The 62,003-nt window shown below is 39.9% G+C and overlaps 4 protein-coding genes across 5 annotated transcripts; all 4 read right to left on the reverse strand.

The window, feature by feature from the left end:
• Positions 1 to 257: 257 nt before the first annotated feature.
• LOC133863643 (protein indeterminate-domain 7) lies at positions 258 to 2,924 on the reverse strand. Its single transcript, XM_062299680.1, has 3 exons — positions 2,183 to 2,924; positions 1,676 to 2,072; positions 258 to 1,333 (listed from the first exon to the last, which is right to left on the reverse strand). The coding sequence occupies exons 1-3, from the start codon at positions 2,394 to 2,396 to the stop codon at positions 409 to 411; spliced, it is 1,536 nt and encodes a 511-aa protein (XP_062155664.1). The 5' UTR covers positions 2,397 to 2,924; the 3' UTR covers positions 258 to 408.
• Positions 2,925 to 12,095: 9,171 nt separating this feature from the next.
• Positions 12,096 to 23,017, reverse strand: LOC133863996 (putative hydrolase C777.06c). 2 transcript variants are annotated; one of them, XM_062300177.1, is made up of 12 exons: positions 22,697 to 23,017; positions 22,414 to 22,541; positions 22,168 to 22,280; positions 15,524 to 15,565; positions 14,336 to 14,391; positions 14,090 to 14,166; positions 13,815 to 13,934; positions 13,180 to 13,256; positions 13,044 to 13,101; positions 12,819 to 12,869; positions 12,696 to 12,744; positions 12,096 to 12,423 (listed from the first exon to the last, which is right to left on the reverse strand). In XM_062300177.1, exons 1-12 carry the CDS (start codon positions 22,848 to 22,850, stop codon positions 12,305 to 12,307), a joined length of 1,044 nt encoding a protein of 347 aa, XP_062156161.1. In that variant the 5' UTR covers positions 22,851 to 23,017; the 3' UTR covers positions 12,096 to 12,304. The 2 variants fall into 2 exon arrangements, with proteins under 2 accessions (XP_062156161.1, XP_062156160.1); XM_062300176.1 differs by having other exon boundaries at positions 13,038 to 13,101; positions 22,697 to 23,016.
• An 11,787-nt stretch (positions 23,018 to 34,804) lies between these two features.
• LOC133863185 (uncharacterized) lies at positions 34,805 to 36,675 on the reverse strand. Its single transcript, XM_062299161.1, has 2 exons — positions 35,514 to 36,675; positions 34,805 to 35,367 (listed from the first exon to the last, which is right to left on the reverse strand). Exons 1-2 carry the CDS (start codon positions 36,673 to 36,675, stop codon positions 34,805 to 34,807), a joined length of 1,725 nt encoding a protein of 574 aa, XP_062155145.1.
• A 5,541-nt stretch (positions 36,676 to 42,216) lies between these two features.
• LOC133863186 (uncharacterized) lies at positions 42,217 to 43,830 on the reverse strand. Its single transcript, XM_062299162.1, has 2 exons — positions 43,413 to 43,830; positions 42,217 to 42,365 (listed from the first exon to the last, which is right to left on the reverse strand). Exons 1-2 carry the CDS (start codon positions 43,828 to 43,830, stop codon positions 42,217 to 42,219), a joined length of 567 nt encoding a protein of 188 aa, XP_062155146.1.
• Between the last annotated feature and the right edge of the window lie 18,173 nt (positions 43,831 to 62,003).

Below are 62,003 nucleotides of genomic sequence, written 5' to 3' on the forward strand. Positions count from 1 at the left end.
GTATATATATACTCATGAGTCAAAAAAGTAATCAATCTTGCGGTTCTCATTGGACAAAATTTTGACGCACAATATTACTGGTTCGCATACTGAACATTCTCAACTAGCTGGAATATCAGATTCAGAAGTAGAAAGAATTCATTTTCACATTTATTATGAGAGAAACAACACGTGATTCACTAGGGTTTCCCTTGAAGGATATATATGTATCTTAAAATAGATAGAAGCATGCATGATGAGTAGTACAAAAAGTCAAATTAAAAAGGACCAAGATTCTTCAAATAGCTAAAATATGTCACTGGAATATTAAGATTTCAAATATATGTCCTCCCCTTTGGGAAGATTGATAGCAAAAAAGGAAAAGAAAAAAGAAAAAAGTTTCATATGATCGAATTAGGAGCTAATTAATTACCCTTGCCATGGTTTTTGGGGTTGATTTTGATGCTCATTAGAAGTGTTCATGCCGTTACCAAGACCAGCGATGTTGAGAATGCCACTATGAGAGAGAGCTCTAAGACCCAAAAAGTCTCTCGTCAAACCTTCACCACCACCCCCACCACCACCACCTTCATGAGTAGTAGTTGAATTCTTATCAGAATTCAAAATCCCACCAAAAGCATCCTCAAAAGAAGTTCCTTCAAGCCCAGTGGAAGAGGAGAGAGAGCTCACCATGTCATGAAGAAGGGAAGGATGAAGGGCAGAGGCAGAAGGGCCTGCTGCAGCTTTATTCCCAAAAGGAGGCAAGCCATGGGCAAACCGGGTGGCCATCTCTTCACGTGAGGACAAATTCAAGCCAAACTTATTGTTGGCAGAATCAGAAGACACGTGAGTCTGGTGGGTGGGCCTCAATGAGCCAGGAGCAGGCTTGCTGCTCATGGTTGCACCCATCTGAGCTGCCTTGTGCAGCAATGCAGTGGCTGACATGTGAGGGGAGGGCGCAGGCTGATAGGGAGGAAGAGTGGGGCCAAGGCTAGGGTTAGGGTTTGGTGCTTCATGGAGAGCGAAATCTTGGTGGTGGGCCTGCTGCTGTGTGAACTCTTGATGATCTAATCTTGTGGAGAAGAAGGGTGATGAGGAGGAGGAGGAGAGATGATGATGATGATCAATAGGTGGTGGGCCCAGCCATGGAGGCATCTCTGGCCTTAAACTGAAGCTGCTTTGTTGCTCTTTCTTCAAAGAAAATGCATGGAAGTCTTGGGGGTTGAATTGGTTTATGTGAGATGCTGAAGATCCAGCTTGAGAAGACGACAGAATTGGGTTTGTCGTTATAGCTCTTGCACTCTCCTCTGCTAATGCATCACAGAAGGCTCTGTGTGTGATGAAACTATCCCTCCTGAAAACCATAAAGAAACACACAAGAAAACAAAAGGAAAATTACTCATTGTCACTAACACAATTCTTTTTTGCTTTCTCTCTCTCTCTCTCTCTACTCTCTAGGGTGTAAAAGTAGGAGGAGCCTGCCATGCTAGATGTTTTGTTATGAGCTTTCTTCAATGTATGATCAGAAAAAGAATGTAAATTTATTATTTAGAGACCAGAAAAAAATGTATATTTATTAATGTTTAGTATCTCGGATGGTGAAATCCCATGCTCTCCATTAATGAGGAGATCTGACTGGCTGTGCTTTAAATAGGACAACTCTGCTAATTCACATAGATGATTTGGAATTAGTTACCTTGAGAAAAGGGTTCCACAGTCACATCTGTACTCCCTGGTGCCACAGGTCTTGGAGTGAGCTTTCCAATCTGATTGAACGGCATACCTCTTCGAGCACTTGTCACATTTCCACTTCTTCTCACCATGCTTTCTACAGAAATGCTTCTTGATCCCAGTCAGGTCCCCAAGAGCCCTCGATGGGTCATGGTGCACACAGCTAGCTTCTGGGCACACGTACACCTTCTTCCTTATCTCTTTGCTTGTTCTCTGCTTTAGCTTCCATGGCAGATTATGCCCTCTTCTATGAAGTTGAAGATTCTGATCTCTCTGAAACCCTTTGTTACAGATCTCACAAATAAATCTGTTCGTTGCCATGAGAGTCTTGGGAGACAAAGCTATTACTTCTGCTTCCGGGTCTGATTCAAAACCAAGAAATAATTGGAACCCAGATAAGAAAAATGAAAATTAAACAAAGATTAACAAACAAATTACACAATTTAATTAGTAAGTGGCGTGGGATTCAGACCTGGGTTGCCTGGGAGGTTTCTCTTCTTCTTCACTGGTTGAGTAGTTTGGGTCGTTGGCGGTGGAGCAAAGAATTGTTGAGAATAGTTGGTACCAATTTCAGGTCTGTTGCCTGAAGAAACACTTGCCTCACCAGATGCAGAAGTCAAATTAGACATGTTTTCCTCCAGAACTGGCTGCTGTAGCTGCTGAGGGAACATCAAACCGTTCATCATCTTCTCTTAGGTATGAAATTCTTGTATCCTAAGGTTCAATCATGCGCCATAGATCTTGGTTTTGTCATGTGTGACAAAGGTGTAAAGATCTAAAGACAAAAGAAACAAACAAGAAGAAGCTAAACTAAGTGAAAACTGTTGGGAGAGAAAGCGAGAAAGAACCGAATAAAGAGGCAAAAATTGATTTCTTATGCGTAGTTTTTGAGACCCATAATCCCCCCACTACAAGCCTTGATGGTTTCTTCTTGGTTTGGCACCAACCCAAGAGACAAGTTTTGTTTTTTGAAAGCTAAAAAGAAACAAGCTGAGGGGAGAGAAAGAGAAAGAGAGAGAGAACTAGAGCTGAACCAGATCCTCTAGCCCACTTTTCTCCTTCATGGTTCAATATCCAAGCTTGATAATACCAAGAAAATACAACAATAGCCACACAAATATGAACAAAAACTAAAGACTCAGCTCTTACAACCTAGAGAGAGAGAGAGAGAGAGAGAGAGAGAGAGATGTGGATGAGAAGGTATTCCCTTCTGTAATCCTCAAACAGGCCAAAACAACATCCCAATGGAACCCTACGGCTAACTCTGACGTTGCACTTTCTGTCTTTTCCACTGTTCTCTTTTCCAGCCCCAGAAAAATCTTTTTCTTTATTGTATATTTGCTTTTAACAAAGTTTAATTTTCTGCTAAAACTTTTTGTTTAATAACTCCCTCTCCCACCTTTCCCATCTCTCATAAAGCAACTAGGAAAAAAGAAAAATAGAAAGTAAACATGTAAAAAGAAAGTATCATAATTCATATACAGTTATACACAGAGAGAGAGAGAGAGAGATTGATTTGTATATTTTACATCATGGGTAGTAGACCCTTCCCCAGCTTTCTACAATTACAGTGACATGATTGATTCATTCATTAATTTCTAACAGCATGGCTAAAAGCTCTTTCATTTTTTTTTTTCTTTTTTTCATAACATATATTTTGCTTCTTTATCTTTCATTTCATTATCACTAACTGTTACTCATAAAGAAAGCTGAAAATTCTGACACTTTTGCATGGCAAATCAAATTGAAAAATAAATAAATAATAAACAATCGGATTAGACTGTGAACCCCGCTGCCCATTACCCAAATCCTTGACCTCCGATCCTCTTCCTTACTCTCTCTCTCTCTCTCTCATAATCCTCGTATCTTCTGCAAACAAAGACTTGACTTGTCTTCATTATCATTTCAACATCAGCATTAATATAATTATAGTCTCAGAGATTCAAGCAGAAACTTGAACGAGTCTTCAAGTTAGAAGATGATCCAAAATACTTGACTCCAACGTAAATCAATTAAGTGGCAGAATCTATAAATTAATTACTTGACTCTTTACGTGTTTGAAGTATTTGCAGTTGACTGAGACATCAACAAATGTAAATAATAATAACGTTTTTACTTCCTGCACGCAGTTATTTAGCTAGCTGCTACGTACGCTATTTGATTAAATACAATTCAATAAAAAAATTGTAAAGACTTTTAGTGTCATAATGCTTCTACTTTCTCTAGTGAAGTTTGTTGATGGAGGATATATAATTTAAAACATGAATAAACTATATATGGGTACATATGGAGCTACATTGTGTTTCTGTTCCTTCATGGTTTTCGATGAGTTTGTCTTCCCCCTCAAAAGAGAGAAGGTTTACAAAATTGATATAAACAATCCATTTTCTTTTGTCATTTTCTTGTTTTATTCTCCACAATGATTTAGTTTTTGTAATGGGATCCTGCTCGACAGTAGCCTCAATGTGCTTTCCCAGCTCATCTTCTCCTTCAAATAATACTAAACTAACTTTCTGGAGAAAACGAGAAATAAATTTTAAATAAACAACTTAAAGGCGTGTGATCAGAGGAAAGATTTCATGTTTTGTGATATATATATATATATATATATATATATATATATATATATATATATATATATATATATATATATATATATATATATATATGGTGCATGCATGTATGGTCTTCATGATCGGTGTTATGCCATGCATGCCATTAGCTAGGCACCATTCAATTTACTATTAGCTAGGTTTAACAATATCACACGTGAGATGCCTCTTCTGTACTCCAATGCTGACATTTTTCTAATTATCACGGCCTGAATAAGACCTGGGAGCTAGAAGAATATTCATTGGTCAAGTTGCTTGACTAGTACTGCTGAAAATTAATGGAATACTATAACCATGATCATGCAATATATCACATTCTATTAATAATTAGGTGGCCATCTTTGATATTAATATTAAATAAAGCTTAATTGGCAGATTTATAGTCATAATTTCGCAAATTGGTAGGTAGCTAGCCAGGCCGGCATGCATGCATGACAAGTATATATCCTTTTGATTTCAAGTGAAATATAGAATGTAATATTATTTAAAAATTTTAAATGACGTGATAACATATTTATCATGTGTATGGTATTATATTATATATGAAATAACTTTTCTCTATTTCAATATATCCTATTTCTTGCCAAAAAGAGTTTTTAATTAATATAGCCCGCAAGATTAAATTGATTGACCATCTGAGAGTACCTATCTTTTATGCTATACTCCTAGCATATATATATATATATATATATATATATATATATATATATATATATAATCTTTAATTTAGCTTCCATACATATGCATCCTTTTATTTTTTTCTTCCATTAGTTTTGTTAAAATATTAATTAAAAAATGAATGTACTATGTATTTCTTATTAGCCGGAAACTTTTGAAATAAATAGTTATTTAACGTGATATCAAAGAAAATGTCTTGAATTCGAATATTGTTTCGGTCATTCATCTTTTACTTCAGTTAATTAAATATAAACCTCTTGAATTTTTGTACAACTAAGAGATCGACCTTAGGTGGACAAATATTTATGGGAAAAAAAAAAATCCTGTTAACTCTAGTTCGATCATTAATTGCTTATAATTAATTTTTTTCTTCATAGATATGAAGAATATTTTCATGGAAGCTAGCTTAATTATAGGACTTTGAAGATAGAAGTGTTCATGCATCACATGACTGCTATGAGATCGAGCAGTCGATCGAGATGACTGGAAATTTTGGTTTCTTATGTGTGTGGGAATCTGTCGGTGTGAGGCCCCCCCTACGATCGATCTCTTCCTCCTATTAATTAATACTCAAAATCATTCCAAGATGCTTGTCATTGTCACCCATTGTTCATATGCATTGCGTACTAGCTTTAATTGGTGCAATTTACGATCGAAATTCCGACAAAGTTTTTGGATTTTATTCTTCTAGCTAATTAAATGCATCTCTTAATCAATGTAATTAAGCTTGATTATAATCGATCTGAAAGTATTCCTTTAATATATATCATGCAACTCTTAATTAGTACTTTTGTTTTAATTAGCATGAATTAATTAACTTCTATTGAAATTCTTCGCATGATCAGTTTCGATCTTTTTTCTTTCTAATTAATTAGTGATCACTTGAAATTAGAAAATCTCTTTCATCACAGAGTTTTTGTTTAATTAGGTACCCACTTTAATTTGTATATTTTTAATCACAATTAATAATAATAATAATAAATCAACGCCAAGGCAATTAATATAATTAATCTTGACCATGGTTTAGGAATGGTTAATTGCAAGTCTTAATTAATTAAGGTATTGGCCGGGTACGTTAGGCCAGGGTTGACTCTTGACTATTCCCCTGCAGGCGGCTAAGCCCAACAAGTGCGTGCCGTAAAGCCAAACTACATAAAGGGGTCTGCTCTGTCAATGCACAACGGAAAAAAATGATTTAATTATTCTTTCAAAAAAAAAAAAAAAAAAAAAAAAGACCATCATGACGTCGTTGGTCAAATTTTGAATCATTCCCCTTTGAAACCATGGGTTGCACGATTTCCTATTGAGATTTTAGGGGCCAATTCTTTCCTAACGACGGTTTCTAATCATGCAAAACTATTTGGGCAGCAATTTAGCTTCGTTGGGAGAATTAACCAATATTCTTTAAGGATAACACGTAGCCCTACTTCGTTTGGCTTGGCATCAACTTGGTCAAGGACGGAATCATGCAAGATTTTTTATTTAAAGAGGCCAAAGTATATATATATTATTTGAGGAATGCTACACATCATCCCTTTATCTTCCTTTTGTCTTCCCAAAATTGATGCGGCTCTTAAAATCATCATTGGATCAAAATCCAATAGTCATATATCAAAAATTCAATGGTGATTTGAAGAGCCACATCAATTTTGGAAGGATAAAAAGAGGATAAATGGATGATGTGTAACATTACTCATATGAGTTATTTTTATTTTTTTAAGAAACGGTAATTTTGATATCTTTTGGTGCGTCCCAAAACGCTCTCTTCTCTCTCTAGGAAGAAAACTTACGTCCTCCTTCCAAGTTGATGTCCGTGCTTGAGGACGAGGGAAAACCTATTGATTTCCCTCCTCCTCCACTCCTTTATTGCATTATGTTGTTTCCCTTTCGAAATTTTATTTATCCAAGAGAGAAACTCCTTCCGGCCTCTGTCTTGTTGAGGCTCTATTTATCGTCTTTATTGACGATTTATCCCTGATCCTCCTTAAAAAACGCGTCGCTAGGGTTTGAGAGAGCTTAGAGAACGATAGAGGAGGGCGAGATCGGTGTTCGGGGAGGAGAGAGGCGCCATGCTTCCCTCCTCCCATGGTGGTTTAGGTTTCTTGTTTTAGTTATCTCATAGTCCTTTTTGGGTTATGAAGTTTTTGTTTCTCCCTGGATAGATCTAGTGGAGTTGAATCTTTTCCTAGTCCTTCAAGGGCTATGGTGTTATTCTTTGTTTTTTCTATTCGATTTTTTCAGGTAGGAAGGCATCGAGGAGCGGCAACGGCGATAGCTGGCGGGGCTTTCTTCTTTCTCTATCTACTATTGAAGCCAGATTTGTGTCTATTTGCTGGAGCCAGCATGACACGCGCACCCTCTATGGTGTTTGCTGGCCTCCTCCGGTTCTACCACCTCAAGCCACTGCCTCGTCGAAATTCAATGCCCAACGCGTGGCCAGCACGAGCCAGAGATCTTCTCCTTGGGCAACAGCGCGTGTGGGCTACGCTCCGTCTTCCAAGTCGTGACCGGTGGTTTCTGGCCGCCGCCTGTTGCAGCGGAGTTCCTAGAGACCACGTGCTGTCTCCGGCGATGGCAGTCTCCCCTGATGCCGGATCTGTGATTTCATGTTTTCTGTTTTGATTTTTTGGTGATTTAGTGTGGTTTTTGCAAGTCTGTCTTTTAAATTTTCAGATATTATTGGACTTGTAATGATTTGATAGCTAGATCAGCCATTTTTCCTTTGTTGTGGCGCTTTATTGTTAAAAATGGGCTCATATGTCTGTTACTGTAATATGTGATATTTGTAAGCAGCATTGGCTTAGTGTGTAGGGAGTTTTGTACCTCTATTCACTGTATTTGCCTTCAAGCGTTTGATATATCAATGAAAATCGGATTTTCTGTTAAAAAAAAAAAAAAAAAAAAAAATCCTTGATCCTCATAGAATCGCAACCTTTGTCTCCCCCCTTCACTGGCCGCATCTTTCACCTTGCCTTTCGTCTTCTCTTCGCGTTGTCAGCCGGATTTGTGAAGTTTCAAAGATTGGTTTTTTCAAAGTCAGATATTTCTTTCTTTTCCAATTTCAAAGCTTCACCCACGCGTTGAAGCTTGGATCTCACATGCCTGCGCATGAACCTCACGTGCCAGACAGATTCCTCTTGCTGCCATCCTTTGACTCGCACTCCGCCAAAGCTACTGTTTTATGAGTTTTTTCCGTTATTTTTTGTATTTTCTATTGGGAGTTGTTGTTTACAACTTAACCTAAACCGTTTGGGCTTCAAACTCTTTGTTTGTGTTAGAGATCCATTTTTGTTGTTCTTTCACTTAGTTTATTCAGTTTTCCTAGAAGCTGGACTAGATTTAAGTTTTATTTTCTTAGTCTGTTCGGTTTCTTTGGAAGTCGAATTAGATTTAAGTTTATAGGGGTTCTTTTACTCCCGATAGTTTTATCAATTTTATTGGGCCGCGGCTTTCACATGCTGTATTTCCAAGTGACTTCTTCTGGGTTTCCTTCTGGGTTCTAAAGTGCCTGTAGTCTATCTTGGTTGGGTTATTGAGTTGTTAACTTGTTTCTGTTTTTTCTTTTCCTGTATTTTGTTTCTGTAATTTGTCTGCAGTATCTAAAAAAAAAAAAAAAAAATTAAATTTTAAGCCCAAAATTATAGATATAACTTAATTAAAAAAATTTAAAGAAAAATTGAAAACCAGATATATATATATATATATAGCCCCCCTTATCTATATATATGTTGTACGTTCTGTCCCTTAATTACTTGGACTTACATCAGTACTCCATCAAACTATGTACGCATAGCCAACGTACGTTGAGGCCAGGTTGGTTCAGGTTGCTTAATTGCTGGATATATAGGTGTATTTTAGTAGGTACGTATATATTCTTAGTTTTCATAAGTTTGAAATATATATATATATAAAATTAATTAATTAATTAATTAAATGCCGCCCTATGATTATTTGGATTGTCCACCTCATATACAGCTTTCATATTATGTTGGTGCATGCATGTATGTTCTCGTAAGAATATTTCCCACTTAGGTTTGATCGTATTCTCCTATATTTTATTTTCTTGTAAAATTTATTTCGTTCCTTAATTAGTTTAGGTCTCTTTTACATGCACTTGTTCGTCACTATTAATCTCTTTATAAATTGAGAGCATTGTAATACCGTGCCTAATAATATTGAACATTCAAGATAAAGTCTATACGTCTATTTTTGTTTCGGCTATTTCTTTTCTTTATCTTTAATATTATTTTTATTTTCTATTTTGTATATATTTCAACACCCTAGCTAGCATGGTACTCTATCAGCAAACAATAAATCAAAGTAAGTACATTAAGGATAGAAATCCCAAGTAAAATTAAGATCAGACTAATAAAAAAATAATGTAAAAAATCTATAAAATAAAAAAAAATAAAAAAAAATAATGGCAGTAAAATTATATATGTACGTGGTACAACAATAAGGGGATCGATAGTAAAAAATAATGCCACTAAATTATAAAATGAGTTAAAAAGAGTACGATTTGAAAGCAATAACCGAATTATGAAGAGAAACGTCGAGACAAACCTGGATGGGATATGTTGCCGTAGGTCTACTGGATCTAATTGCATGGATCGGATCGGATCGGATCTTTTTTTTACTTTGAGAATTTGATAAAAGTGTAATTCTATTCGGTAGATTCTTATGTAACTGTCATTTAATTAATAATATGACAGTTAATGAACCGAGTAATTTTAAATATTAAACTCTCAATTTATTGGCAAAATTTTATTTTACTCCTAGAGAATGTAATACGGCGGCGAACACACTAATTAAGGAGGCAACACGAGATAAGATCGAGCAGAATTGACTCGAATAATGTCCTTTGAGTGTTTTGAATATTGTAACTAGGGAACAACAATGTCTCTAAATCCCGTTTGTGGGATCAATTTTTTTTTTTTTTCTTAGTACTGATTAATGAGATGTTGAGATTCTCGTTAAAAAAAAAAAAAAAAAATAATAATAAAGGCTATTCATGAACAATGTCACATGAGCTAAATGCGATAAGAGTTGAGTTTGTAGGACTACTCGATTGCTGCCAAATTAATTTAATATCTGATGTTTGCTGCCAAATTGTCCAATTACGTAAAGTTATACCAGAATTATGGGTGTTAGATGAGCCTGGTTGCTCGTACACTCAGTTCAATTTGGCTCACTTAAATTCAATTCGGTCTTGATTAAAAAAATAAATGAACCGTTTATGACCACAATAATACACCCGTATATATATTAAATAAATGAAACATAATTATATAAATTTCGTTCCATTCGGACAAAGCCTGTGATCGAGATTGGCTTTGGCTTTGGCTTTGGGGTTGTGTGTGAATAAGAAGCATTAGATTTGAAAAATCAGCAAAGGACTGCACTTGATATTTTGCGGGGATGGAATCTCACGTGATGATAATGATCGATATTCTGACCCGAGTTGCAAGGAAAATTGGTGAAATTCAAAGAGAGAGAGAGAGAATAATCTCCCCCATCGTAATCATATGCATATGCCGTGAGAGGAGTTCACGAGTAGCCCATAAACAAAACACTGGGTCCCACTCTAAATGATTTGAAGCGTCAGAGGGTCCCACACAAGAATTGTCAAACATCCCAATCCTTCCAAGCTGCGCATCACCCCCATGAGCCTCCATGCTCCCACAAATCTTGGTACATACACGTGCACGGGGAACTCCCCGATTAATAGTGAACCTGCGGAGCACTCTAGTATCTTCTCCTCATGTTTTACTGCTACTGTTACAGCCCTTTCAAGAACACTCGTGAAAGGGACAAGTCGAGGACCCGTCCTTGACCCGACAAGTCCACTTGGCCACCGACGATTGGACGTGATTGGACAGGCTCATGCAAAGTGCGTGACTTGACCTCCGCTCTGTCTGTGGCTGACAACGAGTTCGTTGTCAGAAGAGGCGGCAAAATTCCTTTTGGGACCTGTCATCACTTACTTTTACCCTTTATTATAAGCCCTTGGGTTACCTTGGGGTATCTACAGGACAATAACACCTTGCCCAATCATAATTAACTTCAGAGATTTATGTCAAATTTTTATAAATCTCACTCCTAATTATCTTTGTTTTAATGTCGGTTAGAAAATCAAAACAAACAATCACAAATATATATATATAGATTTACGTGGTTCACCATTAAGGGTGACTATTTCTTCATAAACAATACAAAGAGGCGTCAATACAGTACATGATCCTAAAAAATAAAAGCAACTCCATTTAAACCGTGGCTCTTCTAACGTTGAACCGGGTCAGATGGAAACAGGGTCGGACACGAACCAAGCTCCACATTGCCTAACACCGTCCACGTAAGAGTCGAGAAGCAGTATTATCGTAGGAGTCTAGGTTATCTAATATCTAATAACAATAGTTTAATGTGTTTAAGATAAGACGGGATTATTGATTATTTCCCCCAAAGCATGCATGCATATAGCTTGCTATATTAGGAGACAGGAGTTGCCAACAACATTAATCTTGACTTATGTGTGAGAACGTATGAATTTCCAATCTCTCTTCAATCATTTTGAAAAGTCGCCCTAGAACCTCAAATTTCATTGTCCAAATCCCAGCCCCACTTGCCTTTACTACTTGTTAGTTCTTTAATTTATTCTAAATTTTTGAAAAGCCCTGCCCCCCACTTTTATTTATTTATTATTATTATTTACACATAATTGATGTTAATTATTGCGTCACACTTTAACCCAAATCAAACCCGATATGAATGGGAAGGTACTTGGAAATCGTGCAATATTCCACACATATTATCAAAAGCCTGGCAGTTAATGCAGATATAATTCAACTCACAGCCGACAATCCTGTCCTGGAAACCTTTTGTCAAACACTTGGGGGGTAGCTGGGCCATTTGCTTGGGTAATGTTTACGTGTTTTAGCAAGCTTGACGTGAAGGGGCATTGACATGTGTACCGTCCAATTAAGCATTCCCACACGTTAACCACAAAGGTTTTCAAGAAGCGTCTAAATATATATTGGTGCCCAAATTGATCACGTAAATACATAAAAAACCAAACTAAAATGGCTGCAAGATAAAAAAAAAATGGCTTTATTCAGATTAATTCAAACAACTTGTCATCTAGATTCTTGACAAATCATAATTTATATCAATTATCAACAGTAAACTTTGGAAGAATTAACTGTAAGGGCAGATGACAATTCCATGAAAATATTTCATGATCTTTTATGAGAGACCAATTGGATTTTGGAGTTGAAATCCATAACATAATTGGTTTTGTCAAGTAAAGGCTAGAGCATTACTGGTAGGCGAAGTCCATCATAGCTCAGTTGTACATCAAGACCCTCTGTCTCCATCAGTTTCAAAAGATAATCATTCACTTTTTCATGATCCATCAGATGCATCATACCTTCACAAGGGCCAATTGCAGAAGAGAAGCGGATTACCATCTATAATTTTAAATGCTGATGCTATAACTGAGAATGATTATTGGGCTTCCTAAGAGATCATGTGATATATAATTCATAATTTGAAACCCTTCCGACCCTTTTTAATCACAGACGTTAAATGTTGCTGGATTGACCGATACATCGATCAAGGTCTCGTCTACAGCTAGAAAGGAAATTGGAGTTCCTAGGGAACAAGTAAAAACATAGTGCTAGGAAAGGAGACTAAACATACCGGTAAAAAGTGTTCTCTTTGGTCGGATTTTCCGTACCTCCTCCAGAGACTGAAAAAGAATAGTAAGGAAAATCTTAAGATTTGCTAGTACAATTTTGCACCAAAAAAGGTAAGAGAGTTTACCCTAGGAAGTCCAAAATGTGTTGAAGAAGACCGATCCGGCCTCAAAGCGTCCTGAAGATGTCATTTGACATACAAACCAAATAAGAAATTTTATCATGCATTTCTATGAATGAGTTCATGATGATAAACAAATATGTTTGCGTCTGTTTGTCTATTTGCGGACGCGCGTGCGCATGTGTGTGTGTTGCTTGAGAGAGAGAGAGAGAGAGAGAGAGAGACCAGAACCAGGATTTCACAGTCCTTCAGAAGTGGATAAGTTTCTTCAGGTATCTCACTAACATCACTGCAAATGTGAATAAAAGATTAGCTCCAAACTAGTTTCAAAAGTACAAACATATCCGTGACACCTAGGAAGCATTACCTAATGTAACATATATTACCAAAACGAAATCCAAGCGAACGATAACCAGTTCCATGCCATACTGGTAAAGGGGTAAACTGAAACACAACATTGACAAGATAAAATGTAGGTATCAGCGTTATATGTTGGATCCACTTTTATGTGAAAGTGCAAAAATATATGCTTAAGCAAACTGAGTGTGGCTAAAAATATGTACTTCTGCTATAATCACATGATGATGACATATTTATTCCATTTTATTTTCTTTAGATTTACATGTGCAAGACCTGACTATCTTTCTGAGAATGCTATGGAAGAATTCCTACTACCACCAATTTAATCGTGTATGCCCAACTCAGCTCACATACGTAACCACTCATCCATTTTTTTAATTTTACCAATTTATCCTTCCCTGATTCTGCAGTTCTGGCATTAAAAATCATAATTAGATGAGACAGAATTTTTGCTGAACTCATAATTTTTGTTTCACTAGATTGTTATAAGGGCAGCTAAGTTCAAAATTAAACTGTGTCCACTAGAACACTATTTTACTAGGATTAAAAATTGACATTTTGGAACACATCCAGAAACCACGAATTTGGGACTAAAGAGAAAATCTTAATCTCTTAATAAGCAAAAAACTAATATATTCTGACCTGCAAATCATGTACAACAAATGGCTCCTCATGTATGATATTGAATTGCACTTCTGAGACTGCAGCACCAGGTAAAACGACACTTGTATCCACCAAGTAATAATGTGTCTTCTTCATCACCTGCAATCATCAAACAAAGCTGAGAATAGTTCATATTACCAAAAAGTTTTGGGAAGTGATTTTATATATTCACTGAGGGAATAATTTCAATAAAAAGAAATATAAAGTAGGGCAATATTGAAATTGATGCAAGAAAGAAAAACTGGGGTTTGGACCTCAAAATCACGCTGGGGCACATAAATTGGAATGCTGGGCTGGACATTGTTCGTCCAATCACGGAGATCGTCAAGACCTGGACAGTTGGGTTGGGGGGTGGGGAGTTTAGGGGAAAGAGGGAGCCTTCAGTGCTGAACTGATGTGATTTTCTAATTTAAAAACGATGGAGATACAGAAAGAAAAGGAGGAAAGAACTTGATGCATTATCACAAGTTCAGTAACTGTTTAAGTGTTCTGTCAGAGACCTCCAATTGCATCAGCATGAGAATGAGTAATAATAACTGCATCAATCGCTCTTATCCTGACAGAAATGCAACTTGTTACGAAGAGGCAAATACCTGACAATAGACATATATGATATAAGAGAATATGCAACAGCACCACCAGTTTAACAATCTTTGGAATTACTTTGACTACTACTAGACCCTTTAAAAAACAAGCAAGTCAAAATATTTCATTGCTTTTCAAATAGTACAAGGCAGGACTCTAACAAATGTCAAAGCTGGTCGCCGAGTTTGGTGGCATGTAGACTCATGAATGGGGAAGACTGTCCTACAAAATGTACTCTATATAATTATTCACAGAATCCACATTAATCTTGTATTCTAGGGCATGGTTTATTTCAAAGCATTGATATAATGCCAGTTTAAATATTGATCCATGATTTCATGACTATTTAGGCCAGACTGATAATATTCGGGAATCTCTAGTTGCAATGTCTAAGCTTCTTAAATGTAGAAGGCACTCAGATGATAGGAGCAATCAATGATATGTAATTGCTTAATCTGTGCAATTAGAAAAGATACAAGTGTTTAAATATGACACTAACATACAAAGGGAAAACTATTAACGTGCGCAAGAGAATACCTAAATTATAATACAAGAAACCTAAGCACTTCACCACTCAAATTATAAAACCAAAGTATGAAGCAGATATAAGTCAAGATAAGTCAACAATGTATATAGATATATGGCATCAATTTCAAAATCCAAATACTAAACAAGTCTTAAGAAAAAAAAATAAACAACATGATATAGAAAAACAGAAAACTCCATTAAATTCCATAAATCTTACAAGACATTTAATCATCCCTTTGGAATAAGTTATGATGCCACCCACTATATATATATATATATATATATATATGCCTTAACCGTATGAAACCAAGTCATAACACTTCCTTTTATTATATAAAAAAATGATTATACTCAAGTCGTGTTCTAGTCAACACCTACTAAGTAACAACCTACGCACTGATTTAGGGGTTTTTTTATGTAGAATTTCAAAAATGAACATAGTATCGAGGTCTTCTCCTAGCTAACGTCATATAGCCTAGAGTAAACTAAGCCATTATGCATGAACAGATGATTTGTTACCTTAACACCATGAACAACATAGAGCTTAAAGCGTTTAAGCAGATAGGATAACTAACCCAAAGGCAGGAAACCATCGAAGAGCACTGTGATAAAAAAACCTGCACAGCAGAATTTGAAAAAATAAAATAATAATAAAAAAAAGCTCTCACCATAAGAGTATCTAGTAGATTAATAGTGAAAATAGCATATAATGCTCATCATATATAACTCTTTCCATCATATGTAAGTCTTTCTTGTACTTCTCAGCACAAAATTCAGCAATGAGGAGCAAGAACGCTTTTCACCATTTTGAAAGGTATATAAAAGAATTAAGATTATAACATGTTTTATCAATTACTTGTCGTCACTACTGAAAGGATCGGGATGCAACCCCACAATAGCAACAAGCACAATAAAATGGTAAATAGACAAAAGTAAATTATTGTTTAAACATAAATCACAATAAAAACACAACCACAAATCAACACAAGGATTTTGGTTACGAAGTGAAAACCTTTTGAAACCTCAAAAAGTAAAACCACTCAGGGCCAGCCAGACCCAACAAAACACTTCACTACAAAAAATCAAAGTACAGACATAGACACTTACAATCCTTTATAACACTAAGACTTCGTACGACGACAAACTCCTTGCTTGCCTCTCTATCTCCTCGATAGCCTCTAGCTCATCGCTGGCCAATCTTCTATACGTGAACTCCCTACCTACCTTTAGGGAGACTTCAAAACAGTTGCAGGAAGTGTATGATGTGGTTTGAACAAACTCAACTCCAAGAGAGAGAAAGCTACAATGGCTTTACAAAAAGCTCTCTTGGCTCACCAATCCTATTTGTAGAAAGGTTGCATTTTTACTGCAGGATACTAGGGTTTCCATGCGCATGGAAACCCTAGCATCCTGCAGTAATGGTTTTGCACAAAGCTCTCTTGGCTCACCAATGGTGAAGCTATAAAAACCCTCACAAGAGGTTTTAAGATTCAAGAATAGTCTATGTTTCAATATTAACGTCATAGCCTATTTATAGGAGAGGGAAAAAGACCCATGCAACGTGTAGAAATGTTGCATTTTTACAGCAAGTTTTCCTGCGGCGCAAGGACGGTCCATATTCCGTGCGCACGGATACGAGGGTTTCATAGCTAACTCTTCTAAACATCCCAGCAATGTAAGCACAGATAAGTGATGCTCCACGTGACGAAGCTCTCTGGAACTCTGAGCGTAAGCATGGCCAGGTGACGGCTTTGATCACTAAGTTCTCCGGAAGTCCTCTTAATCCATCAGCGTAAGCACTGCTAGGTGACGCTTGTGGTAATAGAGCTCTCAGGTTGTCCTTAAAGTCTTCATTTACAAAATCCATAAGCAAGTCCTGGTGACGGTTTAGGTAACGGATTTGCCAATAACAAAAGAGGACTTAAACTTTCACACCAAAAGACTTAGGTGATGACCGAATAGAGCTAATTTCTAAGACCTAACAATCTCCCCCTTTGGCCATTCGGTGACAAAACCAAAATTTCAGAATAAAGAACAATACAAGTAAATAACAATTTACATCCCCAACTTAACAAATCACTACTAGACTTTGATTGATGAAACATGTCATTTTTGTCTTTTTGTTGGTCTTGAGGGTGACATTGACACAATTAGTTAGTTTGTTTTTTTTGGGGGGGGGATGGGATTGACAATGAGATGGGAGTGTGAGGAGGGTATGTGTACTTTTTCCTAATAAGTATATCGTCTCAGGTTTAACTAGCATGTGGTCAATTAGGTCCTAAATCAATTCCCAAGCAAAAATGGTACACATCATCATGACAGATGAGTAAACCAATCAATGGTACTTTTCCCTAATAAGTGTATCGTCTCGGGTTTAACTGGCATGTGGTCAATTAGGTCCTAGGGATTCCCAATTCTTTTTTGATGAAAAGGGATTCCCAATTCCACACACAAGGTTGCCTACCAAACCTTACACATGCAACCAAACTTCTAGCTTGTAAATCAAGTATGCACGGAAAAATTTAACATGGTTTAATCAAACCATTGAACAAGTGCAAACACATAAAAATCACCACCCATCATATAAATCAATTCCAAAGCAAAAATGGTACACATCATGACAAGATGAGCAAACCAATCAATGAGAGACATGGAAATTGAGATACTTGAAAAAATGCATAAGAGCAAAGGTCTTCTCTCAACATTTTATTTTGTAAATAAGAAAAAATGCAATGCAAACAGGAAGAACAAAAACCATGCATGGCAAGGAAAAGAACAACAATAAAGAATACATGCAACAAAAAATGCATGTCCTAGGATGCATGAAAAATGCATAAGCCACAATCCTGGGGCATGCTACCAACTACTTACCCTAGGTAAGTCTCTCATCACTCCCCCTCAAAGGATGAGTGGCATCAACATTCTTAGGCCTATTACTTCTCCACCTAGGAATAGTCCTACCAACATCCAATTTGCCCAACCTTAGGACAACATTTCTTATCATGAAGATAAGATTCTCCATATTATTCCTAGGAGGGGTGGTCACTTAAAGAAGGTTGTCTGTTGGGAGGGTTAAACCTCTCAACCTTGGACCTATTGCCCACAAAAAACTCCATTCCCCTTATCAACTACTTTAGGAGCAATATCATCAATACAAGCAAGGGGAACAAAAATAGTTTTTCCCTCGTTGAGAGGTGTGGTTTTTGAAGTGGAAGCGTTTGGGTCAAAATCAAGTCCACACTTGTCACCATTGGGCTTTTGAGAACTCAAAATATGATCAAGTTAGAAAAGGAGACTTCAAAAGATAATCAAATTTAAAGGCGTCCTTGATATCCTCTAAATCCACAACTATACTTAAAAGTGAAAAATTCTCAAGTTTCAAAAAATCCACAGCAGCATTAACATCAAGCAATTGAGCACACAAGGATTCCTTCTCAACCTCAGCCTTTTTCAAATTTCTAAGGAGTTTTCTGTTCAATTTCTTTTTCTTTTTCTTTTTTAATTTTTTTTTTAATTATTATTATTATTAGTATTATTTTTTTACATCTTAGCAATGTGGGATACAAACCTCACAAGTGCACTTACAACAATCTCCCCACATTGTCCCAAACTTTCTCTCATGTGTAAGTACTTACAAATCAAGAGTGTCATGCATACTCCAAGAGCTGGGGTCACACTCTTTTTATTGGAGTCAAACCAAATGTGTCAAACCAAGACACTTATATGAGCAGTAGCGGAAGCTAAATATGCCTCTGATACCAATTATTGAGAGAAACACCTAGTGTAATGACCCAGAAAAAAGCGTTAGCCACATCATCACTATTACTCCAAAATAACCAGTTAATTTGGAGCTTCCTTACAATTCTTTATAGTTTCACATAGTAATTAGGCAATGTGTGACTTAACAATTATGATTATCTTTATAAACCACTTACTCTATGTGGGTTACGTCTTATCTTCCCCATATCGGACCAGAGTGTTATACTTAAGAAAGTCTTTTAGTGAGCGCATAATATAGCATGTTGAGAGACTATTTAACCCAAAGGCTTAAGCCTATGGGTTTGGGCCCAACTATGCTATATAAGCCACTCACTCTTCTTACATCTTAATAATATGAGATACAAACCTCACAAGAGAACTCACAACAATCTTCCTCTCACTTGTAAGTCTCATTCACATTGACACAAACTTCCCCTCGTCTGTCACGCGTACTCCACGAGCTAGAGTCACTCTTTTTACTAGAGTCAAACCAAGACACTCGTATGAGCAGTAGCGTAAGCTAATATGGCTTTGATACCAATTGTTGAGGACAAAAACACATAGGAAAGTCTTTTAATGAGCCCATAATATAGCATGTTGAGAGACTACTTAAGCCTATGGGTTTGAGCCCAACTATGCTATAGAAGTCACTCACTCTTCTTACATCTTAACAATGTGGGACACAAACCTCACAAGTGCACTCACAACAATCTCCTTCTCAGTTGTGAGTCTCTTCCACATTGACCCAAACTTCCCCTCGTGTGTGGGTACTTACAAACCAAAAGTGTCATATGTACTCCACGAGTTGGAGTCACTCTTTTAACTAGAGTCAAATCAAACACGTCAAACCAAGACACTCGTATGAGCAACATCATAAGCTAAACATGGCTCTGATACCAATTGTTGAGTAGAGAAACACAGAAGAAAGTATTTTAGTGAGCTCATAATATAGCATGTTGAGACACCATTTAACCCAAAAGCTTAAGTCTATGGGTTTAGGCCCAACTATGCTATATAAACTACTCATTTTTACATTTTAGCAATGTGGGACACAAGCCTCACAAGTGCACTCACAATACATCACTCAATTAAGCATTCATAGCCTTTGAATTCTTCAAATTAGGACATTTGGTCCTAATATGATCACAACCCGAGCACTCAAAGCATTGAACTCTTCAAGCATTCCTGACTTTCCTAGGCCTAAAAATCTTACTATGGGTGGCTCCTTGGAAATCACCTTTTTGAAGAGTCAACAGAAGATGTCCTACTTGACCCCTTAGAAGTTCTAAGGAACTTGTGGATCTTCCGTGTCAACAACATCCTCAGAATAAGAAGAATCCTCATCAGAGGACTCAACAACAACGACCTTCTCTTTCTTAGAGGACTTTAGCCAAAATTTTCTTCTTTGGCTGAGGCAATGATAGCTCATAGGTTTGAAAAGAACCAACAAGCGTTTTGACCCTCATCACATCAACATCCTTGCTTTTCTTTATAGTGGTGACTTTGGGTCTAAACACCTCAGAAAGAGACCGCAAGATTTTTTTTTTGACAATCTTGTTCTCAACAATCTTCTCACCGAGATTAAAACTCATGTTAGCGATATCATTTAACTGAGCATAAAACTCATCAAACTTCTTGTCATCTTTCATTCTAATCTCCTCAAACTTAGATTTTAACATCTGAAATTTAGAAGTCTTAACCCCTTAGTACCCTCATCGGTAACCTCGAGGATAACCCAAACATCCCTCGCAACCTCACAATTAGATATGCGACGAAACTCTTCAAGGGACACAACCATAAAGATGGCATTGAGCCCTCGATTATTAAAATTACTTGCGGTAGTCTCACCTTTGGACGACTCAGCCAATGGCTTCTCGGGACTTTTCCATCCCATCTCAAGAATTTCCTAAACATTCTCATCCAAAAACTTACGAAAGCCTCACATATGAATTTTCCAATACACGTAATTATTCCCATCAAAATAGAGAGGAACAATATTAACGAAACTAATGCACATCACTCACAGTGCAAGCGTGAGCACACACACACACACACACACACACACACACACACACACGTTAGTCTACAAAGAGCGAACCCTCTCTGATACCAATTGAAAGGACCGGAATTCAACCCCACAATAACAACAACAACAACAATAAAACAGTAAATAGACAAAAGTAAATTATTGTTTAAACATAAACCACAATAAAAACACAACCACAAATCAACACAAGGATTTTGATTACAAAGTGGAAACCCTTTGAAACCTCAAAATGTAAAACCACTCACGGGCAGCCAAAACCAAGGGAACCTTCACTATAAAAGATCAAAATATAGACATAGACACTTACAACCCTTTATAAAGCTAAGACTCTGCACGATGACAATCTCCCCGCTTGCCTCTCTATCTCCCCGATAGCCTCTAGCTCCTAGCTGGCCAATCTTCTATTACATGAACTCCTTACCGACCCTCTGATAGACTTCAAAACAGTTGAAGGAAGTATATGGTGTGGTTTGAATAAACTCAACTCCAAGGGAGGGAAAGCTACAATGGCTTTACACAAAGCTCTCTTAGCTCACCAATGGTGAAGCTATGAAAACCCTCACAAGAGGTTCTAAGACACAAGAATAGTCTATGCTTCAACATTAACAAAAGGGACATCCTATCCTATTTATAGGAGAGGGGAAAAGACCCATGCAACGTGTACAAAGGTTGCATTTTTACTGCAAGTTTTCCTGCGGTGCAAGGACGGTCAAAATTCTGTGCGCACAGATGCTAGGGTTTCATCGTTAACTTTTTTAAACAACACAGTGGCATAAGCACGGCTAGGTGACGGAGCTCTCTAGAACTCTGAGCATAAGCACGGCCAACTGACGGCTCTGGTCACGAAGCTCTCGAGTTGTCCTTAAAGTCTTCATTCATGAAATCCGTAAGCAAGCTGTGGTGATGGTTCAGGTAATAGATTTGCCAATAACAAAGGACATAAACTTTCACACCAAAAGACTTGGGTGAAGAAAAGTTTTACAACCCAAATTTTGTTCACTAAATAAGGCCAATTCCTATGACTTAACAACTACTACTTTACTGTTATCATTATAATTAAATACTTCTGTAACATACCCTAAAAAAGGTGAAGCTCCAAGCCAACCAAGTTTGTAAGACTGCTAATATGAATCTAGACTCAATAGCTGGACCCTTGCAGGCAGGCAGTACGCAGGGCAAGACCTGTGGTGTTGAATTAACTTGGACAGAGAGGGGGCCCGGTGAATTTCAATACTAAGCTAGCAAATAAGAACAAGAAAGATAATAAAAATATGGAACTTCGCAATGGGTGTGCAAATCTGACATGCTCCGCCAACCGCAATGCGGGAATAAAGCGAAAGATGGTAAATGAAAAAAGAAATTCTATCTTGTAGTAACATAAACAAAGTTATAATAAGAACATATATCACTTACTTTCCAGCATCTATGAGAATGTTACATGTTCCAGAGGCCCTAGGATAACGAATAAGGATGCTTGTGTTAAGTCTTTTATTTTTATTACCCGGTTCCACAGCTTTTGAGCATACCTGCCAAAACCAAAAAGCATTCCAGTTCTTCAAACAATCAAATATGAATTTGGTAAAAACTTTAAGAAATCAAAGCACACTTTACGCAATAATATGGCAAATCGCCTTAAGTGCAGTGATTCTGCAGCCATACCGGACATGTCTTTAAAGGATTTGTAAGGCAGCTCACACGTGGAATCCCTTCACTAGTTCCCGTCCCCAAAAATATGATTTCAGATTGGTCAGCAGGTAACTGCAATCCAGCAACCTCAGTTGCAGAATCTGTAATCCAAAACTCCAAACGCCCAGAAAACAATGTTCCATTATCTTAGGCTTAAAAATCAAACATACCCAGTAAATATAATACCCATTTGATTGCATATAACACTTAGAGAAAACGCGAGCTTTTGATAGAAACTTACTACGGCAGAACTTACCAGATTGAAGAGAAGCCCGAAAAAATCGTCTAAAGGGAGAGAACCCATTTCTGGAAACTGAAATTGCAGAGCTTTTAAGTGAGATTTGGCGTCTGAAATGGGCAAAACAGGATAGAGAAGGGGAAGGGCGAATTGTGCCCAGAAATAGAACCATTTGATAAAAGTTCCCAACTTGTTGGAAATGAAAATGTGTTGCTTTCAGAATTCAAAAGTGTCGTTTGGGTTAGCGTGAAACAAGTGAACAAGAGTCTTTGGGGTAGTTCAGTGGAGAAAAGCTACCCACCATTTATAGTCTGCCTTTGTTCGTCTAAAACCGCCAACGGACCCTGCGATTTCAAATTATAAATACTCGACTAGGATTAGGATCTCTGCAATTTCGGGCAATTTCTCTTGAATTTCTGGGTCCACAATTTGATAATTAAGGCCTACATTACATCGAATGGGATGTAATGGCCTGAATATGGACTAAGATCTTTTCAAATTATTTATTTGAATTTGAGAGAATTCGACCAAATGATTATAAGAGATTACTTATAAGATTTACCTAACCAAATAAAAATTGAGTTATTCAAGTAGTTATCTGGTCAGGTGGGTTTTATAAGTGTTCTCTCACAATCACTTTTTTTTAAATTCGGACAAATAATTTGAGAGAGTTTTGATTCAAAGAATATACCATCCGTCTAAATTTAAAAATTTAATGGTTGGTTTGGATATAGAGAAGAAAACTTATTCTTCTCTGAATCCAATTCTACCTTCAATGATGACTGGGACCCACGTACAGTGCGTGGGTCCCGCATTTACTTAATAAAATAATAATAATTTTTTTTTTTTTTTAAAAAAAAAAAAGGCAGGGTGGCTGCCGGGTGGCAGCCACCCCTCAAAGGGGGTGGCGCACTGCCACCCCCGACACTTGGGGAAGGCCACGCGGCCTTCCCCGACCACTGGGGGTGGCCGCGCGGCCACCTTTAAATCTAGGGGTTGGCATCGCGCCACCCCCTGAGGTTGCCGGGGGTGGCAGCGCGCCACCCCCAACCACTTGGGGAAGGCCGCGCGGCCTCCCCCGACCACTGGGGGTGGCCGCACGGCCTCCCCCGACAACTGGGGGTGGCCGCACGGCCACCTTTGGGTGGCAGCGCGCCTTCCCCAACCACTTGGGGAAGGCCGCGCGGCCTCCTCGACCACTGGGGGTGGCCGCGCAGCCATCCCCGACCACTGGGGGTGGCCGCGCGGCCTCCCCCGACAACTGGGGGTGGCCACGGGGCCACCTTTGGGTGGCAGCGCGCCTTCCCCAACCACTTGGGGAAGGCCGCGCGGCCTCCCCGACCACTGGGGGTGGCCGCCAACCCCTTGCTTCTATTTTATTTTATTTTTTTAATTTTAATTTTGTTTTTCTTTTAAAAAGAAAAATTATTTATTTTTTAATTAAATAATTATTATTTAAATCATTATTTCACATAACTTTTCACAATACCAATCATTATACACAACTTTTCAAACTTCCAATCATTTCTTACCATTAAAAATAATATTTTCTAATCTAAAAATTCAACACCTAAACACAACTTTTTGCCTCGAAATTCGCAATTAGAATAAGAATTCAATTCTAATTCTAAAAATTCAATACCCAAACGAACCATAAACATCCGTCAAACAACCTCATTTGACGAATTTCAAAAACTAAATTCATCCAAGAAATTTCAATCCTCTCCATGTTGAGAACTCTATACATCTTCAACCATCGCCGCCGAGCGCAACCGTCAGCAACAAAGCCTTATCTTCTCTTCATGGCGTGTGAAATGTGTAGACGAATGCAATGATGTATAAGGCTTAGAGATCTGCGTGTATGTCAAATATTGCTCCGATTACTTGTGGGCAAAATAAGAAAAAAAGAGCGAGGTAGTAGCGCTCCTTGTTATTTTAAAGGAAGGATAATTAGTGGCGTTACACCCACTCACTTTGTAATGTGAAGAAAATAAGAGGATGAAGACAAAAGAATTATGAATTAAGTTCTTCATGATCGTGCTTTGATGTGTTACAAAGGTGGGTTTATATACACAAAATTTCTCGACAATGGTAATGAAAAATTGCAGATTTTTAGGAATATATAGAATTTAGATGACCGTTGCATATTAAGCATTGAAAGATTTTTGGGAAAGATTAATCTACATATATGGAGGAGAGGATACTAGAGAAGATTTTGGTTGCTTGCAAGAAAGAGGAGATTTGAGTTAAGAGTATTTGTAAATGACACACAACTTGGCAATTAGAAAATGAAACTAAGTTGGATTAAGTGCATTAGTAAATAGATATATAAGTTGTTAGACTTTTGGATATATAAGCTGTCTGAAGTACTCTTTTATGAATGAGATAACATTCAATCTCTATGTGCTTTGTATGCTCATGAAAAACTGGATTTGAAGCAATATGGATGGTCGCTTTGTTGTTACAGTATAGGTTCGTTGGTTGCAGATGTGCTACACTAAGGTTAGTTAACACAACATTGTAGACAAACTCAATATTAACTAAATTGCAAAGATTGCAGAGAAGGCAAGTTACAAAGAAAAAGTTCACATGAGTGTAATGCAGTGTGATAAGAGAACTAAAAGAAGAAGAAAATAGGAGACTTATATCATATTGTTACACGGCTGTCATAGGTTCTAGGTTACATGCATGGTTGTACCATGAAACATGGGTTGGTGTGCTGTGATGGCCCATGATTTCTGCACTTTCTGTTACAGGAAATCGGGAGGGTTGTCAGCCGTGGAGCATGGATTGGAGATGGGCTTAATATCTGCTGATGTGACATCGAAGGCATGCCAGTTGATGAATCATCATGAGAGTTGTCTGAAGTATCTGACGGAGTCTTGACATGTGCGTCATAGATTGCAAGCAATTGAATTGAACTAGTAGCCGACAAGAAGATCCATTTGGCCTGGTGTTTGGTTGATGTATCACAACAATGGATATATTCTGCATCTTGATGAGGGTGTTTATGGCTTGTACGTCCATGAATTGATTGAGCAAGTGTACAACATATGCCAAATTTGGTCTAGTAATGGTTAAGTGGATCAGTCTCCGAGTTAGTCGAAGATACGAAGAAGGATTTGCATTAAGCTCTCCATCTTGTGTGTTGATCAGTACCCAATTTCGATCCATAGGAAAGTTGGGTTTGCAACAAGAAATCTGTATCTCCAAGAATTTCAAGAGCATATTCCTTTCAACGAGAAAATTCACTAGGTTGAGAGGGCAACCTTTATACCAAGAAAATTTTACATACAATTGTCGTGATGCCTTTTAAGGCCATATAATAACTTGTTAAATTTACATACTTGCGTCTCCTGCTTTCTGTTTGAAACTTGAAGGAAGAATGAAGTAGCTAGACATCGATCATCATCAAGGTTTTCATGCAAGTAGGCATTTTTTACATCAACTTAATTGACGTGTCAACTTGGATAGCAACAAGAGCAAAGTGGACATGCACAATCACCAATTTGGCAATGGCGGCAAAAATCTCTTTGTAGTTGAGACATTCCTTTCGAATATACCTTTGGCCACCAACCAATTTTTTTTTTTTTTTTTTTTTTTTTTTTTTTTTTTTTTTTTTTTTTTTTTTTTTAAGGGAAGACTACAATTTACCCCATTGAAGTTGAAACGAAATATTTGCAATCTTAGCACCAATGTTTCGATTGCGTCAATTACAGTCCATAAAGTTCAAGAAATTTGCAATTCACTCCTTCCATCCAATTGCTCCGTCTCAAGTGACGGAAACTCAAACACGTGCGTTTTTGAAACAAAATGGACTGAAATGCCCTTATTTAAAACGATGCGTTTAGGTTGGTTCTTTACATGCACGTCACGTCGTCACTGTTGCGATCTGCGTCTTCTTCATTCTTGTTTTTTTTTTTTTTTTTTGATAAATAACATTGTTGAGACAGTTTCCGGTTGGTGACGTGTTGATCAGGAATAGGCTGAGATAAGCTATACCAACGATCTTGACAAACAATCCTGCAAAATAAAGCTGCGTCGGGGGGTCCCGACAACCCCACTCCGATGCTTAAGTAAGTGTATGGTTCTGAGAATAAATGCGCAGAGTAATGCTAAAAAGCCTGATTAGCATGTACCTTAGCATCTGAAGAGATTCTTGTATTTATAGAGGTTGCGGAGCAGTTTAGGATTGTTCCTGGTTCGTGCACGAGGCGGTTGGAGGAGACGTGGCTCCGGATGAACGAATGTTCCGCATATCTCGGTGGCATCATTGGGTTCCATTACGTGCATCGTGTCACATCGTGTCCCTTAGATTCTGGGTACTGCCGAGATGCATGCACTCTATGACGTGCATCATGTCCCTTTGTTTCCGGGTACGACCGAGATGCATGCATATGCGGATACCAACTAGCATTTGGGTCGCCCACCCAGTTGTGACAAGTTGGGCTCAAGGGGTCTTGATGGGCCCGGGTAGATTGTGTTTTCTTTGATATTTGGGCCTGGTCGGGTGGACCAAAGTGGGCCTACCTCCCGGGTTGGGTCCACAACCCGAGAAGGTCAATATTTGTCCCAACAGTTACCCCCCAATTCTCTTAGGTAAATTTTATACTTGAGAGAATTAATTGATTGACCTTTTCTTTGATGTATCTTGAGTTTTGGGTCGGACGTACAACACTGAGAGCCATCAATGACCCTTCTTCATTCATACTTTCGCTGAGTCGGTGATCTATCTCGGAAGTATAATTTTGCCGGTTGCTTTGCCTTGCCCATACCTTATCCGCCCGAGAGCCTTCGCGTGCCATTTTTTTTTATTCCCGTTTTTTTTTTCTTTCATCTTGCAAATCCAAATTTTCAAACTTTCGAATTTCCTCGAAATCCGCGAGTCCGCGTGTCAGGTATAATTTAAACGCCGGTTCGTTTTTCAAGGCATGTCTTGTTCCACATGGCGGACTACCGGGGCTTTCGGGCTGCTGGTTTTTGGAAGAAGAAATTCGAACGAGACCGTTCATATACCGGTGGACTGCAACCGGTCAAGCCGTGGTCCTGTCGACGTGTGTCAGCAGCACATTAAATTTGATTTGACGTCGGTTCGCCTTTCGAGGAGCATGGTGGTTGTCAGATGCGTGACCGGCGACGGTTCGACTGCCGGTTTGGAGGGATGAGACTCACTTATGTCTCTCTGTCTCCCGGTTGTTCATGACCGGCTAATCCCGGTTGCACTGGAGTATAAATACCCTTCCCATCTGCATCTCTCAGCATCTCTCATTCTTGTTTTGAACTTTTCTTCCTCCTTTTCCTTTGAACTCGCATCTCTCTCTTGGAAGTTCATCCTAACCTTGTCTTTCTGCACCATGTCCGAAGCAAGGGAACTCCCAGCAGTGGTCGTCTCGGAGTTTGAGGAAGAGGAATTACTATCCGAGGACGAGGTGGTACCCGAGCAAGGGGAACGTCAGATGCCCCTCGTGCCTCTCGACCGCCGAGGAGTCTCAAAGGTTGGTACCGGGGATGAATTTCGCCTCCGGAACAATTATGATATTCCCCCCTCGGTTCTGTTACATTTCCAAAATCCTGTTACCCGGGAGATTCGTGGGGGCGATCTCGTTATTTACGAGAAAATGCTTTTAGCTGGGCTGCGATTTCCTTTACCGGACATCGCCCGGGAATTGGTACTATTTCTTGGGGTATCCCCGAGCCAGCTTACACCGAACGCGTGGAGATATCTCTTCGCCTCTTTCATTCTGTGGCGAACAGTGCTGGGGGCTCGGATGACAATTCCGGAGTTCTTCAACATCTACCGGGCGGCATATAAAAGGGAGGGTGTTGTTGAGTTTACTGTTAGGAACAACCCTATCTTTATATACCTTTCTCAAAGTTATTCCAACAACCGGGGTTGGAGGTCAGATTTTTTCCGAGTCTCAGGAGATTGGGAGTCGGTAGCGCCCTTACCGTCCGACCAAAGAGTATCAAGAGTCTGGAATCCTATCCAGGTTGACCTGCGGGAAGCTCCTGCCTTGAATGCAACCGGTAAGAGAAGGGTGGCCGCAATGCTGTTGTTCTCTCAGACTCCGGGGAACGATGTGAAGATAGACTATGACAACATAGTCACCGACGAAAATATGCGGAAGGTTCTTGGGTATCAGATTCCTACCGAGAAGGTTTGGTATGATCGGAAAGGAAAACAAAAGCCGAAGAGATCCGAGGGTGGAGCGGCCGGCACTCCGCAACCGAAGGCATTGAAGGCGGCTCCAGGGACTAAGAGGGTCATCAAACCAAAGAAGACTGGCAAGGCGACCCCCCCTCCGAGGGCTGTAAGTAAGGCGACCTAAGTTCCGAGGATGGCGATTGTACCTCGGGATAGCCTTACCCCAAACTTTTCTGCTCCTGCGACCGATCTCGGGAGTGACTTGACTAGAGCTCCTGAGACTATGATCCCGGCTACCTCTTCATCGGCCGTTATTAATACTGTTGAAGTTGAAAATCCAGAGGAAGCGTCTGGTAAGGAGACTGTGGTTGCTCATGTGCCCGATATAGTAGAAATTGGGGACGATCCTGAGGAGTTGGAGCAAGATGCTTCTGAGGTTCGGAATGCATCCAAACGCAAAGGGAAAGAAGTGGCATCCGAGTCAACGAAGAGGACCCGATTTGCCTCGGATCCTTTACAATATGCGCTTGCGCGGGTCACTGAAGCCGAGCTTCTTTTTGGTCGGCCGCGTTTTGTATTGCCCACTTTGCCAGCTACCCGGGAAGAACCGATTGAAGAATCCGAGACTTCGGATCGGTCTCCGGCTGAGAGGATAGAAGCTCGCTTGGAATCTGATGCTCCGGCTGAGAGGATAGAAGCTCGCTTGGAGTCTGATGCTGGTCTAGCCTCCGAGGATCACTTACCGGCGAAGCATGAAACATTTTTACAACCCCAGGATGGACCGGAATCTGGGGATCATGTGGTGGTGGAATCGGAGGGTCATCTGGAGACCGGGGAGATAAACTCGTCCGTGCCGGCTGGACAGTGTTTGGATCGGGTTGAAGTTGCGGAGTCCTCTGGACCCGAGACTTATGAGGACCAACCGGAGACTCGAAATCCTTCTCCGGGATTTATGGAAGCTGAGACTTCCCGACAGGGAGCATTAATCGGTTCTCTGAAGGAAGGCCTACTGGCTTGCCCCTTAGAGACTTTAATGGGCCTAATCCCGGAAGGGTCCTTTTCGACGTCCGGGACCGTGTTACCTGGAGGACTTGCAGAGGCGATGCTTCATAACCAATTGCAGGTTAGCCTTGTGATTTTGAAGATATCTTCCCATACTTTGCGCGTTTTTTCTAACTCCCATATTTTTATTATTTTAGTGCGTTATGAGGTCGGTTGCATTGTGGCGAGACCACCGGGGTAGTACTGAGGGCCGGGCTGCTCTGGAGGCCAAGGTAGCCGAGCTTCAGTCCCGGGTTCAAGAGCTGGAATTCGAGATGTCCCGAACCGAGGACTTGGAGTCCGAGATAGAGACCTTGAAACAGGATATCGAGACCAAAGATCAGACAATAAAGGCTCGGGACATGGATCTGGCTCAGGCCCGGAAGCTGGCGGATACATCTCGTGCTCAAGCGCTTGAAAGCGAGAAAACCCTTGATAGAGTTTTGAGCAATCTGACCGAGGCTAACGAAGCCAAAACGGCGCTGTCTTCCCGGGTGACAGACTTGGAGCGAGAGAAGGACTCGCTGGTGGCTGATAAGCACTCTCTGTCCGAGAAACAGAAAGAAATTCATGCTCGGTGTAAGAGACTTCGGAAGAAGGGCCATCATTATAAGGCCAAGTCCCGGCGTTTCAAGAAACAACTCGCCCTTGTTCCTTGGCTTCGAGGTCTTAGCTGGGGCCGAGGATCCAACTGGGGTTTTGAGAGATTAAGGACCATGCTTCTTCACCCGGAAGTATTCAAGGTTGATCCCGAGACTGTGACTCCTGAGCTCCTTGAATTGCCCGAGACAGCAACCAGGGAGCTGCAGACTCTGGGAGTGGAATTTTTCCCGGACGTGGAGGACTGGACCGATGATGCTCCCAATCCTTATCGAGATGACTTAACCTCGGGGCCCTCTGTCTCGGAATGTTCTCCCGGTAGAGAAGAAGCCGAGGAACCTGAGGCTGGTGATAATGTGGACTCGATAGGGAGCCCACTTTTGTAAATATACTTATCCTTCTTTTGAGCCGGTTGTACTTTGAACTGAATGCGAATGTAACCTGGTGGATGTATGAAATAGAATTAACCGTTATATTTTGGTATTTTGATGTGTTCGCATAAATTTTCTTTTGCTTATGCTACCGAGTTGTATTTGATCTGGCCGGCAAGTGGGTTCCAAGACGGTTGTTTTCAAACCAAGGAACACTTTGATTTAATCTGTTTTAAGACTTGTACAAATTTTGGATTTCTCCAAGTTGCTACCGAGGGTTTTGACCGATGCGTGTTTTGGGTCGGTTGTATTTCAAACCGAGAGAGCAACGTTTTGAGTTGATCTGGTCTGGTTTGATTTGAACCGGAACATCCCTTACTGACTTCGTACAAATTTGGTGATTTGTACGAGTCAATATTGAAGAGATGTTCGGTGCGTACTCCGAGTCGATTGTGTTTCAAACCGAGGGAGCGACGCTTTGATTTGATCTGGTCTGGTTTGATTTGATCCGGGTCATCCCTTACTAACTTCGTACAAATTTGGTGATTTGTCCGAGTCAATATTGAGGAGATGACCGGTGCGTACTCCGAGTCGGTTGTGTTTCAAACCGAGGGAGCAACGCTTTGATTTGATCTGGTCTGGTTTGATTTGAACTTAGGCTCCATGCCTTATATTGAATTGAGAAAAAACATACATTGGCGGTGCCAATTTTGGAATAACAGAAAACATAGTAATTCACATAAAATATTTCTTCAAATTCTCGGCGTTCCAGGCTCTCGGTAATTCCTTGCCGGTCGCATCAATCAAATGGTACGCCCCTCTGTCATGGCATCGTATAACTCTGTATGGGCCTTCCCATTTTGCTCCGAGCTTTCCTTCGATTGGATCTTTGGTGATCGGGCTCACTTTTCTCAAACCCCAATCTCCGAGTTGGAACTTTCGGGGGTTCACTTTTTTGTTGAAGTAATGGGCAGCTCGGTCTTGGTACGCCGCCCATGTTACCTGCGCTTCATCTCTTCTTTCTTGTAGCAAATCCAGATTGAGCTTTATTCCTTCGTCGTTGAGTCCCGGGTTGTAGTGTGATACCCGGAAGCTGGGTGATCCGACTTCGGCAGGGATAATTGCCTCGGAACCGTAAGTTAAAGAGAAAGGAGTAGCCCCGGTGGGAGTGCGTGTCGTGGTGCGGTAGGCCCAAAGCACCTCGGGTACATATTCGGCCCAAGCTCCTTTCTTTCTGCCGAGCTTCTTCTTTAGTGTTCTGAGAAGAGTCTTGTTTGTGGCTTCCACTTGTCCATTCGCCGGTGGATATATTGGGGTTGAGTAATAGTTTCTGATACGGAGTTCGGCACACCATTTTCGAAACAGTTCACAATCGAACTGTTTTCCGTTGTCGGTAACAAAAGCGTGTGGGATACCAAATCGACATATGATTGAAGTCTAGAGGAATTTTACTACGTTGGCGGTAGTGATAGTGGCGAGTGCCTCGGCTTCGGCCCACTTGGTAAAGTAGTCTACCGCGACAAGAAGGAATTTCCGCCCACCTTTTCCCGGTGGCATAGGCCCGACTATATCGACCCCCCATTTCGCGAAGGGCCACGGCGAAGTGATAGGGCTTAGTTTTTCGGGAGGTTGCTTCATTACCCGGGCAAACCTTTGACATTTGTCACATTTTCGTACAAGTTTGACTGAATCCTTATTCATTGTTGGCCAGTAGTATCCGGCTCTCATTGCCTTGTGCGCCAACATCCGGGAGCCTGAATGGTTCCTGCAGACCCCTTCGTGTATTTCCTTTAGTATGTATTCCGCCTCGGAACTTTTAAGACATTTCAGAAGTGGCTCGGTATATCCTCTTCGATAAAGAGAACCTCCGATAAGCACGTACCGGGCCGAATGCATTTTTACCTTCCGAGCTCGCATCTTCTCTTCGGGTAGGGAACCGTTGCGGAGGTACTGGATGACGTCAGTAGCCCATTTGGGCTCGTCTGATTCTTCCCCAATTTCCATCATGTCGAGTTTTGGAAGGATTGACGGCTTGGTCTGTATCACCACCCCCAGTGTGGATGTTTTGACGACCGGCCCGGTACCGGAGCCCATTTTGGAGAGAGCATCAGCTCGGGCGTTCTCTTCCCGAGGAACTTTGGTTACGGCGGTTCTGTCAAAGTTAGATTGGCATTTGCGTACCTTATCGAGGTATTGAATCATCTTTTCGCCCTGTGCCTCTGCCGATCCCTGCACCTGGCTGACTACCACCTGAGAATCGCTTCTGATCTCTATATTCCTTGCTCCCATCTCCCGAGCTATTGAAAGCCCGGACAAAAGTGCTTCGTACTCGGCTTCATTATTGGTGGTTACAAAATCCAGTTTGATCGCATATTGAAAAGTTTCTCCATCCGGGCTTGCCAATGTGACGCCGACTCCGCTCTTCTGGTTGGCCGAAGAACCATCTACATATGCCACCCATGTTTCCTTCTCGGGCAGTTCTTCGCTTTCGGGAGTATTGCTAAACTCTAGTAGAAAATCGGCTAGCGCCTGACCCTTGATAGAAGTACGAGGGTGGAATTCTATGTCGAACTGTCCCAGCTCTACCAACCAATTCACCAACCTCCCGGAAAGATCCGGTTTTTGTAATATCTTCTTCAGCGGATGCTCGGTTAACACTCGTATTGCATGTGCCTTGAAATATGGCCTTAGTCTTCGGGTCGAGATTATTAAGGCGTAGGCCAGTTTTTCGATCCGAGGATACCTCTCCTCGGCTCCATGGAGTGCTTTACTGGTGAAATAAACCGGTTTTTGAACGCCTGAATCCTCTCGAACCAAAGCTGAACTGACTGCCGAGGGTGATACTGCAAGGTAAAGATACAAGATTTCTCCTTCCTCAGGGCTGCTCAATAGCGGCGGGTTAGTCAGGTACTCTTTTAACTTCTTGAAGGCTTCCTCGCACTCATGGCTCCACACAAAGGCTTTTCTCAAAATCTTGAAGAATGGGAGACATTTGTCGGTGGACCAGGAGATGAACCGGTTAAGGGCTGCTATTTTTCCGGTTAGCTGTTGCAGTTGCTTGGTGGTCCAGGGAGGTTGCATGCTGAGGACAGCACTTACCTTCTCGGGATTCGCCTCGATTCCTCTTTGTGAAACCATGAATCCCAAGAATTTTCCTGAGGAAACGCCGAAAGCACATTTGGCCGGGTTGAGCTTCATCTTGTGACTCCTTAGTGTCTCGAAAGTTTCCCCCAGGTCGGCTATATGGCCGGCGGCTCGTGTGCTCTTGACAAGCATGTCGTCAACATAGACTTCCACGTTTCGTCTGATTTGATTTCGAAACATTTTGTTGACGAGCCTCTGGTATGTAGCCCCAGCGTTCTTTAGACCGAACGGCATCATTTTGTAGCAGTAGAGACATCTGTCGGTAATGAACGACGTTTTTTCTTGGTCGGCTTCATCCATGTGAATTTGGTTGTACCCTGAGAAGGCGTCCATGAATGTTAAGAGTTCATGACCGGAGGTAGAGTCTACAAGCAGATCAATCTGAGGTAATGGGAAACTATCCTTGGGACATGCTTTGTTGAGATCAGTGAAGTCAACACACATTCTCCACTTCCCGGTGGCTTTCTTGACTAAAACCACATTGGCTAACCACTCTGGGTAGTTTACTTCTTGGATAAACCCAGCTCGTAGGAGTTTGTGTACTTCCTCGGCAATGGCCTGGTTCCGTTCCGGTGCGAAAGTCCTTCTTCGTTGTTTAACCGGTCGATGGCTTGGATCAACCATTAGCTTATGGGCTATTACGGATGGGGGTATTCCGGGCATGTCCTGGTGGCTCCATGCAAACACGTCTTTGTTTTTCCTGAGGAATGCTACCAGGGCTTCCTTCATTTCGGAGGGGAGCTGCGCGCCTACACGGACCTTCTTCTTCGAATCACCGAGCTCGAAATCTTCCAATTCCTCGACCGGCTCCCCCAACGGTGATTGCTATTTTTCTTCGTCCTTCTTCTTCTCCCCGAGTCTCGCAGCTTCCGGGAGCTTCTTCAAACTTGTATTATAACACTCTCGGGCCATCCTCTGGTCTCCTTTTTCAACACCGACTCCCTCTTCGGTGGGGAATTTCATGCTCAGATGAGGCGTTGAGGTCACAGCCCTAAATTCATTGAGGGCTGTTCTTCCGAGGATGGCGTTGTAAGCTGATGGTCGGTCGATTATCAAAAACCGAACCATTATCGTCCTCTGTCTCGGGTACATCCCTGCTGTGACCGGAAGCTCGATGGACCCGAGTGGGAGTACTTGCTCTCCTGTGAATCCCACAAGCGAATGTCTTGCCGGGATCACCTTACTCCGATCAATCTTCATTTGCTCAAAGGCTGATCTGTAGAGGATGTCAGCCGAGCTGCCTGTGTCAACCAAGATGCGGTGTATTTTGTGGTTGGCTATGGCCAGACTCAGTACCAGAGCGTCGGTATGTGGGAGTGATACTCCTGCGTAATCATCATCTGAGAACCCGATCACTTGGGCGTCTCGTTTTCGTGATTTTGGAGGTTCTGCACCGAGTACACCTCAAAATCCCGTAGCTGCCTTGCATATGCCTTCCGCGCCGAGCTAGATTCTCTGCCTCCTCCGAAACCCCCCGAGATCGTCTGTATCTCCGGAAGGTTTTCCGGCCGTGCTGGTCTGGCTCAGCTCCTACTTTTTTCTCGTGCATCCCGAGGGTCTGGCCTGCGCTCCGGTTCCATTCCCCTTTCCTGATTTCTTACCCGATCATCCCGGGGATTGTTTTGATTCTGATGGAACCGATTCTGATGGGGGCGATTGGCGGGCTCCGGGTCTTGCTGAGTTCTTTGATCTGCGAGGAAACGGACAAGTTTTCTGTTTTCTATGAAGCGTTCAATCAGAAGCCTCAAGGATATGCAAGCTTCTGTGCGATGACCGGTAGTATCATGAAACGCACAATACTGGTCAGCGTATCGTGAATGCGGATTTGCGAGCACCGGTCTGGGATTTCTGTACGTCGGGTCTCGCCTTATCTCCAGGAGAACGTCCATAATTGGGGCGTTGAGGGGTGTCCAGTTGTGACCCCTTAGGGACTCTTGATCCCGCTTTGGCCTAGCCTCTTCTTCTGGAACCCGCTTCCGTTCGTCCTTCCGAGGATTCTTCTTTTTTGGGTTCCCGGAAGTGGATGGGCGTGCAATCTCGGGTCCCAACAGAGCTCGGAGTGTCTCCTCCTGGTTAATGTACTTCTCGGCTTTACTCATAAAGCCATCTAAATTCTGAGGGGGCTTCCTGGCTATATCAGCCATTAGTGCTCCATCTTTTCGGATTCCCTGAAAGAGAGCTCCGTAGATGAAATCATCTGTTGCTGCTTCGGCTTCAAGTCTAGCCTGGTTGAACCTCATAAAGAAATCTTTGAGGGATTCCTCGGGCCCTTGGTGTAATGACATTAAGGATCCCGACGGCTTTCTTCTGACCCTGCCGGCCATGAACTGCGTCAGGAACATCCTGCCGAGGTCCTCGAAATGACGAATGGAATTTGGCGGGAGGCTCCTGAACCAGTCACGGGCATTGCCCGAGAGGGTCAAAGGAAAGGCTCGGCAGGCCACCATCTCGGGTGTTCGATGGAGATCCATGTGGGCTCTGAAATTATCTAGGTGCTCCACGGGATCTTCAAGTCCCGTATAAAATGGGATCTCTGGGACTTTGAACTTCTCAAGAAGGCAAATATTTGCCACCTCCTCAGTGAATGGGGAGGTGGTCTTCTGCAAAAGGTTTTCCACCAGGGAAGCTTTTCCCTTATCGTTCCGTTGAATAGCCGCGGTCAGAACATTGCATCTTTGCTCCAACCGGGCAATCATGCCTTCTACCGCCCTTGCTGCCTCGGGTTGAGCAGGGGGAGGATTTCCTGGGACTTATTCTTCTTTGTTCGGCTCCTCAGAGCCTTCGACCCGGCTGCCTTCCTCTCGGTTTCCTGGGTCAGTGACAGTTCGGTGAAGTTCTGGAACCCGGGCCTGGAGGACAGCATTCATAGTGGCCAAATCCTCGATGCTCTTGGCCATCTGCTCCATTCTTTCATTCAGATGAGTGAATTGGGGATCGTTGGAGTTTCCTTCGTCTCGGGCATTTCGGTCATCCCGAGGCACTCGGTTGGTTTCTGATCGAGTATTCACCATAACGGATTTTTTTTTAGGAAAACGATATAAGCCGTTCCCACAGACGGCGCCAAACTGTTGAGACAGTTTCCGGTTGGTGACGTGTTGATCAGGAATAGGCTGAGATAAGCTATACCAACGATCTTGACAAACAATCCTGCAAAATAAAGCTGCGTCGGGGGGTCCCGACAACCCCACTCCGATGCTTAAGTAAGTGTATGGTTCTGAGAATAAATGCGCAGAGTAATGCTAAAAAGCCTGATTAGCATGTACCTTAGCATCTGAAGAGATTCTTGTATTTATAGAGGTTGTGGAGCAGTTTAGGATTGTTCCTGGTTCGTGCACGAGGCGGTTGGAGGAGACGTGGCTCCGGATGAACGAATGTTCCGCATATCTCGGTGGCATCATTGGGTTCCATTACGTGCATCGTGTCACATCGTGTCCCTTAGATTCTGGGTACTGCCGAGATGCATGCACTCTATGACGTGCATCATGTCCCTTTGTTTCCGGGTACGACCGAGATGCATGCATATGAAGATACCAACTAGCATTTGGGTCGCCCACCCAGTTGTGACAAGTTGGGCTCAAGGGGTCTTGATGGGCCCGGGTAGATTGTGTTTTCTTTGATATTTGGGCCTGGTCGGGTGGACCAAAGTGGGCCTACCTCCCGGGTTGGGTCCACAACCCGAGAAGGTCAATATTTGTCCCAACAAACATAAACAATCCGCGTCTTCTTCCTTGTTCAACTCGACCTAATCAAAACTACCCGTCTAGTTGATGGGCACCTGCAAAGATCGTGCCAGAGGAGGCCGGCCAGTCTTGTTGTAGAGGGCGGCAGACTTGAGTGCTGGAGAGCGGACGCCGGGGACGTGATTGTGATATCTCGAAGCTTCAACGACGTCGTCTCCTTCAGCCGCACCCAACTCGACGTCATCTCCTTCATATGCATATATTGGTTTCCAGGGGTGACCTATTAAAGTTGTTCTCACCGCCTCAAATGTGGCTGTCGAGAAGTTCTGTCTTAGCCGGTGTGGGACTCACGGGTCTGCACCGGGCTCAAATACTGGTCAAGTTAAGGGCAAGAACTACAGGTTCATTTATCTTTGATCTGATCGGCAAGCAACAGAAGTGGAAACGGTGTATATGCGAGGAAGCAAGGTCGAGAGAGCATCCAAAACGTCTTATTCAAATAGGGCAAACGTGTTCAAAATGATAGCTGAAGCTCTTGAACGTGCTTGTTTTAGGGAAGCTAACTATCACATATTAAAGGCTACTTGACTATCAATGAAAGCTGCCCCTGTAAGAACCATGAAGAATGGGAGACGAGGCCGGAGATGTCTCTGAGTATGTGAAGAATTATATAAATACCCACGTAAAATTTACGATGCTCTATAGCCTCCTCAGTCCTCAGGTCTATCACAACTATTCACAAATGGTCTCTAGCCTTTTCAACACTCCATTTTGATCTCTCTCTTCCCTAGTACTATCAACAAACAGTGAAAATGAAGCCTGACCTTTCAACTTTGCTTTTCAATGCTTTTAAGCTCCTCTTTCCTTCAGTTCGCCATGGCTGATCCCCCCATCGTGGCTGCTGCTCCAATTCCAAGTAATTAAGTTCCTTTGGTACCGGTGCTTAAGATATTGGTTTTTTTTTTTTTTTTTTTTTTTTTGCATATTTGTAGGCTGATTGGTCTTTTTGCATATTTGTTTTTTGCAAGGTTTTTGTGACTCCAAATGCGGCGCGAGGTGCGCAAATGCGGGAGTGAAGGACCGGTGCTTAAGATATTGTGGAATCTGCTATCTATAGTGCAAGCGTTTTCCTTCAAGGACATCTCCGGCCTCCTTTTTTTTGCCTTTTTTTCACCGGGACAAGCTTCTCTGTTCACCTCTGTTTTCATGTTCTAAAACAGAGGTGAACAGAGCCATAAGGAAGCGTCTGAAAATCTAGCTAGATCTCTGCATGACCGAATTTCCCTTCTATTTGGTAGCAAAATCGGGCATCCTTTCACCTGAGTTTTCATACTGAGTGCCTTTCTTCCATGTTTCAAATTGCACTGCTTATTTTTATCTGGCTCTAAAGACAGAGATTTCCTGAATGACATCAAATAAAATGCCATTTTATTCCAAAAATGTAATGTAATCTGCCTTTTATATTTGTTTTGTCGCATGTAAGCCCAGCACGTGGAGCGAGTGATCTCTGATATTGAACACAAAGCATATTTCTGAATGGGGATATTTCCTCACATTGTTCATTTGATTCCACTTTGAAATGAACTAATAAAAAAAAGGAGAGATCTGTGGCCAGGGATTCTGCCTGAAGAGAGGAGTCCGCCCCAATTGCCATGGCCGCATCAAAAGAAAGGTTAGTGGTCGATTTGGAGGCTCTCGTGGCTGTTAAGCATATGCAGACACCGTTTTGAAGACCGGTAATATTTGGCTACTGATTTGCATGCGTTTGTGCCTGTTAGAGGAGTCACTTCCACTTCAGCATGTTCTAACTCATCCTCTGCAGAACAAGATCAGCCACCTAAAGCTAGTGAGCTATGGCTGTTACCACCCTGACTTCAAGGAAGATACTTGTCAGCTACTCAAAGACCTTAATCTCAGGAGATATACAGCTCAGGATTTCAGGAATTGTAATCTAGTTAGTTAGATTGTTATAGTTTCAATGTATAGCTTTAGACTAATATTATAGTTCCAATGTATAGCTTTAGACTTATATTTTTCCTGTAATTCAGCATTGATGTTTTCTATGTACAAACTCTTCTATAAATACAGAACTGAGTGCTCAAAACTCAGCAATGAAATTCAACCAAAAATCTTTAACTCGTCTTCAAAATTTCATGGTATCAGAGCCTCTCGGTTCACACCAACACAACTAAATGACAGAATCCAACAACTCCAATTCCTCCACCTTCACCTTGCCCAACATTACTCACCTTGCTCCTATGGCTTGATGGGCATTGTTGATGGTTCGAAGCCATGCCCACCAAAGTTTCTTCCCACTGCTGCAGGCAGTTCTGCAGATAAGGAATCTCTCTCTCTCAACCCTGAATATACCATTTGGGAGAGAAAAGACCAGTTTATACTTAGCTAGTTCATTGCTACCTTAACTGAAAAGGTAGTTCCTACCATCTATGGTATGACCACTTCAAAACAAGTGTGGAGTACATTGACAAATCGTTATGCAAATCCATCTCGATTCCGCATCAATCAACTGCGGCGCCAATTGCAAATGTTGCGCCAAGGCAGCAAAGGTTGTGCTAAGTTTGTGCACTCTGCCAAAATGTTGGCAGATCAACTGGCCTTTATTGGAAAACTAGTCGGAGATGATGATCTCATCTCTTATATTGTGGGAGTATTAAAACCACAATACAACTCATTTGTAACTTCCTTCTCTTTCGCCAACAAAGATGACTCAATGGACTTGGAGTCCTTCCTTTCTCAGTTAACAGCTATGAACAACTCCTCGAGCATCAGAACCAAGATGCTACTGTAGAGGCATCCAGTTATGCCTTACTTTCACAAAGGCCAAGTCAGCCTCTTGTCAATCCAAAGTCCGGCTATCAACCACCCAAGTATGGCTATCAACCACAACGCAGGCCACAAAATTTCTCAAAGCCTTCTTATGCCAAGAAGCCATTTCTTCCTCCAGGGACTCAAACTCAAGGTAACAATGCAGCTTCCTCAAATAGCTCTAACACTAATCGGGTTACTTGTCAAATCTGTGGTAGGAATAATCATCAAGCCCTTGACTGCTTCCACCGCATGGATTTTTCATTCCAAGGAAAATACCCTCCAAGTGAGCTAGCTGCTATGGTTTCACAGTCCACTGTACTCCATGAAGAAGATGAGTGGCTAGCTGACAGTGGAGCAAACAATCATATAACAGTTGACTTAAGTAACCTGACATTGCAGCAAACATACCAAGGGGCTAAAACCGTGGCTGTTGGAAATGGTAATGGGCTCCAATTTCAAAACACAGGTTCTTCTTCCTTCCAAACTCCTAACTCTAATTCCATCGTTCATCTAAACAACATTTTGCATAGCCCTGAAGTCTCTGCAAATCTATTATCCATCAACAAATTCTGTAAAGATAACAACTGTCACTTTAAATTCACGGATACTTATTTCCTTGTGAAGGACAACCAAACCGGGGAGATCCTCCTGCAGGGACTCAGTAAAGATGGGCTTTATCCTATGCAACTAAAGAAGTTTTCCAAAAATAAAGCTAGGAGATATGTTATTCTGATTGGCATCAAAACTACTACAGATGTTTGGCATAGTCGTCTAGGGCATCCCAACCATCAAGTTCTTCAATTTATGCTTAAACATCAACAGATTCCTGTGCTAAAATCCAAGTCCAATAAGCTTTTGTGTACTCCATGTCAACTAGCTAAAAGTAAGAAGCTTCCTTTTTGTGATTCTAGCCGTGTAACTTCAGCTCCTTTGGAGTTGATTCATAGTGATGTTTGAACCTCTCCTGTTTTGTCTACTAATGGATACAAGTTTTATATCATATTTGTGGATGATTTCTCACGTTATACTTGGTTGGTTCCTTTAAAACATAAATTCGATGCTCTAGAACAGTTTGTCAAATTCAAATGCTTAACTCAAAATCTCTTTCCTCAAAAGATCAAACAATTCCAAACGGATGGAGGAGGTGAATACACCTCAAGTACCTTCTCCAAATTCCTGGCAGACCATGGCATTTTCCATAGAATTACTTGTCCACATACCTCACAGCAAAATGGAATTGCTGAAAGGAAACATAGGCATATCATTGAAACCGGTTTGAGCCTTCTAGCTCAATCTCATTTACCACCTAAGTTTTGGGTTGATGCTTGTCACACTGCTGTCTATCTTATCAATAGGATGCCCACCAACACTCTACAGCACTCTAGTCCCTTTCTCAAGCTTTTTAATAATGAACCAACTCTTTCACACTTAAGAGTGTTTGGTTGTGCGTGTTATCCCTTATTAAGACCTTATACTAACCACAAACTTGAATTCCGTAGCACAAAATGCATTTTTCTTGGATATAGTTCAAATCAAACGGGTTACAGATGCTTGGATCCTATTTCCAACCGAATATATATATCCAGGCATGTTATTTTTGATGAGCAGACTTTTCTAGCACAAGATAAGACTTATTTCACTGCCCCTGTAAAAGACTCTTCATCCACCAGGTACAATTCTACTTCCCATTGATTTCTATTCCATTAATCCCGCTCATGACAGCAATCCTCAGTCCACCCTTCCTGATATACCGTTAAACCCATCAACACCCCCTAACCTACCAGCTACCACTCTTACACAACAAAACCTACCTCCCTTTTCAGTTCCAGCTATAGAAACCATCTCCCCTACGACTTTCCTTGATGACCCAGCAAGTCCTGCAATAGAAGAATCACCAACTTCTGAACTTGTTCACCATTCCTTAACAGAAGAGTCATTAAGACCCGAACAAGATCCTCTACCTTTCTCCTTTGAAGAACTTTCTGCACCAACTCATCACATCATCACTCGGTCTCAAACAGGACACTCAAAACCCAAGGATTTTTCAGACTTTCATCTCTATCATTCAACACACTCTACTAAACATCCCTGGAAGGCAATGATTACCACTTCACCTTCTTAATTAGCTACCTTTTCTAAGGCCATATATGATCCCAACTGGTGTGCTGCCATGTCAAGTGAATTTTCTGCTCTCCTAGAGAATCAGACATGGTCTTTTTGTCCAAGGCCGATTGATAGGCATGTAATCTGCAATAAATGGGTCTACAAACTCAAGCAGAAACCAAATGGTATCATTGATAGATACAAAGCAAGATTGGTAGCCAAAGGTTTTGAGCAACGCAATGGCATTGACTATGCAGAAACCTTCAGCCCTATTATTAAACCAGCCACAATTAGACTGCTACTCTCTCTTGCTCTTCAATTTGATTGGCCTCTTAAGCAGCTGGATGTATCCAATGCTTTTCTACATGGCTCTCTCACAGAGGAAGTGTTTATGGAACAACCACCTGGCTTTGTTGATCCACATTTTTCTAATCATGTTTGCAAGCTTCACAAAGCACTTTATGGTCTAAAACAAGCACCAAGAGCCTGGTTTCACAAGTTGACTCAAGCTCTATTAGCTCTCGGGTTCACAGGCTCCTTGGTTGACACTTCATTGTTCATATACCATCAACATCATGTTCATATTTTTGTGCTTGTTTATGTGGACGATATCATTGTTACAGGAACTCATTTATATATATATATATATATTGTGGGGTGTTATAACTTTCCTTCCTTATAAAAATTTCGTCCTCGAAATTTGTTTAGTCTAAACAAACGCACTATATTGCAACTACCCGAAATAATAAACTTACCCACTACCGCGTACCTTATATTCTAATAGTTCTCAGCAAACAGAGATAGGTATTTCTTGCGTATACCATCTTCTAATTCCCATGATGCTTCTTCAATTTCATGATTTCTCCATTGAACTTTCACTAATAGAATGCTTTTGGTGCGTAGCTCTTGAACCTTGCGATCCAATAGCTTCACTGGAATTTCCTCATATGTCAGGTCTTCTTGTAATTCTAGGGGATCGTATTCGATGACATGCGATGGATTAGGGACGTACTTCCTCAGCATAAAGACATGGAAAGCGTTGTGTATTCCGGCTAGATTTGGTGGCAGTGCTAACAGGTAAGCTACCGGGCCTACTCTTTCTAAAACTTCGAATAGTCTGATGTAGCAGAGGTTCAATTTCCCTTTCTTGCTGAATCTAGTTACTCCCTTCATGGGTGCCACTCTAAGAAACACATTGTCACCATTTGCAAATTCTAAGGCTCTTTGACGTACATTCATGTAGTTTTTCTGTCAATCTTGAGCTGCTGATAATCTTTGTCGAATTAACACAACCTTATCCAAGGTATCCAAAACGATATTCGGTCCTAGAATTCTCCATTCACCTAGTTCGTCCCAATAAAATGAGGAACGGCATTTTCGTCCATACAACGCTACATATGAGGCCATCCCAATACTGGCTTGGTAGCTGTTGTTGTAGCAGAATTCCACCAAAGGAAGGTAGCACGCCCAGCTGCCACTGAAATCTAATACGCAAGCTCGTAACATGTCTTCTAGCGTTTGGATGGTTCTCTCTGATTGTTCAACAGTCTAAGGATGGTAGGCAGTACTAAATCGCAATTTAGTACCCATTGCTTCTTGTAAACTCTTCCAGAATCTTGACATGAAATGAGGATCTCTATCCAACACTATTGATTCGGGTACTCTGTGCAGTCTGACTATCTCTCTTATATAAAGTTCTGTCAGCTTCTCCAGAGAATATTTCTCTTTTACTGGTATAAAATGAGCAGCTTTAGTTAATCTATCCACGATCACCCATATTGGATCATGCCCAACCTGAGCTTGTGGTAACCCTACCAATAAGTCCATAGCTATTGTCTCCCATTTCCATATCGGTATCGCCAAAGGTTGCAATAGTCTTGCAAGTCTCTAATGTTCCACTTTAACCTGTTGACACGTCAAGCATCGTTCTACAAATTTAGCAACGTCTCGTTTCATTCCATTCCACCATAAATAACTCTTAAGGTCATGTTACATTTTCGTTCCTCCAGGATGCACCGAATCTAGAGAGAAGTGTGCTTCTTCTAAGATCAGTTTCCTTATCTCCTTGTTGTTCGGAACACAGATTCTATTTTGGTACCTGAGCAACCCATCTAACGTGATATAAAAACCCAACCCCTTGTTTATCGTCTCCTTTAGGCGGGTGGTCTCGTCATCTTGTTCTTGTGCTGTGCAAATTCTCTCTAGGAGAGTAGGCCAAATCTCCAATTTCGCCATTAATGCTAGTACTTCACCTTAAATGATTTCAAAATCGAATCTTTGAATATTTGCCTGTAGTTCACGTGGCAAGGTCTTTAGAAATGCTACTCCTCCTCTAGATTTTCTGCTTAGTGCATCTACGACTACGTTAACTTTCCCAAGGTTATAGTTGATTAAGCAATCGTAGTCTTTTATTAATTCTAGCCATCGCCTCTGTCTCAAGTTTAATTCTTTTTGCGTGAACAAATACTTGAGACTCTTGTGGTCGGTATAAATTTCACATTTTTCTCCATAGAGGCAGTGTTTCCAAATTTTCAATGCGAAAACCACAGCAACGAGCTCCAAATCATAAGTGGGGTAGTTTAACTCGTGGTTCCTGAGTTGCCAATAAGCGTAAGCTATTACTTTACCATTTTGCATAAGAACGCAGCCTAGTCCTCTTCTAGAAGCATCACTATAAATAACAAATCTAGTTGATCCTGAGGGAAGTGTTAGAATCGGAGCGGTCACCAATCTTTGCTTTAGTTCTTGAAAACTACGTCTGCATTCTTCGGTCCACTGGAAACGAGCATTCTTCTTTGTTAGAGTAGTTAGCGGGCCTAATAGTTTTGAAAATCCTTCCACAAAACGCCGATAATAACCTGCCAAACCTAAAAAGCTTATGGTCTCGTGGATGTTGGTAGGTCCTTCCTAGTTTACCACAACTTCGACTTTCTTGTGATCTACCGTGATGCCTTCTTTAGAGATTACGTGTCCAAGGAAAGAAATTCTTTCAAGCCAAAACTCACACTTGGAGAATTTAGCATAGAGTTGCTGTTCTCTAAGCTTTTGTAGAACAATTCTCAAGTGGTCTTCATGTTCTTCTAGACTCTTAGAGTAGATTAAAATATCTTCGATGAATACCACCACAAACTGGTCCAGAAATTCACGGAAAACTTTAAGTCCATAAAAGTTGCTGGCACATTTGCTAATCCAAATGGCATCACTAAGAACTCATAGTGGCCATAACATGTGCGGAAAGCCGTCTTGGGTATGTCTTCCGTCCTTATCTTCAGTTGGTGATACCCTGATTGAAGATCGATCATTGAGAAAATCTATGCACCTTGTAGCTGGTCGAACAAATCGTCTATGCGGGGTAGTGAATACTTGTTCTTGATGGTGACTTTGTTGAATCCTCGATACTCAATACACATTCAAAAAGTACGATCATTCTTTTTCACAAAGAGTATGGGCGCTCCCCATGGCGATACGCTAGGGCGAATAAATCCTTTGTCCAACAATTCTTGTAGCTGGATCTTCAATTTTTTTTTAATTCCGCTGGTGCCATCCAGTAGGGTGCTTTGGATATTGGAGCTATTCCTGGAGTTAGTTCAATGCAGAATTCTATCTCTCTATCAAAGGAAGTCCTGAAAGGTCTTCTGGAAAAACGACAAGGAATTCTTGCACCACTGGTATGTATATTATCTTCTTTTCTTCATGAGACGATTCTTTTAGGCATGCTATATAGACTTGACATCTTTCTAATATCAATTGTTTGGCTTGCGTTGCCGAAATCAATCACGGGGTATTGCTCACCTTAGTTCCAACAAATTTGAACTCGGTGTTGGCTGGTAATCGAAAAATTATTTCTTTGCTGTGACAGTTGATGATGGCATGATTATTTGACAACCAATCCATCCCGAGGATGATGTCGAACCCTTCCATGTCGAAAACTATCAAATTTTCCTTGAGGGTTCTCCCCTCAATGCAAATTGGACAATCTAAGATTATTTTCCTGCATGTCACAGCTTTTCCCACTGGGGTAGCTACTAGCATTCCTACTTCCATTGGCTTTATACTAATATGAAATCTCTTAGCATGTTTAGCTGATATAAACGAATGAGTAGCACCAGAATCGAACAAAACTATAGCCTTGCTAGAAAAGAGGGCTAGAAGACCTGTAACTACTTCATTTTCAATCTCCGCTTTGCCTAGCGTGAGAGCATATACTCTAGCTTGAGTAAACTACTTCTGCCCATTTCCTTGTTGCTGGGATCTATCTCCTACAAGGCCTTGGGGCAGTCTCGTACAAAATGTCCGCTTTGTCCACATTGAAAACAATTGTTGGTCTCTGTGGGACATTGTACTTGATGATGACGGTTACATTTAGGGCAAAAAATGTCATTAGCTGAACTCGGACCGTTCCCTCTAGATCTAACTTCTCGATTGTTACCATTCGGTCCTCGTCTCCATCCAGCTTGGTTTTGATTCAGTGGGGGTGCAGTCCCCTTTCAAGATTCTGCCATTGCCATAGCATTCCTCTTCAAACTTTCCTCAGCCAAGGAGGCCTTGTTCACCAATTCCACAAAGTCGCGAATTTCTAGACATATCACTCGATCGTGGATTCGGGGGTTGAGACCTTGTTCAAACTTTCTCACTAGATTTTCTTCGTCTGCCACCAAGTAGGGAGTGAAACACGCCAAGTCATTGAAACGGCCTGTTGGAGAAATTCTTTCTGAAATCGCGGCCAAGAGATTGCTTTGCTTCCTCGTTGCCCAACTTTTGAATCAGTAACACCTTCTTGTTGATCCACCAATTTCTGGCTTCGCCTGACAATCGATATGCGGTGTACTACACCTTCTATTCTTCTGTGCAGCTTGCGAGTCATAAAATTTCTTCCACATCGATCAACCAGTTTTCGCACTCCATGGGATCTCGTTTTCCATCAAATGGGGGAATATGAAGACGCTCAAAGCGTTTGAACGGGCAACCACGTTATTCCTCATGAGGTACTTCTCTTCTAAGATCGGTTATGGCCGTGACGAATTGTCTGGCCATAGCTTGAAACATCTGAGCCATGTCTTGGGCAGTCTCAGTTAAAAGCCTTGTGATGATCACTCTCCACCTTCCGCCATTACTCTGAAACGTGTCAAAGTTAGAGTTCCTATTTAATTACTTACAAAATTATTCAATCGTGAGCGTAGTGATGCACCCTAACCTAAAACTGGGTTTCCATGTTCCCTAGGTTCTTTAGCAAGCCAACTACAGTTGACTTTGCTTTTATACCATGCTGTCACGCCCCCGTTTTGGGATATAAGGGGAAAGCGAACTAAATAAATCTATACGAAAATAATTAAAGACAAAGAGGTCCAAGACACAAGTGAAAGGAATATTTTCATTATATCATTAACAGCTACAAAAAAAATATTTTACCGGGGACTATTGTTCAGTATAATTCTTTTAACAAAAATGAGGAGGTATACACAAAAGCTAACAACCAAAGTTGCTAGACACCCTCCTAAATACGTATAGGACTGTAAGGTGTACAGTTACAAAAAAAACAAAGCTATACTACATCAAACTACTTGCTCTACAGTCCGAGATAATAATGAAGTCCCCAGGTGCTAATTGTTATTATGTACTGACAACTACTCCCGCTAGTCTATGACACAATGGGTCCATATGTCCCACTTATATGGCCAAATGTGTGGGTCTTTAACAATCAATAAACCCACAAGTGCCCCGCCTCTCATCACTATGATATATATGGTCATTTGAAAAATATTAAGGGGAAAGGGGTGAGTTTGACAACTCAGTAAGGAAAGTACAACGAGCAAGAATATAATATTTTTCAGAAACTCTAAAAAAAAAGTACAAAAATAATATTAGATGATAAAGTAACATTTATATCCAACTAGATCAAATGCAAGACGATACATGAATCATTTATGCAGTGTGTAAGTTTTAACCTCCACCGGCCCACCTCCGCTATTTAGCCGTAAGCGGCGCATGTTACGTTTGGCATGTCCAAAAGTACTGATCCCAAAGGACTTATACGCTCATTCTGTTGTCACAAGGGAGAGCCGACGGGTTAGAAACTTCCCTAGGTGAAGGCCCCCCGACCGATAGCCCACACTTTTGGTGTGGTTGCCATGCTACCCACATAAATCAGATGGATCCGGATCGTAGCACGATGGTGCCGTGGGGTAAAACTTTGTGTAATATACGCACATGTAAATACGATGATGCCATCATTTTTCACTCATATGGAGCACATGCAACATATATTATATGATGTACAAATATAACTATACATGACCTCATAAAATTTCAACCACAATATGTAATTATGTAATAAGATATAATATAAGAAATGACGAAATTTAAAGGGTAAATAATGTTGAGGTGTAAAAAGGGTTTTAGGAAAATCCCCGACTTTTTCTTTTGAAAAAGTTTTATTAAAATTTTGCTGGAGTTTTAAGGTTGTGTTTCCCTTACCTTGAGCTCCTAGCGAATTCTCCTAAATTGAACCATAAAAAAAATAAATAAAAAAAACAAAAACAAAAAATGGATTTAGACTGTGTTAAAAAAATATATAATTAACATCTCATGCTATCCAAAATCAATCCCAGTAAATTTATTTCTACTAATATCAAAATAAACTTCTAAAGATATTTATATATAGCTTAAGCTTGGCAATGTAATATTAAACACTAATGTAATATCAAAATGGTCAATGAAGTGGTAATCTGAGATAGCATGGGACTTGACTTCTGCTTAACAGATCTATGCGCATGAAATAAAGGGATAATTGCACCATTAGTCCCTGTGGTATGCCATAATTATTTTTCACTCCCTATAGTTTAAAAAGTTCATGGGAGGTCCTCGTGGTATTCAATAATTACAAATCGATCCCTAGCGTCAAATTCTGTTAAAATTTTTAACAGATTCCGTTAAATGCCACGTCAGTGACACGTGTCGCCAATAAGATGGCGACATGTGTCCATTTTAATAAAAAAAATATAAATTTATTAAAAAATAAATAAAAATACATATTTTTTTAAAAAGAAAAAAATTCAAAAAAAAAAAGAAAAAACTGAAATGGTGGCAAGGGTGGCCGCGCGCCACCCTCGGATCTTCCAGGGGTGGCCTGTGGCTTGGGGGTGGCCGCACGCTACTCCCGGCCACTGGGGGTGGCCCAGCCTTCAGCTTTTTTTTTAAAAAAAAAAATATGTATTTTTATTTATTTTTTAATAAATTTATTTTTTTTTATTCAAATGGACACGTGTCGCCATCTTATTGGCGACACGTGTCGCTGACTTGGCATTTGACGGAATCTGTTAAAAATTTTAACAAAATTTGACGTCAGGGATCGATTTGTAATTATTGAATACCAGGAGGACCTCCCACGAACTTTTTAAACCATAGGGAGTGAAAAATAATTATGGCATACCACAGGGACCAACGGTGCAATTATCCCTAAAATAAATGACTTCCGCAAAGTCATTTTAATCCCCCATTTACCGATTCTTCGTTGAATTGAAATTTTTTAGTCTTGATCACCGAAAAACAAACAATATTTAAAACAAAATAAGATTGGAATGACTGCAAGCTGGAGTAGAATATTACCAATGGTTTTTTATTTATTTATTTATTTTATATAAACTATCAGTGATGACATGATTTTGCTTCGCTGATATATAAAGTATTCGTGACGACACAATTTTGTCATCGTCGTCGTTACTGATATGTGTTATATATATAATTTCCTGACAACAATTAAATCTTCATTAATGTTGACTTATTAGCATTGAAAATCGTTGTCGCTAAAAGTAATATTTCGCCGCTATAATTAAGATTCCTACGATATTTGCATGTACAAAAATATTCTCGTCTCTATCTTCTTTCCCTAGCTTGTTCTTTTTTCAAGTCAAGTTTGAACTTGTAGGAGTGTTTGTCCTTCTCTCTCTTCGACTCTCACTCTCTCTGTTTGTAAACCACAAAAACAAGCTGTTGATCGCCGGGAAGGGGGGCTTCTAAGCCTCCCTTCCCCAGTGGAATTTTTTGTTCCCTCCATGGTGTTTACCATGGGAGGGTAGTCGTTCTCCCAGTCGTCTTGGCTGTGGAGTTTTGTTTCTCCGAGTCCTTTGGACTCTGGAGTTTGTGTTGTTTGTGTTTGTTTTCTTTTCTTTCTTATTGTTCTCTGGCAGGAGGTCCTTCCCGAGGTGTCCGGCGGGGTGTTCTTGTCTTTGTTTTGTCTCGCCAGTGGAGCGTATTGTGCATTAATTGTCTTCATATTTCGACGCTAGATCTACGGCTATTCATTGGCTTTCTAGAGACACGCGTCGCCCAGATGGGCTCACCGGCGTTTTCTTGTTCAGCCGCTGCTGTTTCCGGCTGTCGGGATAAACGGTGGCCGGCGCGTGATGGTCACGCGCCAGTGAAGTTTTCTCTTCTACCGGTGCGTGGTGTCTTGCTCCAGCGTTTTTTCGCCGAGCAAAGGCGACGGACGGGGATCTGGGTGGCTGATCTGTCGGCTGGCGGTTCCGGGGGAGGCGCGTGTTGTACACGCGCCGGTCTTCGGCGAAGATAGTGCTCCCCCTCTGACGTTTTTGGATTGTATTTTCTGTTAGTTGTGTTTGTGTATTCTCTTGTTTCTAGGTACAGTTGCTTATGTGTGGCTCAAGTTTTACTAGAATTTTCTTTGTTTAGGGGCTGATTGTAATTTTAGTGAAATTTGAGATTCTACATATGTAATTGTTTTTTAAGTCAGATCCTTCTGACTTAAGAGTATGTGGGGGGTTTTGTCCCTTATTGCTCATGATGTAACCTTCGGGCATTCAGATCCTAAATAGCACATGCTATTTGTTCAAAAAAAAAAAAAAAAAAAGTCAAGTTTGAACTTTTAGACGCCAAAAGGGCATGAAATATATAACCCACCCATAACAACATTAATTTATGGTTTTGTTCCTTCTCTTCGCTTTGAACCTTGAAAAATACTACATATTAAAAATGTGACATATTATTAATAAGAATTACACTACAAGAAATTTGATCATTAGCGGCCACATTATTAGCGGCCAACGCACAGTGGCCGCTAATGATCATATTATTAGCGGCCACATTTAAAGGTGGCCGCTAATAATACACTATTACTGGCCAAACACAATTGGCCGCTAATAGTCGCCGTTATTTGTAAATTATTAGCGGCCACTTAATTGTGGCCGCTAAAAATGGCCGCTAATAACTTGGCGGGGAGTTGAGGGAAATTTCGGGAAACTATTAGCAGCCAAAAAGTGGCCGGTAATAATAAAACTATTAGCGGCCAAAAAAGTGGCCGCTAATAATATTTAGTTTTTTTTATGTTTTCAAAATAATATGTGGCCACTTTTTTCGTTTTTTTATTTTTTATGTTTTCAAAATTTTCATTCTTTGTTTTTGTTTTTATTTTAAATATATATTTTTCATTCTTAATTTTTTTTTCTTTAATTTTTTTAATTTGTTTGTAAAAAATATTTTTTTAAAAAAAATTGGTTTTTTAAAAATAATAAAAAGAAAAGTTAATTTTTGGTTTTTCTATCAACAAAAAAAAAACTTTCTTTTTCTTTTCTTTATTTTAAAAAAAAAAAGATTAATAGAAAACTAGTTTTTTTTATTTTTCGTTTTTTTTTTTAAAAAAAAAAATTGTTAAAATGTGGCTGCTAATAATGGATTATTAGCGGCCAAAAAAGTGGCCGCTATTAGTTTTGGAAAACATTTTTTTTTTAATTTTTTTTTATTGTGTTTTCAAAATTTTCAATTTTTCTTTTTGTTTTTCTTTAATTTTTTTAATTTTTTTGTAAAAAATAATTATTATTATTTTTTTTCTAAAAATTGGTTTTATTTTATTTTTTTTTTTTAAAAAAAGAAGTTAATTTTTGGTTTTTCTTTCAACAAAACAAAAAAAAAAAAAAATCGTTCTTTTTCCTTTTTTTTTTTAAAAAAAAATAATAGAAAACTAGGTTTTTTAAAAAAAAAAAGAAAAATTGTTTTCATAATTAATGCACTATGGTCAATCAGATAGTTTATCAATCATATTAATCGATCAAACCTTCATTGTGTGAAGTTTGATCAGTCGAACTCTATCACGATCGATCAAATGATCTATCGATCCTATTGGTCTATTAAAATTGATCGAATGATCTATTGATCATATTGATCGATTGGATGATCTATTGGTCCTATTGATTAATCAGGATCGATCGGATGATCTATCGGTCCTATCTATCGATCCTATTACTCTATCAAGATCGATCGAATGATCTATCTGTCCTATTGATCGATCACGATCGATCGGTCCTATTGATCGATCACGATCGATCGGATGATCTATCGGTCCTATTGATCGATCACGATCGATCGAATGATCTATCGGTCCTATTGATCAATCAAGATCGAATTGGTCTATCAAGATCGATAGGATGATCTATCGATCCTATGAATCGATCACAATCGATTTGATGATCTATCAGTCTTATTGATCGATCACGATCGATCAGATGATCTATCGATCCTATTGATCGATTTTGATAGACCAATATGATCCATAGGACCGATAGATCATCCGATCGATCAATAGGACTGATAGATAATCTGATCGATCGTGATCGATCAATAGGACCGGTAGATCATCCGATCGATCGTAATCGATCAATAGGATCGATAGATCATTTGATCGATCTTTATAGACCAATAGGATCAATAGGACCGATAGATCATTCGATCGATCGTGATCGATCAATAGGACCGATAGATCATCCGATCGATCGTGATCGATCAATAGGACCGATAGATCATTCGATCGATCTTTATAGACCAATAGGATCAATAGATCATTTGATCGATCGTGATGGAGTTCGACTGATCAGACTTCACACAATGAAGGTTTGATCGATTAATTTGATTGATAAACCATTTGATCGACCATAGTGTATTAGTTATGAAAATAATTTTTTTTTTTTTTTAAAAAAAAAAGACGAAAATAAAAAAGAGAAAATAGTTTTCTATTAAATTTTTTTTAAAAAAAAACGAAAAAAAAAAGAACGATTTTTTTTTTTGGTTGAAAGAAAAACCAAAAATTAACTCTTTTTTTTTTTAAAAAAAAAAAACAAATTTTTCGAAAATATATATATATATTTGATACAAACAAATTAAAAAAAAAAAAAAAAGGTTTTTTTTTTAAAAAAAAAAGAAGGTTTTTTTTTTTAAAAAAAAAAAACTGAAGATTTTGAAAACATAAAAAAATAAAAAAGTAAAAATATTATTAGCAGCCATATAAAAAAGTGGCCGCTAATATGTAAAACACAGCGTTTTGATGCCAAAATTTAGGCGGGTGGTCTTGGCGCTATGGGATTTTTTGGAACGAAATTCTTCCAGGCCAGTTTCTTCACTTCCATCTTCTCCCCTTTCTTCAACATTTTTAGAATCCTCTCTCAAGCTCTATCTCTCGTCCACTCTCACCTCTCTCTCTCTCTCTCTCTCTCTCTCTCTCTCTCTCTCTCTCTCTCTCTCTCTCTCTCTTTCTCACGTCCCTGTCGAGTCTCTCTCTCACGCTCTCTCTTTTCCCCTCAACTGCCATACTACCCCTCACCTCCGATCTCTGGCGCCGTTTCCAGCTAGCTCCGTCGACCGCTTCTCCGGCAGCCTCCAGCCAACGCATTTGTCTAAGATTTGTACTTCAGCTGCACTGGTATCATCAATTTAAGTTTTTTGGGTAAAGATTTTATTTTTCTTACTTTAATTTCTTACCATTTAGGGATTAGAGAAATTTCTCTCCATTGGGTGATTTGGGTTTGTGTTGAAATTGAATTGGATCATTGTGGGTTTCCATTTGTGTCCAGCTTTGAGTTTTGGCCCGTGAGTTTATTTGAATTAGAATTAGCCTTTTCTTACTGTATGAGGCTTCTTTTATTTTTCTAATTTTGATCAAGATAGACTAGGTTGTTATGCATTCTTCTGTCCTGTTCTAGGATGATATTAAAGAAACAAATAATTTCACAACCATGATATTTATGGAAACACGTTGAAAAAGGTATGCCTATAGTGCATTGTTTAGCCATCTTCCCTTCGACATCCTTTGATCCATTTCTCAAGCAAACTTGACTTATTGCAGGTAGTGAAAAAAGAAACAACTGGGCACTTTGGGTATGCCCTTTTGACTATCTTACAATGTGCTTACCATCCAGGAAAGTATTTTGCAAAGGTATTAATTCTGCATTTTTCCACACATTTTTGTCCAACAATTTCCTGATGTTTTCTCATGATGTAATGTAATAAATTAATTTTGAAATTTGACGGATGCTTTTCCGTTCTTTCTATTTTCTACATATCCTTGCTCTAAGGTTTATAGGATGGATATAAAAATTGTATACTTATAATATACTTAGAAGAGACGTAATGTATGGCAGATTTGGGGAATTTGTCTCTGTGATTGTGGTCAGCTTAGAGTTAAGAGAATCATTAGGGGTCTAGGGTTTAGAATTTAGGATAATTTTTTTAAGTTTCATATCTGCAGGAGCTTATAAAAATATTCATAACCAAAGCAACGACTACAGTAAAGACTATTTTAACCCAAGACTTAATGAGTTTACCTTCAAAATCATGTAAGATGCATCTCAATATGATGTTGTACATGAGCTCCACACATAGACAGATTTTCCCTAATCTGTCCTATATTATTTTGGTATTAGGACAGAATATCCTATTATAGAATCTTAGATTTTCTTCCTATTGGCATAATTACTCAAAAGAACTGGTTTCCAAATTCAAGGCACTCAGTGAAGATTAAAATGGTACAAAGAAAGATATGGGGCTAGAGAACACATTCTGCAGTAATATAATATTTTGTATACTGAACAGTTTAGTTGGCATTCTATGTTGGATGACCTTTCTTTTGAATCCATTAGTGAGGTTGAGGCTAATTGGTTGGAGAGAGCATTTGAGGAAGGTGAGGTTTTTGAGGTGGTAAAAGCCTTGAACAGTAATAAGGTCTCAGGCAGTGACAGTTTTTCTATGGTGTTCTTCAAAGCTTGTGGGGATGTTTAGAATATGATATAATGAATATTTTTCATGATTTCCATGCTAGGGGCAAGTTTGAAAGAAGTCTTAATGCAACTTTCACCCCTCTCATTTCAAAAAAATCAGGGGCTATTGATATTAAGGATTTTCGCCCTATTAGTCAAGTGGGTAGAGTTTACAAAATTGTTGTCAAAGTACTTGCCAACAGGTTGAAAATGGTTCTGGAGAAGATTAGTTGCAACTCTTAGAATGCATTCAACGGAGGAAGGCAAAATCTAGATTTCGTTCTCTTTGCTAATGAATGCCTTGATAGCATGTTCAAATCTTGGGAGCTAGGTTTGCTTTGTAATTGGATATTGAAAAGGCTTAGGATCATGTGAATTGGAGTTTTTTGTTGCATATGCTGAGGAGGTGTGGTTTTGGGGAGAAATGGTGTTGGCTTCCACACCTTTGAACGTGTGGGCTCTTATATATTTATAAGACTTTCAGTTACAAACTATTTTATCAACAAGTCTATCTTCTATTCAAACGTAATACATTTAAATTGCAAGTCTATCTAGCTGTTTAGGAGGTTTCCATATATCGTGGGATCAATCTTGCTGTTAGGAGATTTCCCATGAATCATGGGATCACCGGCTTCAATGTGTGCTTTAATAGATATGTCTTTAACTAGCAAGTGTAGATATATCCTTCTCACTTTCTTAGGTTTCCGATATAATCCATCATCTTCTTGTACTTGTTTTTAATGATGTATACATTTATTGGTTACATATTCATGCATAAAGCTGAAATTTTCACTTTTTTAGTTTCAAACCATAAAGAGTAGCCTGCGGGAAAGTTCAGGCCGTGTGAAATCTTTCATAGCAAGTTTGGTATGGTATCTGCTTCCCCCTCTTTTGGCTTCTTGAGAGTAAAGAATTGTTAAATTATGTTGATTGGAGTTCTAGAACTTTGCAGAATCTTGTGACCTTGCTGGAAGTGAACGTGCCTCCCAAACAAATGCGGACGGTACAAGATTGAAGGAAGGCAGTCACATCAACCGTAGCTTGTTGACACTCACAACAGTGATCAGAAAATTAAGGTAAGCAAGTGCAAATGTCGAAGTACCACGGTTCAATACATTTGGAACTTCAGGTTCATGAGTTTGTTTTAGCGCTATATTATGGCATTCACAAAACAAACTGAAATATTGAGACCTCGATATAGTTTTGTTAGAAACAAAAAAAAAAAAAAAAAAAAAAAAAAAAAAAAAAAAAAAAAAAAAAAAAGCCTTAGTTTTCTTTAATGCTAGCTGTATCAAGTTGCTTGCTATCGAGTGAAATCTGCTAACTTTATTAGAAACATAAAAGGCCTCCAGAAGAAAAAAAAAAAAAAAAAAAAAAAAGAAGTCCCTCAATTCTTGTTAACAGTTGTATCAAGGTGCTTGCTTTCAAGTGCAAACTATTAAAACACCAGTACCATAAACCTATAAAAAACAATTTTTAATTGAACTGGGATGATTATATGTATAATCATCCCTCAATTTTTATTGCCTTATCAAAAAAAAGCCATTAGATAAACATAATGGGGATTTTATGGCTAATTGTGTGGGATACATGCATTGTTTAATTGTTTGGGGGAAACTGACATACTAAACAATGCATGTATCCCACACAATTAGCCATAAAATCCCCATTATGTTTATCTAATGGCTTTTTTTGATAAGTCCCTCCCCCCCCCCCCCCCCTCTCCCCACTAGTTTGGTCACTGAATGCTGAACTACATTGAAAAATAAAATAAAATAAGATAGATTTTTGCCATTTATATACATATTTATAATAAGAACAATACCTTTTGGATACCTCTCCAAGAGGGGCTGTTCTTCCTATGAGGTTTTGGGTAAACTACCTTAGAATGGTTAGATCATAAATCTTCTGGTTTCTGCAGATAATAATAATTTAAAAGGAAAAAAATTGTCATAATTGTAAGCCCAAAAGCTTTTCAGCAAATGTGTATCAAGGTGAGACTTTACCATATTGGCATCGGGAAGTTCTCTCACTGTGTAATCTGTTAATGATTCGGCACTGTGGTATACTGCATACCCTTTTTAGCAAAATAAACTTTCCTCTCACGTGAACTATCAGATTAGCTTATAAGTGTAATAAGTATCACGTGGATTGTCATGTGGCACTTTGCATTTTAATAGCTAAAATGATAGTGTCACATATATAACCACAACCAATAGAGATGATTATACATATATAGGAACTTTAAGGACTAGAGGACCAAAAGTTTCAATATTTGGACAACAACTACAAAATAACTATATAACTTTAAGAGAACATATAACACGTGATTTGGTATATCAAATCATTAAGGACCATCTTTTTAGGTTCAACGTTTGCCTCTCTGTTATTTATAGGATCTTTTTAACAAGTAATTAAATAAAAATAAGATGGATAAATATGTGGTGAGTAATGCTTAAAAATGATACTGAGTGCTTGTTTAAAAAAAAATCTAAGTGTTGATTTGAATATAACTGCTATATATTATATAATCACTATTCTATATGGAATTAATTGGCTGATTTAAATGGTAAAAAGTTGGTTGGTCTGGATCCAAGTCCATTTTTTTATTTCTTTTTATTATTATTATTCTTATTATTATTATTATTATTATTTTTATTTACAATATGGAGTAGTAATTCTTAATTTCTTTTTCTATTGAGTGCGCGTGGTAGCTATTCTATTATGCTTGTAGTTATCTAGTATATAACAGCATAGACTATGATTTATGCTTTGTTGTCTACTTCCCTTTTTTTTTTTTTTTTTTAATGAAATCATCGATTGTTTCTAAGTTATTTGGGAATGTATAATAGTATTTATGGAAACAACTTTCTCGTGGTATATTAGCTTGTGATGTGTTGGGGTATATTTGTAGTCTAGGGGCTATGAACGTTGTCGAGATGACCAAATAGTAATGTTGTCACTCATTTTCATTATCTCTTTAATGATATTGACATAAGTTGTCATTCTCTCTCTCTTTTTCATTCTCCTAAACCATTTCTTGTTGGTATTCTTGTGACTTGGGTGTTAATGTAGGCAAAGAGTAAATAGTTATAGAGACATCAAGATGGATCGGAGTTGGATGCAAGAACCTACTAGATGTTCGGATAGATATCAGGCTGGTGTTGAAGAATTCATAAGAATGGCGGGTAATTGTGTGGGAGTAGATGGTGAGACAAAGTGTCCATGTCGTAAATGTGGAAACAAAAATTTTCATCATATTGACTTGGTAGAGCATCACTTGTATGTACATGGAATTGACACTAACTACACTCGATGGATATTCCACGGGGAAGAAGATCCGTGTAGAGTAAATGTTATTGGCAACTCCCAATCTATGGGTGTGAATGAAACGATAGATGAGATTGATGAGGTTGAAGAATTGTTAGGTGATGTGCGTATGGGGACATTCTACGATGCTAACATAGGCGAGTCCTCTGCTGCTCAAGGTTCCACAACCGACGATCAATTGCCGAGAACATCTTTTGACCGACTATGTGTAGATGGCCTGAGAGAACTTTATCCAGGCTGTAAGAAAATTTCAAAAATCTCTTTCATTTTGAAGATGCTTCATATAAAGGCGATTTGCAACATGACTAACAAGGCATTCGATATGATGATTGATTTGATAAAGGGGGCCCTTCCAGATGGAGAGGCCTTGCCACAATCATACAGAGAAGCAACACGGTGGACCCGAGACTTGGGTATTGGTTATGAGTTGATACATGCATGCAAGAATGACTGTGTACTATTCTGGAAGGAGCATGCTGATAAAGATAAATGCCCAAAATGCAACACTTCAAGATGGAGTATTGTCAAAGGTAGTGGTAAGAAAATTCCTCAAAAAGTCTTGCGGTATTTTCCAATAAAACCGAGGTTGCAACGGTTGTTCACATCAAAAGATATAGCCAAACAAATGAGGTGGCACAAAGATGGACGAGAAGATGACGGCAACACTCTCAGACACCCGGCCGATTCCATTGCATGGAAAGAGTTTGATAAGGAACATGACTGGTTTGCTAGTGATTCCCGCAACGTGCGACTTGGTTTGGCAAGTGATGGTTTCAACCCATTTGGTAATATGAGTACATCATACAGTATGTGGCCAGTAGTATTAGCACCGTACAATTTACCTCTGTGGATGTGTATGAAGGCTCCAAATTTGATATTGGCATTACTTATCCCTGGACCCATGGCCCCCGGAAACGAGATTGATGTTTATTTGCGGCCGTTGATTGATGATTTGCATGAATTGTGGGATGAAGGCATAAGCACTTACGATGCATCGACGAAAGAGACATTTAAATTACATGCAGCATTATTGTGGACAATAAATGACTTTCCTGCGTATGGAAACTTGTCTGGGTGGTCTACCAAGGGAAGGCTTGCATGTCCGGTGTGTAACAAGAATACAACATTCAAGAGATTGAAGAATGGGAATAAGACGTGTTACATGGGTCATCGTAGGTGGCTTCCTAGGGGTCATATATGGCGCCGAAAAGGAGAATTGTTCGATGGTACTGAGGAGCATAGATTAGCACCTAAAGAATTGTCAAAAGATGAGCTGTTGCGGCAACTCGATCGCATTACAGGTGTGAAGCTTGGAAAAGGAAGTGGGACAAAGAGAAAGCGCCCAAATGATGAGTTGAATTGGACGAAGAAGAGTATTTTCTTTGAGTTACCTTATTGGTCAACATTAAAACTAAGACACAATTTAGATGTAATGCATATCGAGAACATATGCGACAGTGTATTAGGTACATTGATGAATATTGATGGGAAGACAAAGGACACATACAAGTCACGATTAGATTTGCATGAGATGGGTATTTGTAAGGAATTGCATTTGCAGGGAAATGGTGCAAAGGCGAAAATGCCACTTGCAAAGTATACTTTGACAAGAGATCAAAAGAAAAGGTTGTGTGATTGGTTGAAGGGAGTTAAGTTTCCAGACGGGTATGCATCTAACATCGGTCGGTGTGTGAACAAACTGCCCGGCAAGCTTTCGGGAATGAAAAGTCACGATTCTCATGTCTTCTTACAACGCTTACTTCTTGTTGCAATTCGTGGGTATGTAAAGCCTGAAATACAAACAACGTTTACTGAGTTGAGTACTTTTTTTAAGCAGTTGTGTGCAAGGACATTGAAAGTAGATGTCTTGAAGCAAATGAAGGACAACATTGTCATAATCTTGTGCAAGTTGGAACAAATATTTCCACCTGCGTTTTTTGATATTATGGTCCATGTAGCAATTCATTTACCTCGAGAGGCTGAGCTTGCGGGACCAGTGCAATACCGTTGGATGTATCCAATTGAAAGGACACTTGGTAGATATAAGAGGTATGTGCGGAACAAAGCGCGACCTGAGGGTTCAATTGCCGAGTGCTACGTCGCTAATGAGTGTTTGACCTTTTGCTCAATGTATCTTCGTGATATTGAGACAAAATGGAATCATGCCGAGAGAAGTGCTGATTTTGGCCGAGAAGAAAAGGAAGAAGAGTTGGATGTGTTCAGTCAATGAGTCCGACCGTTGGGTGCAGCAAAATTGGTAACACTTGATGAGAATCTTTTTGCAAGGGCTAAATGGTATGTGCTTAGCAATTGTAAGGACACCGATTCATACTTGGAGTAAGTGTAGTGATAGAGATTTCTTATCATTACTTTAAGTTTACTCACGTCACAAGATGATGGCTAACATTTTATTTTGGATATATATGCAGTGAACACTATCAGTTGATTGAACGAGATGGCTGTCATGACATTCAAAAGAAGCATGAGGCTAATTTTGAGCGTTGGTTTAGAGATAATATATACCGTGGTGCGTGCAATGCAGGAAATGTCCCAAAACCATTATATGATCTAGCATGCGGGCCTGAGCGTCAAGTTAGATCTTATAGAGGTTGTATTGTGAATGGGGTTAGGTTCTACAAAAAAGAATGTGCACAAAATCGTACTACCCAGAACAATGGAGTTGTTGTTCGAGGTGAGCACAACAAATCGATCATTGAGTTCTATGGTGAGCTGAGGAACATTTTTGAGTTACGTTATCCTGGCACAAATTGGGTGTTCCTGTTTGAGTGTGATTGGTGGGACATTGGGAGTACGAGGGGAATGAAAATGGACAACGGCTTTACGATTGTGAATACTTCTCGTAAATGGTACGAGTCTGACCCGTTCATTTTAGCAACTCAAGCTGCGCAAGTGTTTTACCTGAATGATCCCAAATTAGGTGATAGTTGGAAAGTGGTGCAGAAGTTGACCAATAGAAACATATACGAGGTTCCAGCAATAGTGGAGAGAGATGATGACCAAGGTATGAACGTTGATGTATACCAG

The sequence above is a fragment of the Alnus glutinosa genome, chromosome 3 (assembly GCF_958979055.1).
Source record: "Alnus glutinosa chromosome 3, dhAlnGlut1.1, whole genome shotgun sequence".
In the NCBI taxonomy this organism is placed as follows: Eukaryota; Viridiplantae; Streptophyta; class Magnoliopsida; order Fagales; family Betulaceae; genus Alnus; species Alnus glutinosa.

Excerpts from the sequence above, each read along its gene's own strand:
- LOC133863643 (XM_062299680.1), bottom strand. The coding sequence starts at position 2,396 with ATGATGAACGGTTTGATGTTCCCTCAGCAGCTACAGCAGCCAGTTCTG. Across the intron at positions 2,073-2,182 it reads AAACCTCCCAGGCAACCCAG|ACCCGGAAGCAGAAGTAATA; the intron begins GTCTGAATCCCA and ends GTTTTGAATCAG. Across the intron at positions 1,334-1,675 it reads TGTGGAACCCTTTTCTCAAG|GAGGGATAGTTTCATCACAC; the intron begins GTAACTAATTCC and ends TATGGTTTTCAG.
- LOC133863996 (XM_062300176.1), bottom strand. The coding sequence starts at position 22,850 with ATGGTTCTATTTCTGGGCACAATTCGCCCTTCCCCTTCTCTATCCTGT. Across the intron at positions 14,392-15,523 it reads CGATGGTTTCCTGCCTTTGG|GATAAGAGCGATTGATGCAG; the intron begins GTTAGTTATCCT and ends CATTTCTGTCAG. Across the intron at positions 12,424-12,695 it reads AAAGAGAACACTTTTTACCG|GTATGATGCATCTGATGGAT; the intron begins GTATGTTTAGTC and ends GCCCTTGTGAAG.
- LOC133863185 (XM_062299161.1), bottom strand. The coding sequence starts at position 36,675 with ATGATTGCCCGGTTGGAGCAAAGATGCAATGTTCTGACCGCGGCTATT. Across the intron at positions 35,368-35,513 it reads TCGGGATGCACGAGAAAAAA|AACCTCCAAAATCACGAAAA; the intron begins GTAGGAGCTGAG and ends TACTCGGTGCAG.
- LOC133863186 (XM_062299162.1), bottom strand. The coding sequence starts at position 43,830 with ATGAATGTACGTCAAAGAGCCTTAGAATTTGCAAATGGTGACAATGTG. Across the intron at positions 42,366-43,412 it reads ATCATGGGAATTAGAAGATG|GACTTGCTGGGTCATCAAGG; the intron begins GTATACGCAAGA and ends CTTCTATTGCAG.